This window comes from Stegostoma tigrinum, chromosome 41, assembly GCF_030684315.1.
Source record: "Stegostoma tigrinum isolate sSteTig4 chromosome 41, sSteTig4.hap1, whole genome shotgun sequence".
Classification (NCBI taxonomy): domain Eukaryota; kingdom Metazoa; phylum Chordata; class Chondrichthyes; order Orectolobiformes; family Stegostomatidae; genus Stegostoma; species Stegostoma tigrinum.
The window spans coordinates 4,880,418-4,952,506 of NC_081394.1; the positions used below are offsets into that span (position 1 = coordinate 4,880,418).

General features: G+C 44.1%; 2 protein-coding genes across 13 annotated transcripts in view; both read right to left on the reverse strand.

Annotated features, from left to right (window-relative positions):
- Positions 1-686: 686 nt before the first annotated feature.
- LOC125448396 (interferon-inducible GTPase 5-like) lies at positions 687-59,585 on the reverse strand. 12 transcript variants are annotated; one of them, XR_009443096.1, is made up of 8 exons: positions 58,220-59,585; positions 57,500-57,548; positions 14,440-14,565; positions 11,174-11,284; positions 5,784-5,906; positions 3,799-3,924; positions 2,364-2,420; positions 687-2,222 (listed from the first exon to the last, which is right to left on the reverse strand). XR_009443096.1 is itself a non-coding variant. In XM_048523693.2 (2 exons), exon 1 carries the CDS (start codon positions 59,474-59,476, stop codon positions 58,235-58,237), a length of 1,242 nt encoding a protein of 413 aa, XP_048379650.1. In that variant the 5' UTR covers positions 59,477-59,585; the 3' UTR covers positions 40,415-40,516; positions 58,220-58,234. The 12 variants fall into 12 exon arrangements, 4 of the variants coding, with proteins under 4 accessions (XP_048379650.1, XP_048379649.1, XP_048379651.1 ...); XR_009443097.1 differs by lacking the exon at positions 2,364-2,420; XR_007246702.2 differs by lacking the exons at positions 5,784-5,906; positions 11,174-11,284; positions 14,440-14,565.
- Positions 59,586-67,213: 7,628 nt separating this feature from the next.
- The window catches only part of LOC125448460 (D(2) dopamine receptor A-like), a 24,242-nt gene continuing 19,366 nt past the window's right edge, over positions 67,214-72,089 (reverse strand). Inside the window, exons 7-8 of the mRNA XM_059641304.1 lie at positions 70,308-70,647; positions 67,214-67,625 (exon numbers count right to left, since the gene is read on the reverse strand). Of these exons, the coding sequence (XP_059497287.1) occupies positions 67,429-67,625; positions 70,308-70,647 (537 nt within the window). The 3' untranslated portion in view covers positions 67,214-67,428. The remainder of the gene's footprint in view (positions 67,626-70,307; positions 70,648-72,089) is intronic.

Genomic DNA, 72,089 nt, shown 5'->3' on the forward strand with positions numbered 1-72,089 from the left:
TAAACTGTCCCCCTCTTGAAGGCTGGTGGTGTTTCAGTTTGATGTATTTGAAGACAGTGTTTTGCTGCCCTCTGATGGTTATATTGCAGTACTGCCCATCATATTTATGCTCATGAGGTCCTGAAGGAGCAACCTGTTGAAGACACGAGATAGTGGCCCCAAGACCAGCCTAACCCTCTCCGTCACAGTCACTGATACATTTTCAATTGAGAAAGAGCAAACTCATGTCTCCTTGTCAAGAAATCAGCATTTATCCTGTCAATCAGTCCCCACAGGATCCATGACATTTCAATACGATTACCTCACATACTTCTGAATTCCAATGTGTCTCGGCTCAAGCTGTACACTTTCCCTAAAAGGTAAAACCCTCATGTCAGGAATCAGTCAGGAAAAGCTACTCTGAGCTGTTTCAAAAGCAATCCTTTCTGAAGTAAGGTGTACAGAACTGTACTCAGTACCTCACTCAGCAGGAGTCCAGTGTCACTAAGACCCTGTACAGATGCAGCGAGAATTCATGGACACTCCACCCCATTTGCAATAAATGCCAACATTTCTGTACATTGCTCGCTCTTGGAAAAACTTTTCAGCCCACCCTTTCCTCATATCATTATTTCTGTTTGAGAATGTTGCCAATTCTCTTTAGAAATTCCTACAGAGACCAATGCAGATGTGAACTTATCTCGAGGAAGGAATTAAATCTCAACGCAGTTTCAATATGTTCACAAAGTATTGAACGGGATAAAGTGATACCATTCAATCACAACATGTAGAGATCAGTCCCAAAGGAATGCAGCACAGCCAATGGTAAACAACTCATTTCATTTCCAAAATACCTTGTGTGTAAAGCACCAAATTCACATTTGAAGTTTCAAGTCTATACACAGACTCAAAAGTTATAAAGCAATTGCTGTTTCCAAATGGTACAAAGAGTGTTATTTCACCAGTGTGTGGTCAAACCTAGAGAAATCCTGCAACAATCTCCGTGGAAAACCTATGGATAAAAAGACAAATGCTATTTTAACGCCAATTTAATTGGCCAAGCTGGAGGTCTCACGTGTAACAGTGAGCTGAATGGATTAAATGGCACACGGTCACCGAGGAAAATCTTGTACAGCTTGCAACTGTCCTACAAGGGCCACCAGCCAATGTCATGCCCTCTCAGATCGGCAGCGTGAAGAGGGTTGGCGAGTCACAAATACATCACTGCACCTCCAAACATGTCCCCAGAAAGCAAAAGTCTAGAGCACCTTAAACCATCCTCAGGGTGATCAACCAGTTCACAAGCAATTAGAATTTTCTTTTGAAGATGAACTCTTATAATGTATGAATTGTGGCAGCTGATTTACACACAGCAAGATCCTGCAATGGCTGAGGATCTGTTGGAAGGGAGTGCTTGCACAATTGGAGAGTCAGTTTGTAAGACGGAAGCACCGGAGGTGCTGGAAGTTGGAGCTTTTGTGCTGTCAAAGAGGCGGTACCGAGGGAGCGCTATACTTTCCGAGGGTCAGCATAGAGGGACCCTTGCACTGTCAGAGGCACAGGACTAAAGGAGCACTGCGCTGCCATACAGTTGTTACAGAGGTGGTGGGGGGAGGGCGGTGGACAGCATTGTCAGAGTCGTCATTGAGGCAACAGTGCACTGTCGGAGGTCCTTTATTTTAAATGAAACAACAGACTGCTGCATTGTCCTCCTCTCACATGAATGTGAAAGATCCTATGTCCATGATTTGGATACAACAGGGTGTAGTTCTCTGTGGTAAATATTCAGCCAGCATCAACGAAAGCAGACAATTACCTTATTTCTCGTAGCTTTCTTTGTGAAAGTTGGCTGTCATGTCTCCGCCAGTACAAGTTTTGGTTTGGAAGTGCCCACATTGGGTGTGAAATCACTGTGGTACGAAGTAAGGTCCTAAAAGACAGTGAGTAAGATCTTTCCTCAGTCTTCACTTCCTTTGGAAAGGTTTTCAGACCAGGTCCTCCTGGTAGGATTTCATTTGGCCATTCGAAGCCTGCAGTCTTTCAGATTTCCACCTACAGGGGCATCCTGAGGGAAGGAAGGAGTCCTGTCACCAGGAGGAGCAGCACGTGGTGCTGTGCGCTGGTGCTCCTGTTGCACAAGTTTCCACAGCAGCAGTTGATTTCCAGAAATGGAAAAGGAAGCCCACAAACCTCCGTACTCACACAGCCTCGAAACGGAAAATGAGTTTCACCCTTTTGAACATCTGAAAGATTAATGCAGTCAGGGCTACAAATTATGACAAGGCCTCACTGTGAAGGCCATCAATATATTCTACACTTTGTCACTATAGAAATAAGGGAATACTTCCATTTAAAAAAATAGCAGTGAGATTTAGATAACATACCCAGATTTTCTCTTGCTGACTTATTTCGGGCTAAATCCCAAAGCAATGGGGAAAACCCTTAAAAATGAGAAAGGATTAGGAAAATATTACACTGGATAAAGTAGCAGGCATTTCTTCATACAAAGACAGAGAAGAAATCTGTATTTCTCTCCTGATAACATCACGGAGACAGATCAAATGGGAAGGTCAAAAGCAAGATGGAGAGATTTTGTTGGATATAGAGGTTAAGTGTTACAAAACCAACAGGAGATTGGATGGTAGATTAGGCTCAAACGGCTGAATGGCCTCTTCTTTTGCCTGTGTAACAGGGTCAAGGGGCTGACTGACCTCCTGCTGTTCCTATGCAAGAGTCCTGAGGAGGGGACTGAATGAGTTCTCTGGTTCTGTGATGATATTTGAGGTCACAGAGAAGGAATGGATTTGGGCCTGGAGAAGGTTACTGAGATAGTGGAGTTATAGGAGCTACAGTAGGTTACACAGATAGGAGAAGGTGTAAGAAGGAGGTTACAGGGTAATTGAGGATTGTAGGGGCTGGAGGAAGGTATATTGAGAGTTGCAGGGGCTGAAGTAGGATAGAGATTGTGAAGGGTGTAGGGGCTGGAGGGGATTACAGAGATAGCGAGAGGCAGGGGCTAGATGAGGTGACAGAGATTGGGAAGATTGTAAATGCCAGAGGTGGTGAGAGAGATTGGCAAGGTTATAAGGGTTGGAGGAGGTTACAGATATTGAGGGGTTTCTAGGGGCTGGAAGAGGTTACAGAAATTGGGAGGGGTGAAGGAATGAATAGGGCTGGAGGAGGTTACAGAGACAGTGGGGATTGTAAGGGCTCGAGGCTAGTTCAGTTGGATCTGCTGGTTTATGATGCAAAGTGATGCTAAGTGTGTGGTTTCAATTCTTGCACTAGCTGAGGCTACCATTAAGGATTCTCAACCTTTTCCCTGACCTAAGGTGCTGGGACTCCCAGATTAACCATCACTAGTCATCTTGCTCTCGCTGTCTCTCTAATGAGAGCAGTCCTTTATGACTATGGCAGCTTTAGGGGCTAGAGGAGTTGGCAGAGATGGGGAGGGTTGCAGCAGGCTCGAGTGATAGGGAGGCCTGTTGGAGAAGCTGCAAGTTAGAGGTAGGGAGCATTTTCAGGGTTGCAGACATTACAAAGATAGGGACGGCTAGAGAAAATTACAGGGATGGGGAGGACTGCGAGAGATGGTGGAGGTTATAAAGAAAGACAACCTTACTGGTTCAGAAAGTTAAAGAAATCGAAAGGTTGAGGGGACTGGAGGAGAAACCAGAGATAGGGGGGATCGCTTCATGGGAAAATGTGCTTTATTCTTGGAGAGTGTGCTCTCATACAATACAATATTGAAACAATCGCATGTTTGCTAAATCACAAGGCAATTTTGTGAATAATAGTAAGTTTAGGAGGAGTACTTACGATCAAATGATCCTTTGAAGTAACCTGAGGCACAATATTCCTGATTAGAAGTGCATTCAATTTTCTTGAAATCATCACGGCAACTGGCTTCAGTACATCCATAGCATTCCACGCCATTTTTACTCTCTGTTATTAATCAGTCCAGTATCAATGTTGTGACTTACACAGTTCCATTCAAAACCAAAAGAAATACTTAACAGTTCTACAGCAGCTATAGCAACCTCAGGACATTCCAAAGCAGTTTCCAGCACAAGTCAGAGAGAGTCAATATTTCAAACAGTAGTCACAGCTGTAATGCAAACACAATAGACATTAACAGTGCAACACTGCCTCTGTAATGACCTTCCAACAGTCAGGCAGTACGTCAGCATGGACCACCTGAATGTGCATTACTACCTCAATGCTTGCTTCCAACTGTGTGGTGGCAATTCAAGACTAGCACACTGACAGCCCAGCTGTCCCTCATAAGTGACTCTCCAACGATGCAACACCCTTTGAACACTGACCTTCCTTTAGTACTGACCAGCCAACAGTGCAGCACACTCTCAATACTGCCCCCGCTTCAGTATTGACCATCCAACAGTGCAGCACGCTCTCTGCACTGAGTCTCAAAGGTATACAGCTTCCTCAGTAGTGACCCTCCGAAACTTGAAAATACCTTCAGTACGAACCCTCTAACATTGTAGTGCATCCACAACATAGACCCTGTGAAGGTGCATCAGTGTCTTATTGCTAACACTGGCAGTGCAGCACTCCCTCAGGACAAACCTTGTGACATAGTGGCTCTCCCTCAGCACTAGCCCTCTGATAGTACAACACCTCCTCAGCACTGACTATTGACAGGGCAGTATTCCCTTAACAGTCAGCCTCCAACAGTGCAGGGCTCCCTCAGCAGTGACTCTATGTTTTAATGCTGTCTCAGTACTGACAGTGTGAGTGCAGTGCTTTCTTATTTCTGACTCTCAAGTAGTGGGACCAAAGTGGGCCCCTCTGTATATGAATAAACTTCTCCCAGTCAGTAGCTCTGCGACGAATGTGGTGCCAAAATGTTGGCAACCGAGTTGTGTGTAGCAAGATCTCTCATATTGCAAATAATCTGTTTTACTGGTATTGCTTCATTTCACAAGGGGTATTGCTGCATGGTGAAAGTTTAGACAACATATGAACATGAGAATTAGGGCAAGAGTAGGCCTTTTTACCCAGATAGTCCATTCCATCACTTAACAGAATCATGGCTGATCTTCTCCTTTAATACCATTTTTCCACATCGTCTTTGCATCTCTTGGTGTTCACAGTAATTCATCAATCTCAATCTTGAACATAATCAAGAACTGAATTTCTATTAGTCTCTGGGCACAGAATTCCAAAGATTGGACTGTACGATGCCTTCCTCATCTCATACCTAAATGCCCCTTGCTTTATTCTGTTTTTGGACCTTGGTCTCACCAAGGCTGTGTATAGTTGCAGTAAGATATCCTCTTAGCCAAAGCCTTGTGTAAGACATGTCAACACATCATTTGCCTCCTTAATGGCTTGCAGTACATACAGGTTGACTCAAGGGATCAACAGTCTTTGGGGATTGGCAGGAAAGTAAAGCTACAATCAGTGCAGCCATGATTTAATTGAGCAGTGGTGCCTAGTTCTTCACTTTAAAATATTCTTGCCTTTGAGACAAATATTAGTCCGAGGACACTCTTTTCAACACCTTCCTCAAAGTACTGGTTGCAGGTGGAGTTGGGCAGTGGAGAGATGGTGAGGAGTAGTGTGTTCAGAGAGCAGTGGTGGGCTCTTATGCCCTGTGACAAAAGTCACATCCAAAATGTAGCACCTACAAAGTACACGCAGCAAGTGCTGACCTGGAATGACAGTTCAAGTCTCAGGCTTGGAGCTTCAACCCATGATTTCAGGCTCAAGAGGCTAAAGTGCTACAGTCCTCCCACGTTCAACACAGCCATTCTAATTGCGTTGGAGGAGAGCGGTATTACCTGGCAAGGTGTGTTTGTTGCATAGGTCAGTTTTGCAGCATATGAAACTCTGCTTTATGCCACCCGTGTTTAAGGATACACCACAGTGCGACCCGTACTCACAAGACCTCTCAACATATGAAACTGGAGAAGAAAAATGAGTGCCTGTTATTAATAATCAACCTTGGCAAAAAAATTGACAAAAAAGTCACAGAATCACAGAATTTGTTAGAGCAAAGAAGGAAGCCATTCGGCACACTGGGAATGATACAATTCAAATTGTCTCTAAAACAATCTCAAGTAGTGCATTCATAACCCTCAAACTGTTGCATGTAAAAGCTTCTTCTCACATCGCTTTTGCTTCTCTTACTAATTACGTTAAATATGTGCCCTCTCATTCTCAATTATTTCACCAGTGAGAATAATTTCTCCAGGCTCCTTGTGGTTTTCAATACTTCAATCAAATCTCTCCTCACTCTTCTTTGAAGGAAGTCCAACTGTCCCCCATTCTCTCTAATGCCTTCATATCCTTTCTAAGATGTGGCACCCAGAACCAGACAAAAATCCAATTGAGGTGAACCCAGTGTCTTATGCACGGTGGCTCAGTGGTTAGCACTGTAGCCTCACAGCCCCAGGGACCCAGGTTCGATTCCAGCCTCGGGGAACTGTCTGTGTGGAGTTTGCACATTCTCCCCGGGTCTGTGTGGGTTTCCTCCGAGTGCTCCGGTTTCCTCCAACAGTCCAAAGATGTGCGGGTTAGGTGGATCGGCCATGCTAAATTGTCCATAGTGTTCAGGGGTGTGTGGGTTATAGGGGGATGGGTCTGGGTGAGATTCTTCAAGGGGAAGTGTGGACTTGTTGGGCCGAAGGGCCCGTTTCTACACTGTAGGGAAACTAATCTAATCTAATCCTTGCTCTTGTGCCTTAAGTCCATATTAATAAAGTCTAGAATATGAGCTTTGTCGTACACACTCTCATCATTCTTATCTCAATCATAATCATATAATCTTGACAGTGTGCAAAGAGGCTATTCAGCCCCTCGGGTCTTCATCTATCCTTCAAAGAGCATCCCACCCAGATCCAGTGCCAGCCCTCCACCCTAGCCCCGTAATCCCACATTTCCCATGGATAATCCACCTGCTCTGCACATCCCTGGAAGCTATTGGTTAGCTCAGTGTGACTAATCCACCTAACATGCTTTGGACAGTGGGAGGAAACCCACACAGACACAGGGAGAATGTCCAAACTCCAGACAGACTGTCACCCAAGGCTGGTATTGAACTCCTGCCTCTGGCACTGTGCAAACAACTGGGACACAGTGCTGCCCAAGGGAGGATGATTTTTTTTTAAATTGGATCTTAAATGGATTTCAGATTTTAGTTCTGTAAAGGTTTAATTTGTGTTTAAAAAGTCAGTCATTTTTGAATTGTGAAGTTAAAACAGCCAATCTAAGAATTGATTTTAGTCAAACAAAATGCATGGGGGATTTATTTGCTGAAAATGTACTATGTTGAATTTTATAATCTGCAGGGGGGTGGGAAATGGTCAGGGCATGAGCAGTGAGAGTTCAGAAGGAAAGGTTTTATATGAAGAGGACAGTGAGTTTGTGGGAGTCTTCAGACCAGAATGAAGCCGTTAGTTTTTTTTAAAAAGCAGAACAAGAAAAGGAGTTAGTAAAAATCTACTATTAAGATTCAGTGAGAAAAATGTAGTGTGTTAAACAATATTGTTGTGCCTCTGGAGAATGTGTAGAAAATCACCAAAAGGAAAAGCTTACAATGGGGTCAGTTGAGTTACGAAGTGTTACAGATTTTGTAAAAGTGATATTTCATTTGGGTTGAGTGCCTGTAAAGGATATTGCCTGAGAAAAGTAGTCATGTGGTTTGGTTTCTTTTTCTACTGTATAATAAACTGAGGTTCTTTTGTTAAAAGTGTATTAATACCAACATATGTTCAATGTCTGACCACTACAGTAACCGAAGGGCAAAAATAAAATGTAACATCTATCCAGAGACTAAGTCCTGTCTTCACATTGAGAATACCCTCTGGTATGTTGTGTGGCATTAACACTGTGCAAAATGGAACAGACTTTGAACAGATCTAGCAATTCAGGCTAGGTATCCAGGAGATGCTGTGGACCATGAGCAACAGCAGAATTTTATGCCAATGTAATCTTTAACTTCACAACCCATCATATCCCCTGCTCTACCACTACCATCAAGCTAGGGGATTGACCCTGATCAATTAAGAGTACAGATGGGCATGCCAGGAGCAACATCAGGCAAACCTAAAACAAGGCGTCAACCTGATGAAGTTACAAAGCAGGGCTACTTGTGTACCAAACAGTATAAGCAGCAAGTGATAGACAGAGCTAAGCAGTTCCACAGACAATGGATCAGATTTAAGCTCGGCACTTCTGCCACACCTCGGTGTGAATGAAGGTGGACAATTAAACAACTCATTGATACAGGAACCTCCACAAATATACTCATTCTCAATAACAGGAGATTTCAGCACATCAATGTAAAAGACCAGGCTGAACCATTTTCAACAGTCTTCAGGCAGACATACTGAGTGGATGATCTATCTTGGCCTCTGTGGGGGTCCCCAGCATGACTGATATTAGTCATTAGAAAATCTAATTCATTCCACATGATGTCAAAAAACGGCTGGAGGAGCTAGTTACTGCAAAGGCTATGGCCTCTGACAACATTCTTAAAACAGTCCTAAAGATTTTTTCCCTCCCCAGAATATACTGTGCTCTCCCCCGCCCAGTCAAACAGTTCCAGTACAGCTTCAACACTGGCATCTACCTGACATGTGAAAAATTGCCCAGGGCCAGCCTTTAAACAAAAAACAGGACAAATTCAACTTGGCCAATTACTGCAGAATTGTTGAATACTGTTTAACGGAAAAGAGAGTTTCTGACTCAACTACCCTTTCAGACAGGGAGTTCAGACTCCCAGCACCCACAGGCGAAAAACTCAACTCTCCTCTCAGATTAACAAAGTGTGAAGCTGGATGAACACAGCAGGCCAAGCAGCATCTCAGGAGCACAAAAGCTGACGTTTCGGGCCTAGACTTCATCAGAGAGGGGGATGGGGAGAGGGAACTGGAATAAATAGGGAGAGAAAGGGAGGCAGGCCGAAGATGGAGAGAAAACAAGATAGGTAGAGAGGAGAATATAGGTGAGGATGTAGGGAGGGGATAGGTCAGTCCAGGGAAGATGGACAGGTCAAGGAGGCGAAATGAGGTGGTAGGTAGGAAATGGAGGTGCGGGTTGAGGTGGGAGGAAGGGATGGGTGAGAGGAAGAACAGGTTAGGGAAGCAGAGACAGGCTTGGCTGGTTTTGGGATGCATTGGGGGGAGGGGACAAGCTGGGCTGGTTTTGTGATGCAGTGGGGGGAGGGAAAGAACTGGGCTGGTTTTGGGATGCAGTGGGGAAGGGGAGATTTTGAAGCTTGTGAAGTCCACATTGATACCATTGGGCTGCAGGGTTCCCAAGCGGAATATGAGTTGCTGTTCCTGCAACCTTCAGGTGGCATCATTGTGGCACTGCAGGAGGCCCACGATGGACATGTCATCTAAAGAATGGAAGGGGGAGTGGAAATGGTTTGCGACTGGGAGGTGCAGTTGTTTGTTGCGAACCGAGCGGAGGTGTTCTGCAAAGCAGTCCCCAAGCCTCCGCTTGTTTTCCCTAATGTAGAGGAAGTTACACCGGGTGCAATGGATACAATATACCACATTGGCAGATGTGCAAGTGAACATCTGCTTGATATGGAATATCATCTTGGGGCCTGGGATGGGGGTGAGGGAGGAGGTGTGGGGGCAAGTGTAGCACTTCCTGCGGTTGCGGGGAAGGTGCCGGGTGTGGTGGGTTTGGAGGGCAGTGTGGAGCGGACAAGGGAGTCACGGAGAGAGTGGTCTCTCCGGAAGGCAGACAAGGGTGGGGATGGAAAAATAGCTTGGGTGGTGGAGTCGGACTGTAGATGGCGGAAGTGTCGGAGGTTGGTGGGGTGGTATGTGAGAACGAGGGGGATCATCTGGGGGCGACACTTCCCCCACCGCATCCCAAAACCAGCCCAGTTCGTCCCTTCCCCCCACTGCATCACAAAACCAGCCCAGCTCGTCCCCTTCCCCCACTGCATCCCAAAACCAGCCCAGCTTGTCTCTGCTTCCCTAACCTGTTCTTCCTCTCACACATCCCTTCCTCCCACCTCAAGCCACACCTCCATTTCCTACCTACCACCTCATCCCGCCTCCTTGACCTGTCCATCTTCCCTGGACTGACCTATCCCCCCCCTACCTCCCCACCTATACTCTCCTCTCCACCTATCTTGTTTTCTCTCCATCTTCGGTCCGCCTCCCCCTCTCTCCCTATTTATTCCAGTTCCCTCTCCCCATCCCCCTCTCTGATGAAGGGTCTAGGCCCAAAACGTCAGCTTTTGTGCTCCTGAGATGCTGCTTGGCCTGCTGTGTTCATCCAGCTTCACACTTTGTTATCTTAGAAATTTAAAAAGTACATGGAGTCAAATATTTTACACAGTGACTTGCATATGGAATGAATTTTCAGAGGAAGTGGTGGGATATGGGTACAATTCCAACATTTAAAAGACATTTGGATATGTACATGAACAGGAAAGTGGTATGGACCAGGATCATGCAGGTGGGACTAGTTAAGTTTGGAATTATGTTCGGCATGGACTGGTTGGACTGAAGGGTCTGTTTCTGTACTGTATGACTCTATGATTATGGCTGCACTCTGCGCCTACTCTGGGTCTACGCTCTGGCACTCCCCCTTCAACCTATTTGCTTGAACTTCATCCATTTCAACACTTAAAAACTACCTCTTGGGCTAACTTGAACATTTGTTATAATACCTTCACAGGGCATGTTATCATACTTTGTTTTACAATGTTGCCTTGAAGAACCTTGGGAATATTTAGTATACGAAAGGTGCTTACTCAGCAATATCCAACAAGAAATCAGATTTAAGGACTGATTTGATAGAAGTCCTTAGAATTACAAAAGGAGTTTTGGCAGTGTAGCTGAAAAGATGAAATTCCTACTTGCGGGCAAAACCAAAACTTTGTGCCATTGACATAAGACTGTCATTAACAAATCCAATCAGAATTCAACAGAAACCTCTTTACCCAGAAACTGGGGAGAATGTGGAACTCGCTCCCACAGAGACTGGTCAAGTCATGGCGCTGTATCACAGGAGGAAGCTGGATAAACACAAGGGAGAAAGGAACTGATGGAGATGGAGATTTGATATGAGTGGGTGGGTGTAAGCTTGTGTGAAGCACAAACACCAGCATGAATCATTACGGACCAGTACAGGTAGCGTGTTTCTAGGCTGTAGGTTCCATGCAATGTATTATTCTATCATGAAAGATTTGTTTCCTTACCATTATCCACGATTGATAATGAGGTTGTACAGACATCTGGACTGTGGCATTCAATGACTTCACATTGGACATCAGGTTTATGCTGACAACTCTTGCATTGGAGTGAAAATACTACAGTAAAGCAGAATTGTTAGTGGTTATGTTGAAAGGGATCACATATGTGAAACTGTAACAGATGGATGATTTCCCCAATGACCTCAAATATTGGGTGACCCAAAGTCCTCACAACTTCAGGCGTGATTACTTTTGCTGCCAGTTTAGGGGTCCGCGCTGTACAAACTCTAACCTAGAAGAACTTAATAAGTGCACATCTGTCATTAGTAATTTAACCAGCAGTGATGAAAGAAACAATGTGAATTTCATGTATCAGCACCACCTCATGCTCCCAAGAGGAGCTCGAACACTTCGTCCACTTCACCAACACCTTCCACCCCATCCTTAAGTTCACCTGGACCATCTCAAACACATGCGTCACCTTCCTGGACTTTTCTGTCTCCATCTCAGGCTACCACCTACACACTGATATCCATTTCAAGCCCACTGACTCCCACAGCCACCTGGAATTTACCTCCTCCCACCAACCTTCCTGCAAAAATTCCATCGCCTATTCCCAATTCCTTCGCCTCCACCGCATCTGCTCTCAGAATGAGGCATTCCACTCCCGTGCAGTCCAAATGTCCTCGTTTTTCAAGGACCGCAACTTCCCCCTGCCTCCCCCCCGACCCCTCGCAGCGGTCGAGAACACCCTCAACCGTGTCTCCCGCATTTCCTGCACCTCATCCCTCACACGCCGTCCCCGCAATGACCGCCAAAAGAGAATCCCCCTCGTCCTCACATATCACCCACCAACCTCCGGATACAACGCATCATCCTCCAACACTTCCAACATCTACAATCCGACCCCACCAAAGGCATTTTTCCAACCCCACCCTTGTCTGCCTTCCGGAGGGAGCACTCTCTGTGACTCCCGTGTCCGCTCCACACTCCCCTCCAACCCCACCACACCTGGCACTTTCCCCTGCAACCGCAGGAAGTTCTACACTTGCCCCCACACCTCCTCCCTCACACCCATCCCAGGTCCCAACATGACTTCCCACAATAAGCAGATGTTCACCTGCACATCCGCCAATGTGGTATACTGCACCCGGTGTGGCTTGGGGACCGCTTTGCAGAACACCTATATTCGGTTCGCAGTAAACAACTGCACCTCCCAGTCGTGAACCATTTCAACTCCCCCTTGCATTCCTTAGACGACATGTCCATCCTGGGCCTCCTGCAGTGCCACAACAATGCCACCCGAAGGTTGAGGAACAGCAACTCACATTCCACTTGGGAACCCTGCAGCCCAATGGTATCAATGTGGATTTCATAAGCTTCAAAATCTTCCCTCCCCCACCCCCCCCCCCCCAGCATCCCAAAACCAGCCCAGCTCGACCCTGCCTGCCTAACCCGTTCTTCCTCTCACCTGTCCCCTCCTCCCGCCTCAAGCCACACCTCCATTTCCTTCTCACTAACCCTATCCCCTCCCTACCTCCCCACCTATACTCTCCTCTCCACCTATCTTCTCCTCTATCCATCTTCAGTCCGTCTCCCCCTCTCTCCCTATTTATTTCAGAACCCTCTCCCCGTCCCCCTCTCTGATGAAGGGTCTCGGCCTGAAATGTTAGCTTTTGTGCTCCTAAGATGCTGCTTGGCCTGCTGTGTTCAACCAGCTTCACACTTTGTTATCCTGAATTTCAAAATCACCTTTCACAACTTCATGGTGCACAAAAGCTCTTTGCTTAATTACGTACATTCTGAGGCATAATTACAATGTAGGAAATACCACAGCCAATTAACATTTCGAAGCTCCAAAATCTGCTTTTAATTTAGTGACATCAGGAAACAGATAAAAGTCATTTCCAACATCCTGGGGAGAGATACTCCTCCATTCCAGTTACCTGAATTATGCTCGGCACTGGTGGTAGGAAGTGGTAATATTTTCATATTTGTCTAAATAAAAGAAAATCTCAAAAAGACTGCTACACAGATAGGGTACAGTCCCAAGAATAACTGATTAGTTTTGATAAAGGTGTGGGTCCAGATCATGGATATTTTAAAATGATCTGTTAATATTTGGAGACAGAGTGAATTAACTTTGTTTTAGTATGTAGCTTTTTAAAAAAATTTCAAAAACAACTATTTATTGGTTGTTTTCGAATAGCATGTCGACTCTCTCAACTGTTGTGTGGAATTTGTTAAGAGCTGTCAAAATATGAGCAGTGTTTTCAGAACAGGTTAATGGATATAATGTAGCCTGAAACTCCCTAGTGAGATGGAAACTCTAAATAAACAGATTATTTTTCCACTTTTGTAGTTAGAGAAAATGACCCTGACAGGGAAGAATTTCTAAAGAGCTGTATAACTGCATTAACATTAACTGAAGGTATACATTCCACTGAGTGCACTCTGCATGCATTTATATTGTATATACCTAACTTAAATATTCATCCCAAAAGTTTGACATTACTGATAATTAGTAATTGTCACATATTTCTTACAAACCTGCTCTATTACGTCAGTAATAATAGATATTTGAATACCTGGGATCTTGCTCTTATCCTTTTTAAACTCAATGATTCTCTCTGGCTCATCACAATTATTATCAGCCAATGAAGCAGTAAGGTATGTAATAATAGGAGGGGTGACAAGATCCCAGTAACAACAATATGATAACAACCGGATCATCTGCTTTTTGCTGACGTTGGTTGAGGGACTGATTCCCAAAAGACGGGTAAAGGATGAGGGACAGCAGCCTCACCAGACCTCATTATTCAAAATGGTGACTGGGGGATCTTTTATATCCATTGGAAAAGGCAGTCAGGGACTAGATTTGGATGATGGCGTCTCCAGCAGTATAACACCATCTCAGTATTGGTGCTGTATGTGCCAGCCTGGGTTTTCAGTCTTGTCACCGGTTCAGGGCTTCAGGTCAAACCACAAGCATTAATCTGCTCTAAAAATTCTATCCATGTTTTCATAAATCCTAGCACAGCACTGGAGACAATCCCCACCACATTCAAAAACAATCAACAATATTTTTTTAAAAGTCCATTCACCCTATCTCCAGATGTCAAACAGTGTTTGAGCTGGTCTCTGTTTGGTCTCTAAGTCAGATCACAATAGATGAATACCTTGAAAACAGAAATTCTATCTTTTCTCCAACTAATAATCTTACAAAGCAAAGCAGTGATATCCCTAATTGATTAATTATCAGGAATTCTTACCTCTTAGAATGATATTGTAGAGAACGGGTACTATCAATAAAAATCTCATTGTATCTTGTTGCCTTGTTTGTCCTTGTCCTGAGGTTTTCTAGTATTGAATATTTGAGGGGTAAGAGATCTGGTGTCCTGTATTATAGAGAATTCAGAATAAAAAGAATGAGGGAAGATGTGTCATGACATTGCTAGGTCATCGGTTTTAACTTGCTTCCAAATTCAGTCTAACCTACTGGAGTGAATCTTTTTGCTTCACTTACTAAAGTCTACAAGCAATATTGGTCTCCTTATTTAAGACAGGGTTATATTTGCATTGGAGACAGTTCCAAGAAGGTACACTAAGCTGATTTCTGGAATGAGGCTGTCTACTACTGTCTACTCATTGTAGTTTAGCAGAATGACGGGGGTATTATTGAAATGCACAGCAACTCTGTCAAATTTCTGCCATTTCCCAATAAATCAGCATATTGTTTTTTTTAACTAATCATCCAATGCTCTCTTGAATGCCTCAGCCAAACCTACCTTCACCACACTTCCAAGAAGTATATTCCAGACCCAAGTAGCTCCTTTTTTTCCACATCTTTAGCAAAACACTTTCAACTATGCCCTCTAGTTCTTTATCTATTTATGAATGCCAACAGTTTCTCCCTATTCACTCTGTGGTCACCCTTCACAATTTTAAACTTCCATCCATCTCCCCAATGCCATCACTTTTCCAAGAAAGGTAGCCCCAACTTCTCCAATTTTCCCTCACAACTGAAGTTTATCATCCCTGGAACTACTCTCAGAAACCTCTTCTGCACTCTAATGCGTTCACATCCTTCCTACAATGTGGTATTCAAGACTGTACACAAAACTCTAGCTGAGGTCTAAACAGTGTCCAATCATAACTTTCCTACTTTTATATTCTATAGCCCTATTAATGAAGCCTACAATACTGTATGTTTTATTAACAGCTCTCTCTACTTGACCTGTCACAGGTAATGACTTACAAACATACACCCGGGGTCCTCTGCTCCTGAAAGCCCTTTAGATTATCAAGTTTTATTTTATACTGTCTCTCCAAGTTCTTCACAGCAAAGTACATCACCTCACATATCTCCATATTGAACTTCAAATACCTAATTGCCCACTGCACCAGTTTGTCATGTCCTTTTGAATTCTCATGTTGACTTCTTCACACTTTTACAATGTTTCCAAATTTGTGCCATTCACAAATTCTGAAATTGCCCTTTGCACACCAAGATCTAGATCATTAATACATATCAGGAAAAGTAAGGGTCCCAATCACAAAGAAATTCAACTACAAACATTCAATCACTACACTGTTTCATCTCCCTCAGCCAATTTGGTTCCTACGTAGTGGCTGTCCTTTTTTATTCATTGTGCTAGAGATGTCCTCAAGTCTTATGAGTCTTACACCTTTTGAAAGTTCGTATACACTGCATCAACATCCTCCTCAACATTATTTGTTTGAAAAATTCCAACAGCTAGACAGAAAATGTTCCATTCTGACTTTTCTGAATCAATGCATGTTTTGCCATGTGACTATTAATTCTTGCCAGAAAAATTATTTCCAGAAGATTCTCCACCAAAGTTAAGCTGACTGATATGTAGTTGATGAGGATATCCATACAATCTTATTTAAGCAACAATGTAACGTTTGCAATTTTCCAGTCCTCTGACATGAACGTGAAATCAAAGGAAGATGAAGGTATTATTACCATTGCCTCTAAAATTCCACTCTCACTTCCTTCAATATCCTTGGATGCATCTCATCCAGTCCGGGCGTCTCATCAACTTTAAGTACCAACAAGCTCCTCCTTGTCAATTTTAAACCTTTCTGACTTTGCACCTCTATCACTATGGCCTAGGTAGTATTTGCCTTGTAGGTAAAGACAGATGCAAAGTATTCATTTCTACACTGTGGCATTACTTCCTAATATTCTCTCCCAGTTCACCTTGTCTCTGCAACCACAGAATCCCCCCAACGGTACTGCCTTCCCAATCTTCATCCTCCTCCCCTGCACAACTGGGCTATGTCGAGGCTGCCACAGGCTTGGCTCCTGCTGAACTCCTTCGAAGGGCCGACTGCCGATATCCAGAACGGAGAACGTCGCAGCGAGTCAGACATCTGAGGGGTCCTGCATTCCCTGCCCAGGTTACCTGCAGCAAAGGTCACCTGGTCAATTCGCCATTAAATTAGCAGTCCTCCCCCTACACAGGATGTACAACTATGATTTTGTCCATGATAGAGAGAGTGTGCACGCATTGCACCTGTTTATCCATCCTACCTGGACCTGCAGTGTTCTGGGACTGTTAAAGAATCCCTAGAGTGCAGAAAAAGGCCATTCACCCCATCAAGTCTGCACCTACCCTCCAAAAAGCATCCCATCCAGACCCAGTCCACCCACTCTACCCCCAATAACACCACATTTACTTTGGCTAATCCACCCTGACCTGCACATCATTGGCCAGTGGAAAGAAACCCGCACAGACACGGGGAGGATGTGCAAAGTCCACATAGACTGTTACCCGAGGCTGGAAGCAAACCCGGGTGCCCGGCACTGGCAGTGCTAGCCACCAAACCATTTACCACCACCTTTCAACATGCCATCCAGCCTCAATGTTCCTCACTGGCTTTCGGTCACAACTTCCTCGGTTGCCTTTTAAGGATTAATGTTCAAAGCTCAACGATGCTGACTTACAGTCAGAAAATAAACCCTGCGTTGGCGTCCTCTCTGAGCCAACGGGTGTCTGAGAGGTTGATCTTTGACCCTACACAGACTGGCAACCCATTGAGGTCTTGGGTGCCTTTAGTTTCAGGGGCAGTAAAAGCCAAAAAGAACCCACTAAAGGCGAAAAGCAAGGGTTTTACATTTCATGTGGCGTGCCTCTGTTTGGTACTTTGTTACAACCGCAACGTTCACTTCGCAGTTACTCGCTCAACACCCCCAACTGCGTCTCCTCAAACTTGGCCGCCGTCCAGCCTTATATTGCCCCTGGAAGCAGCCCCCTTGGAAGGGGCGGGGCTGACCAACAACGTCACGCGCTGCCGCCGCGTCGGTCATGTGACGGGCGGCGCGCCAATCAAGTGGCCGCCCAGCGCCCGCGCGGACCGGCGCGAAGCGCGGGCTCCAGCTGCCCCCAACCCATTTCCAGGTAACGGCCCAACTTCAAAACAGCGCCACGTGACCCCGACGGTTATTCGGCCCCTCCCGCCATGACTAGTCTTCAACAGGTTAATCGAGAAAGGGCACATCATCACAAAGGTCATTAAGGCGCCCGAAGAAGAACACATATCTTCTCAATGAGTCATTAAGGTGACTGAAAATGGGCATAGCTTCTCAAAAAAAAATGGAATTGGAAAGCTAACACGTTTCCCAAAGGTCTATGTTGGCAGGAAGAACATCTTCTCTAATGGCACTAAGATGGCTGAAGAGTTTTTGGGTTTTTAGAAGACACTAAGATGCCTGAAAAACAGAATATGTATTTTTTCAAAAAAGTCATTAAGGAGCCTGCAAGAGATGGCAGTTTGTCAGAGGGCAACAAGACGGCAGAAAACAAGGAGATGAATCTTCCCAAAAGGCATTAAATGCTGGAAAGTGAAAGTAATCTTCTCAACAAGGTGATAAGATAATAGGATTGACAAAAAAGGGCATTTTTCACCAAACACAGTAGGATGACTGGAAAAGTGAATGCATAAAAGTCATACAGATTGGAAACAGACCTTTCAGTTGTCTGATCCGCACCGACCAGGCATCCCAATCTGACTAATTCCCATTTGCCAGCATTTGGCACATATCCGTCTAAACCTTTCCTATTCATATACACACCTAGATGCCTTTTAAATGTTATAATTGTACCAGCATCCACCACTTCCTCTGGCAACTCATTCCATACACTCACCATCCTCGGTGTAAAAAAATTATCTCTCAGGTTCCTTTTAAATCTTTCCCCTCTCATCTTAAATCGATGACATCTAGTTTTGGACTCCCCCACCTTAGGATAAAGACCTTGGCTATTCACCCTATCCATGCCCCTCATGATTTTATAAACCCAAAATAAGGTCACCCCTCAGTCTCTGATACTCCAGAGAAAATAGCCCCAACCTATTCAGCCTCTCCTTATAGCTCAAACCCTCCAACCCTAGCAACATCCTTGTACATTCTTTCTGCGCACTGTTAAGTTTTACAACATCTTTCCCAGAGAAGGGTGACCAGAATTGTACACAGTATTCTAAAAGTGGCCTCACCAATGTCCTGAACAGTCACAACATCACCTCCCATCCTTGTACACAATGTTTAGATCAATGAAGGCAAGCATGCCAAAAGCCTTCTTCACTACCCTGTCTGCCTGACACTTCAATTTCAAGGAACTATGCACCTGTACCCCTCGGTCTCTTTGTTTGGAAACAGTCTCCACGACCCTACCATCAAGTGTTTTAAGTCCTGTTCTGGTTCGTTTAACCAAAATGCAACACTTCACATAAACTCCATCTGCCATTCCTTGGCCCAGTGGCCCATCTGACCTGTTCTCTGTGTAAAATAAATTGCCCCTGATCCTTTTTAAACCTTTCACCTCACTTTGAAAATATGCCCCGTAGTCTTGAAACTCCCCCATCCTTGGGGAAAGACACCTACCATTATACCTATCTATACTCTTCATGATTTTATAAACCTGTAAGGCCACCTCTCAACCTCCTTCGCTCGAGTGAAAAATGCCCCAGCCTATCCAGCCTTTCTTTGTAACTCACATGTTCCATTCCTGGCAACATCCTGGTAAATCTTTTGTGAACCCTGTCCAGCTTCATAATATGACAGGGAGGCCAGAAATGGACATAGTAGTCCAGAAGAGGCCTCACCAATGTCCTGCACAACCTCAACATAATATCCCGAACTTTGATTCTCAAAGGTCTGAGCAATGAAGGCAACCATGCTAAATGCCTTCTTAACCATCCTATCTATAGTGATGCAAATTTCAACAAATTATGTACCTGAACTCCGGGGTCTCTCTTTTCTACAACACTGTCCAAGGCCCTACTTTTAATTGTCTTTGTTTGCTTTACAAAAGTGTAATATCTCGCAATTATCCAAATTAAACTCCATTTGCCATGCTTCAGCCCATTGCCCAATTGATCAAGATCTCTCTGTAATCTTAGATAAATTCTTCGCTGTCCATTATGCCACCAATCGTGGTGTCATCTGCAAGCTTACTAACTGCACTCTCTACATTTTCATCAAAATCATTTATATAAATGACAAATAAAAGTGGACCCAGCACCCTAAGGATAGACCTCCAGTCCGAAAGACAACCCTCCACAACCATCTCCTGACTTTAAGCCAATGTTGCATCCAATTAGCAAGCCCACCCTAAATCCCATGTGATCTAACTTGACTAACATAGAACAGTACAGCACAGAACAGGCCCTTCAGCCCACAATGTTGTGCCGACCATTGATCCTCATGTATGCACCCTCAAATTTCTGTGACCATATGCATGTCCAGCAGTCTCTTAAATGACCCCAATGACCTTGCTTCCACAACTGCTGCTGGCAACGCATTCCATGCTCTCACAACTCTCTGTGTAAAGAACCCGCCTCTGACATCCCCTCTATACTTTCCACCAACCAGCTTAAAACTATGATCCCTCGTGCTAGCCATTTCTGCCCTGGGAAATAGTCTCTGGCTATCAACTCTATCTATGCCTCTCATTATCTTGTATACCTCAATTAGGTCCCCTCTCCTCCTCCTTTTCTCCAATGAAAAGAGACCAAGCTCAGTCAACCTCTCTTCATAAGATAAGCCCTCCAGTCCAGGCAGCATCCTGGTAAACCTCCTCTGAACCCTCTCCAAAGCATCCACATCTTTCCTATAATACGGCGACCAGAACTGGACGCAGTATTCCAAGTGTGGTCTAACCAAAGCTTTATAGAGCTGCAACAAGATCTCACGACTCTTAAACTCAATCCCCCTGTTAATGAAAGCCAAAACACCATATGCCTTCTTAACAACCCAGTCCACTTGGGTGGCCATTTTAAGGGATCTATGTATCTGCACACCAAGATCCCTCTGTTCCTCCACACTGCCAAGAATCCTATCCTTAATCCTGTACTCAGCTTTCAAATTCGACCTTCCAAAATGCATCACCTCGCATTTATCCAGGTTGAACTCCATCTGCCACCTCTCAGCCCATCTCTGCATCCTGTCAATGTCCCGCTGCAGCCTACAACAGCCCTCTATACTGTCAACGACACCTCCAACCTTTGTGTCGTCTGCAAACTTGCTGACCCATCCTTCAATCCCCTCATCCAAGTCATTAATAAAAATTACAAACAGTAGAGGCCCAAGGACAGAGCCCTGTGGAACCCCACTCACCACTGACTTCCAGGCAGAATATTTTCCTTCTACTACCACTCGCCGACTTCTGTTGGCCAGCCAATTCTGTATCCAAGCAGCTAAGTTCCCCTGTATCCCATTCCTCCTGACCTTCTGAATGAGCCTACCATGGGGAACCTTATCAAATGCCTTGCTGAAGTCCATATACACCACATCCACAGCTCGACGCTCATCAACTTTTCTAGTCACATCGTCAAAAAACTCGATAAGGTTTGTGAGGCATGACCTACCCCTCACAAAGCCGTGTTGACTTTATCTGATCAAGCCATGCACCTCCAGATGGTCATAAATCCTATCCCTCAGAATCCTTTCTAACACCTTGCAGACGACAGACGTGAGACTTACTGGTCTGTAATTGCCGGGGATTTCCCTATTTCCTTTCTTGAAAAGAGGAATTACATTTGCCTCTCTCCAGTCCTCAGGTACGACTCCAGTGGAGAGCGAGGATGCAAAGATCTTCACAAGTGGCGAAGCAATTTCATTTCTCGCTTCCCAAAGCAGCTGAGGACAAATCTGGTCCGGGCCTGGCGACTTGTCAATCTTAATGTTTGACAAAATTTAGTACTACTGAGTAAAACATGTGGAACCTTGTCAAACACTTTGCTAAAGTCCAAGTATACTATGTCTCTGCTCTGCCCTCATCGACCTTCTTTGTTACTTCCTCAAAAAACTTAATCAAGTTTGTGAGACACGGTTTCCCTCATCTTCTTAAAATGCATCACTTTGACTGAAATGGGGACATAATCTCATGTAGTTGGAAATATTAGAAGGTTATGTAGCGATGGTTAGTACAAGGTTGATGAGGCTGAACATTGGCGTCTGTGATGAAGGAAGACTTGGCAACACAGACTAAGCCTAGCGTCAAGTCATCAAACTTTCTAAAGGTGCAGCCATCTTGTCAAAACGTAAATATGGCCCAAAACTAACAACTGACCACAATGATTTGAGCTTCAGATCTTTTTTCCTACTGTTGTTTGAGCATTGCAGGAGCAAGTTGAGTTGGTTTCCTGAGCATTACCAACAGCCAGCTGTCCCCAACAGAACGATCATGGCAAGTTTCAACATTGTGCTAGAAGGACAGATGTGAGCTAGAATGTAGTACACTACACTAGGAAACCCTTTGATTTCTTAAGATCCTTCTGGGCAATCCTTCAGATCGTAAATAGTTGATTGAAAATCAAAAGGAAGAAAACTACATGTTCTCAGACATTGCAACAGAGAAACAGAACATACTTTCACGGAAGGTGTGCATTAATGTAGCTCAGTTCATGGTCTCAGGGTGTCCCAAAGTGCTTCACGGACTCTACTTTGAAGCGCAAGTTGCTCTAGCAAACCACATCAGTTATGTAAAGCAAGCTCCAACAATGACCAGTGAGCTAACTAGATGTTTCGTCTTTCTGTGAATAGTGTTGGTTGAGAGATAAATTTTGGCTCCAGGATGGTTGGAAAAACGCAGGAGTAAAAGGAGCAAAACCAAAACAACTCACCGATGTCTGTGTTCCAGACTTGTGCTAGAACTGGGCTTTTCTGATTATTTGTTTCCTATCCCATCCATAATACTTACAACTTTGCCTTGTCTCTTTGTGCGTTTGTTTGTATATGAATGGGAATTTTAAGAAAGGGGTAAGAGTTTAAGTGGGAAAATTCTTTTTTTATTCATTTACGGAACGTGGGTGCTGCTGGTTGGTTAGCATTTATTGCCCATTCCATGTTGCTCTTGAGAAGGTAGCAAGCTGCCTTCTTGAACTGCTGCAGTCTACCTGCTGTGGGTTGATCCACAATGCCATTAGGAAGGGAATTCCAGAATTTTAACCCAGCAACCGTGAAGGAGTGATGACATATTTCCAAGTCAGGATAGTGAGTGGCTTGGAAGGGAACTTGAAGGTGGTGGTGCTTCCATCCATCTTTTGCCCTTGTCCTTCTAGATGGAAGTTGTTTTGGATCTGGAATGTGCTTTCTGAGGGACTTTGTTGAATGTCTGTGGTGCATCTTGGAGATAGTACATACTGTTGCTACTGAGCTTTGGCATTAGAGGGAGTGGATGCTTGTGGATTTGATGGCAGTCAAGTGGTCTGCTTTGTCCTGGATGGTGTCAAACATCCTGAGTGTTGTTGGGGCTGCACTCATCCAGGCAAGTAGGGAGTATTCCATCACACTCCTGTCTTGTGCCTTGTGAACAGGCTTTGTGGATTCAGGAGGTGAGTTAGATGCCACAGTATTCCGAGCCTCTGATCTGCTCTTATAGGCACTCTGTTAATGTGGTGAATCCAGTTAAGTTTCTTGATAGCCCCCAGGAAGTTGATAGTGGGGTATTTAGTGATGGTAATACCTTTGAATATCAAGGAGCGATGGTGAAATTGTCTCTTACTGGTGAAGGTCATTGCCTGGCATTTGTGTGGTGTGAATTTTACTTGCCACTTGTCAACCCAAACTTGGGTATTGTCCAGACTTTTGTTTCTTTGAACACAGATTGCTTCACTATCTGATGAATCAAGAATGGAACTGAACATTGTGCAAACATTAGCAAGGATCCCGACTTCTGACTTTATGATTCAGGTAAGGTCATTGATGAAGCAGCTGAAGATGGTTGGGCCTAAGATACTAGCCTGAGGAACTCCTGTTATAAGTTAACAATTCTTGCTTCCTTTTCGCCATTGGTTCCAAACAATTTCCCTGAAAGTCTGTTAACTGAGTTTCTTTACTTGTGATTTCTTGAACTCTTACACTATTAGTAACTTGTACCTGAACTCTGACTTTAAAAGAACCCTCCAACTTAACATCTACAATAAAGATGACATGTTGCTTCACCTACTGGACATTCTTCTTCATGATGCATTTTCCTTTGCGACACAACATAAACATGTACTCTGTGTAAGTGGTGTATCTATAGTTTCCTGCTCTTTCAGCAGTTTTAGCATGCTTTCTTTGCAGACCTTCTGAAGGAAGGGCCCAATCACATGTGAGTCTACTTTATAGATGATCCGAACCAAAACATTGGTGTTTCTCCAATGTGTACCCTGGTTTTGCTTTCTCTAGTCAACCTGCTTCATGTAATTCATGACCTGCTCTATGATCAGATCTTTCTTTGTCTGTCAGGGGTCTGATAGCAAAATCTCAATTACAGAAGCTTGATTCAGCCATAGACAAATTAATTGCCTAAAATTCAGCAAGTATAATTATTAGCTAATAAGGTTGTTTATAAATACACCAACAGATCATCCCAGTTTCTAACTCCTCTGGTTTAACCGCTCTTGTTCGATTCTGAATTTTTTTCCTTTGAACATAATGTGTCAAATGCCTATAATTCCTCTCCAGACCCATTAACGCCTTGCCTTGCCACATCATCAACCATTGGTCGAATGGCATATAAAAATGCAATGGTCTGGTAATTCTGAACTTTTGTTTGTAATCTTGCTGCTATTTTGTACCTCGCAAACTGGCGTTTGCAGAACAAAGGGTCACAGTCGTGGGAATTTGGGACAGGCCATTTCAGATTGAGATGAAGAGAAACTTCTTCACTCGGAGGGTGGCGACCCTTTGGAATTACTCTGTCAGTGAAGGCTAATGGAGGCCAAATTGCTCAATATATTTAAGAAAACAGTAGATAGGTTTCCAGAGGCTAAAGATGACAAGGGAATGGGGAGAGAATGGAGTATAGCATTGAATGATAGAACAGGGCTCAATGAGCCAAATGGTCAACTTCTGCTTATTTTCGGGGTTTCCATGGATTCCTCTACCAAATTACTAATACAATAGAGCCGATAATAATTACCAAGTGATTAAGAGAAAGCTTGACCACAGTGACCATTCCTCCCCAAAGAGAAGTTGGGGACAGGAAACAAAAGTCAATCATGAAGGAGGTAGCAAAGGCTTCACAAAAAAAGCGGCTTTCAGAACTAGAACGATCTGGCGTTTGCAGAAGGTCTATCTCTCTCATTGCTGAGCTGCTGGGTTAGTGGTAGTACCTGCTCCATGAGCATTGCTTGCCACATCGTTCTAGTTCTGAAAGCCGCTTTAGCAATGCTCATGGAGCAGGTACTACCACTAACCCAGCAGCTCAGCAATGAGAGAGATAGACCTTCTGCAAACGCCAGATCGTTCTAGTTCTGAAAGCCGCTTTTTTTGTGAAGCCTTTGCTACCTCCTTCATGATTGACTTTTGTTTCCTGTCCCCAACTTCTCTTTGGGGAGGAATGGTCACTGTGGTCAAGCTTTCTCTTAATCACTTGGTAATTATTATCGGCTCTATTGTATTAGTAATTTGGTAGAGGAATCCATGGAAACCCCGAAAATAAGCAGAAGTTGACCATTTGGCTCATTGAGCCCTGTTCTATCATTCAATGCTATACTCCATTCTCTCCCCATTCCCTTGTCATCTTTAGCCTCTGGAAACCTATCTACTGTTTTCTTAAATATATTGAGCAATTTGGCCTCCATTAGCCTTCACTGACAGAGTAATTCCAAAGGGTCGCCACCCTCCGAGTGAAGAAGTTTCTCTTCATCTCAATCTGAAATGGCCTGTCCCAAATTCCCATGACTGTGACCCTTTGTTCTGGACCCTCAAAGCCAGGAGAAACATCCAGTTTGTCCAAACCTGAGAGAATGTTTCACATTTCAATAAAATCCCCTCTTGTTCTTCTAAATACAGGCCCATGCGACCTAATCTCTCTTCAGACAACAAACCTACCACTTCGTTCCAACTCTTTACTCCAACTATATGCATTACTAAAAGTGCCGCATCTCTCGCAGTCTACATCAGAGACTCTCTCCTGGTCTGCTCATTTATTGATTAAATCACCATTCACAATGATTACTGGATTTATGTTAATCCCTCAGTGCTCAAATAGTGTATCAGCACTTGGCACGTCTTGGGAGAGGCTGTCAAGTATACTTAATGCTGAAAGTCAGACTGAAAATTATACACGCAAGAAACTATGTGTGGATATGGTTGGACACTTGAGATAGTTTTTGAAATCTTTCCCCAAAACCTTTCACACTTGAGAAAGGGTAATTTAATCTGCTGGAATGTGGGAAAGGAAGCATTAAGATTATTTGCTGTTAAAACAACTCCAATTCCTCCACTGCTCCATGCAGTTGGAATGTCAGTGCGGTTGGTCTTCGATATGAATCATTTTACTGTTATGCAAACTGTCTGCAGGGAGTTAATAACTTCAGGATGATCTTTGTTTGAAAACAGGCAGGAGAAACTGGGAGTTAGCTATCAGAATGGTCCAAATCCACTTCACACTCGTAAGCTACCCATTCAAATTACAACCACTTTATAGGCAACGTTCTCACCTCAATTTCATAAGAAAACAGGTCCTGAAATCTCCCTGAGAGGAAAGACTGGTTCCCAGCAGATAGAGCATAATGTGGGGAAAACGTGGATTATTCATTCTGTACGGAAGAATAATAAAGCCAAGTATTGCTTAAGTGGAGAATGACTGCAGACTACAAAAGTGCAGAGGAATCTCAGTGTTCTCGTGCATTAGTCACAAAAAAATTAGTCTGCAAGTATTGCAAGCAAATAAGAAAGCTAAAGAAATACTGTCCTTTCTTACAAAAGGAAGTGAACATAAAGCTAAGGGTGTCATACTGCAGTAATACAGAGCATCGGTGGGACCATTTCTCGAAAATGCTGTGCAGTTTTGGTCTCTTTATTAAAGGAAGGATGTAGATATGTTGGAGATGATTCAGAGGAGGTTCACCAGATCAGTACCTATTATGAGCAATATGTGGAAAGGATGGTTCCTCATCGGTGGATTCAGAACTAAGGGACACTGTTTTAAAATTAGGGGGCACCCTTTTAGTACAAAGACGATGACAATTTTTTTTCTCAGATTTTGGAACCCTGTATCTCAGCAGACAATGGGGGCGGGGTAAATGAAATACTTTGAAGGTGGATAGATTCTCATTAGGCAAGAGAATCAAAGGCTATCAGGGGTGGATGCGAATGAAGCTTTTCAAAAAACTATTAGATAAGCCTTGATCTTATTGAATGGCACAGCAGGCTTGAGGGGCATATTACTACTCCCAATTCATATGTTGCTTGGAACAGAAGAAGTTTGCAGCATAAATCATGGGGGAGCCCGGGTACAGAGTAGATGTAAAGAACACACCTTGGACAGTCCATTTAAAGTGTTTGGACTTTAATCACACTGAGAAAGCTTCTGTGGATCTGGTTGGACCCCAGGATGGAAGATAGCTGCATACCCATTACCTTCCCTACTGTGAGGTAGCCAGGATCAGGTGACCAATGGGCTACCCAAAGAGTCAAGAAGGCACAAAGATAAATATGAACTCTCAATGGCTTGTAATCTCTCTCCAGCAAAGGGGGAAATGACAATATCCTCCAGGACCTGTGTTTATTACCAGAATAGCCAGTGGTTATAGCAGCTGGGCGGGAGATGTTACGATTCCAGCTGATAACAGATCCCAGCAAAAAATCTGTAATGTTAGATCCAAATTTTATTTTTTTAAAAACCGTTCAGGTTAGTAACAAGTGGTAGGCGGTGTACTTTTAACACAAAGAATAAAGTATTTATTAAACAAGGAAACAAAAGGAACAAAAACTGTATTACACATGTTGAAAGGTTGAGAAGACATCAAAAAAGAATTCTCATTCACACATTCCTTTTATACCAGCAATATCCTTTCAAACACCAAACCTCACTCTGATATACACCACATACAGTGACTAAATGACTTTACAGTTTATTTCTCTATATGTCACTGGGTCATGGCACAGATATTTCCTCTTCTACCCTTTTAAATGTACTGAATTGTTAACTCACAATTCTGCTTCAAAGTTGTAAAACCTCCTTAAAATTTATGTAAACAAAATAAACTTACACACTTCTGGGTACCATAGACCCAAGCTCCCAAATGAAGTTTTAAAAATGACTAACCACATCATTCCCTTCTTGAAACACAAGGTACTATGTGTGAATTAAACTTAAGAGTTATATATTGTTCCTAACATAATCACTTGACCTCTGCCATTTAATAATATGAGGCCAATATGACTGTAACCTTAAACCCACATTCCTGAAAATGCCCAATAACTTTCCACCCCTTTGCTTACCAAGGATGAAGTCACCTCTGCCTTAATTGACCAAAGGCTCTATTTCCATCACCTTTAGCGGAAGAGAATTCCAAAGAAGGAGGAATACCTCATCCATTTCTCCCTTGGAGGGGCTCTGCTTACTTTTAGATGCTGACACCATGTTCTCCCTTCTCCCACTAGGAAATATTCCCTCTACGGCCACTCTGTCAAGTACCCTCAGCAGCTTCAGTCAATTTGCCTCCTACTCTTCTAAACTCCAACAGATGCAAGGCTGACCCATCTATCTTTACTCATAAGAGGCAATTCACACTTTCCACGTATTAGAACGTGCCTCATAAGGATGGAGTAGAGGTGAACCAAATGTAGACTTCCGGTCCCCACCTCAACAGGTTGTTTGTTACTCTATCTTGTAAATGGAAGGATGGTCACAACACTTCCCTGCCAGAGGTCAAAAGTCAAGGAAGCACAGATTTAAAACCATCGATTGAAAGTAGAATTCAGGAGAAACTCGTACACAAAGAATGGTGGGTACGTTTATAATTCTATCACAGTTGAAGAAAAATGGAGCTGCGCTTGCAATGCTGTGACCGACAATGTGATGGAGCAAGGTCTCGGCTGGCACAGACATGATGGCAGAATGGCCACCTTTATTGCTGCTGGTTTGATTTGAACATTTGGGTTTTTTTTAAAGATATCCAGGGTTAGGGAAACAATCTATACCTAGGACTGTTTACAGCACAGGCACTAGAGATGGAGGAGCTCGGCAGGCCAGGCAGCATCAGAGGAACAGGAAAGCTAATGTTTTCGGTTGGGACTCTTCTTCAGAAGTGGAGGGGAGTGGGTTCAGCAAGTGAACCAATCACAGCATCCACAACCCAAGCCATAGATCTAGTCAAGAACCTAGACCGTATAAACACCGCTTCACACACACACACATACACACACACATGCATACAGACATACGTAGAAACATACACAAACACACATACACATGAACACACATACACAATAACAAAATATGGATGTTATGCATGTAGGGAAAACTAAGGAAGCAGCTCAATGGTCTCATTTCACAGAATCTGCTGAGATGGTTCAAACACTACTTCTTGCTCTTCCTTCTCCAGATGGTTTTACTAGTTTGCAGGAGGCACAGGGTGGTAAGTTCACTCTTATAAAAGGTCTCTGACTTGTTAATTAAAATTCACAACTTACAGCACCTGCTGAAGGAAGAATAAGTTGTCTTCTTTTGTGTTTAAAATTGCTTTTACTGCACAGAACTGAGTTGCTGAGCCACACTTGTTGCATGCAGCACTAATTTCATGTTTAATTCTACCTCCTACCTCATCCCAATTGTTTGGGGCCTGTTGACAAATCCGACTACCATTTCTGGGTGATTCTCAGCTCCACCCATAATGGTTACACAAAAAAGATTTGTAGGGAAAGCTAACATTTCATGATTAGCTTAGTTTAGGTTTAATCACGCAATAAAAATTTATTTATTGATTTACATTATTTTGATTTAACAGAAATTGATTATAGATTTTAACTGGGTGACACAGTGGGTAGCACTGCTGCCTCACAGCACCAGGGACCCGGGTTCGATTCCACCCTCGGGCATCTGTCTGTGTGGGATTTGCACATTCTCCCTGTGTCTGTGTGGGTTTCCTCCCACAGGTCAAAGCTGTACAGGTTAGGGTGGGTTAGCCTGCAGTGTGTGGGTTAGCTGTGGAAAATTCAGAGTTATGAGGATAGGGTAGGGAGGTAGTTGTGGGTGGAATGCAGTCTTGATGGGCCGAATGGCCTGCTTCCACACTGCAGCGATTCTATGAAATGCCCCCATGGAATTGAGAACAAGGTGAAGAGAACACACTAACATTTTACAGGACGGAGCTGAGGACTCCTGTTTAGTTCAGTCCCATTTCAAGATTAAGGCCCCATGGCAAAATAAAGGGGAAAAAAAACACAGGTACTCTCAGCTGATTAGCCACTTATTATCAGCAATAAGATGCAGCAAAAAGGGAATCACTGGAAAATAAAGCCCGTATGCTCTTTACATTTTATAATCCTTTTGTCTTTCGTCACTCTAGGCTCCGATTGGCAAACCAACACTTTTTAATATTTCTCAGTACATGTGACAATAATATAAAATAAAATCAAAGAGGGCAAGGGTCATAGGTGAAAGATCACTTGATGTGGCCTATATTTTGCAACTGCTTACAGACCCTGAGGACACCATCTCATTGAGAGCAATAACTCAGCATATGGTGAGACACAAAGGTTGCTGTTTCTCAGTTGAAGATTTATCATTAAGCTGAAGATGATCCTTTGGTTTTAAGCCACAAATCAGTATTGTGGCATGAACATCAGCGGGAAGTGAATCAGTGTATTCAAGGACATCAAGCAGAGGTGAAACCGATCAACAATGTTTGAGAAAGGTGAGGTTAATAGTCTGAGACAAAGTTCCAACAGAAATGTCAACTTTTTTTTAATGGAGTGTTCTCTCATCTATTTTCTTCTCCTAATCAACCCTGTCATTCCCTCCTTTTGATTTTAAAGCCATTCCTGTCCTTTCTTTTCACAGCCTTGCTCCTTTTGTTTGCCACCAAATTTTCACCATGCTGTTAAAGCTCCTCGGATGGGCTTTATTCCCAGTGCAGGGAAAAGGCCATGTGGCCTATGATATTCATGCTGTCTCTCCACCAGAGCTGTCCCTTCCTACTCTGCAGTAGAACTTGACACAAGCCCACCCTTGGTGTCTTAATTGATCCTGAGATGAGCTTCTGACTATGTATTCGACCACGCCACCCCTGGATATCATCCAACTTTCCCTGTTTCTGATTATAAGCTTGAACACTCACCTGTGCATCTTGTTCCCTCTTGATTTGGACTATTCCAACTGTAAGCTATTGAATTGGACAATCAGCCATGATCATGAAGAATGGCAGAGCAGGCTTGAAGGGCCGAATGGCCTTCTCCTGCTCCTACCTTCTATGTTTTTATGTCTCCTGTCAAGCCTCCCATCTTCCACGCTCTGTCAATTTGTGCCCACTCAAAACCCTCAACTCCTACCATGTGTCAAGGCTATTTCATCCCTAATCTCACTGACCTATACCAATCCTCACTTCACCAATCCTTTTGAGTTAAAACTCTAAAATTTATTTTCAAATTTCTCTTTGGCCTCCTTTCATCACCCTCAATTTCTGTATCCTCCTCAAGCCCCTACAACCCTCTGAGATCTCTGCTGTTGTGTTTTATATCTTATGGCTGGTATGCAGTATACTATTCAGGGAAATGTTCATCATATCATTACTATATCATAGCACACACTAAAAGATAACATTGATACAGGAGTTTGTGCCAATATATTAATGCTATGCATGCGACTCTCAGTAAATGGCGATCTGCGTTGCACCTTACGAGACGGATCACACTGGTACAACAATACACATGCTCACTGGCTTCCCAAAATCTTCTACCAGGTGAATACCATCAGTCTAGCAGTGGCAGAATACCTCAGTGCAGATTCAAACTGCAAGCACTGGGGTGCAACAGACCAGGAGAGATGGAACTGAGTGGCCCACAATCCCAAACAGCTGACCCTGGCCCACTCATACACAACCAAGCAATTTTGAGAATATCAACATATTGCATCCCAAAGGTGACACAGCCCAGCTTATTGATCTGCCAAGGAACTCCAGTATGCATATTCAGAGTAGGCTGTGATTGCAACTGAATGAGATGAGAAGAACAGATATCATTTCAAAGGTTGATCATCTCACAAATCAGTGTAACTCTATCAAACACAACTTAAAGTGAGATGACACTGTAAGAACAAGGCCAGATCCTCTTGAAAGGTTCCAGTGTAAACTATCAACATTAGAAGAATGAAATCCTAAATTTTCTGGAGCCAGGTTGTTTTCCAAAGTAAATGTTCACCCATTTAGCAGAAGAATCCCAGGAGCTCACAACATTTAGGATGGTACATTTTTTAATGACGGTTACTATTTGAACTGTCAGTATGTCAAGACCTATCCTAGCAACACAGGGATGGGTTTCTAGAAGATGTATCTAGCTGTATTCACATTGCTGATGATTCCAGATCATGGGTATGACAAAGGCAGAGCATCACCATAACTTGCGCCTTTTGATGATAGGAGTGGATTGGCATTTAACAGCACAAAGCACTAGGCCAATATCAGCAGGATAGGCCTGTTTTTTGTGTCTTGACTCTCCCACAGGTTGTGTCCCAATCTAAGCACATTCAAGCATGTTGAACACATGCTAATCCTTGCATTTATTGAGGATTGTTTCTTTAGATTTTTCAACATTGTCTCACGACATACTCCCAACTTCATGAAAAGGTATCTTTTTTGAGTGGAGCAGATCTGGCAGCATCTGTGAAGAAAAATCAGAGTTGATGTTTCAGGTATGGTGACCCTCAGAACTGGACCTGCAACTTTAACCTTGATTTTTCTTCACAGCTGTTGCCAGACCTGCAGAGCTTTTCCAGCAACTGTTATTTTTGTTCCTGATTTACAGCATCCGCAGTTCTCTTGGTTTTTATCTCTTTTCAGCAATTAGCAATGCTATCCCAGAGGTTGTGGTCCTTGACGGACCTGCATGGGGTTGTGAGCTGCTCTCTGATTTTCAGTGGACCCAGACAAAGCAACCAACATCATCAAAGACCCATCACACCCCAGTAATGACCTCCTATAACCTCTTCTGTCAGGCAGAAGATACAGAACACACCTACAGTCAGGTTCAGGAACAGCTTCTTTCTGGCTGTTATGTGACTCAAATAATGTAATCTGTATGTCTCTGAGTCTTTTTAATCTGTACATCCTTTGCTTGCTGTGATCTGCCTGTACCGCTTGTAAACAAAACTTTTCACCGTATTTCGCTACACATGACAATAAATCAGTTACAAAATGGCGAGATGCCAGTGTCATAGAGTCATAGAGATGTGCAGCACAGAAACAGACCCTTTGGTCCAACTCGTCCATGCTGACCAGATATTCTAAATTAATCTAGTCCCATTTGCCAGAATTTGGCCCATATCCCGCTAAACCCTTCCTGTTCATATATCCATCCAAATGTTGTGATTGAGCCAGCCTCTGGCAGTTCATTCTATATGTACATCACCCTCTGTGTGAAAGAGCCATCCCTTAGATCCCTTTAAAATCTTTTCCCTCTCACCTTAAACCTATGCCCTGTAGCTTTGGACTCACATGCCCTGGGAAAATGACCTTGGCTTTTCACTCCATCCATGCTCCTCATGATTTTACAAACCACTATCAGACCACTCCTCAGCCTCCAATGCTTTGGGGAAAATAGCCCCAGCCTATTCAGCCTCTCCCTTATAGGTCAAACTGTCCAACCCTGGCAACATCCTTGTAAATCTTTTCTGAACCGTTTCATGTTTAACAACACCTTTCCTATAGCAGGGAGGCTAGAATTGAAAGCAGTACTCCAGAAGTGGTCTAACCAATGTCCTGTACATCTGCAACATGACATTCCAACTCCTACACTCAAAGCACTGACCAATAAAGGCAAACATACCAAAAACCTTCTTTACTAGTTTTGAGGAAGGGTCACCAGACCTGAAACATTAACTCTGATTTTTTTTCTTCACAGATGCTGCCAGATTTGCTGGGCTTTTCCAGCAACTTCTGTTTTTGTACCTTCTTTGCGATCCTGTCTACCTGTAACTCCACTTTCAAAGAGGTATGAACCTGCACGGCAAGGTCCATTTGTTCGGCAACGCTCCCCACAATCCCATCATTAAGTATAGAAGTCCTGGCCTGACTTGCCTTTGCAAAATGCGGCACCTCACATTTATTCAAACTAAATTTCATCTGCCACTCCTCATCCCATTGGCCCATTTGATCAAGATCCCATTGTACTCAGAGATGTACTTCTTTGTTGTCCACTACACCTCCAAGTTTGAGGTCATTTACAAACTTACTAACCATATCTCCTGCATTCATACCATATCATTTATATAAATGGTGAAAGGCAGTGGATCCCGCACTGATCATTATGGCACACCATTGGTCACAGGCCTGCAGTCTGAAGAACAACCCTCCAGAACCACTCTCTGTCTTCTACCTTCGAGCCCATTCTGTACCCAGCTATTTCTCCCTGAATTCCATATGATTTAACCTTGCCAATCTGTCTACCATGAGGAACCTTATCAAACACCTTACCAAAGTCCATTTAGATCATGTCCACTGCTCTGTTCTCATCAATCCTCTTCGTTACTTCTTCAAAAAATTCAAATCAAGTTCGTGAGACACGATTTCCCATGCACAAAGCCATGGTGACTATCCCAAATCAGTTCTTGTCTTTCTAAATACATGTAAATTCTGTCCCTCAGAATCCCCTCCAACAACTTACCTACCACTGATATCAGGCTCACCAGTCTATAGTTCCCTGGCATTTCCATACCACCTTTCTTAAATAATGACAGCACATTAGCCTACCTCCAGTCTTCTGGCATCTCACCCATGGTTATTGATGACACACAAATTTCAGCAAGGGGCTCAGCAATCATCTCCCTGGCTTCCCACAAACTTTGCACATTCGGTCCATGCTTGTGTGAGTTTCCTCTTGGTGCTCTGGTTTTCCCTCACAGTCCAAAGATTTGCGGGTTAGGTGGATTGGCCATGCTAAATTGCTCATAGTATCCAGGGATGTACAGGCTAGGTGGATTTGCCACGGGAAATACAGGCATTACAGGGTTAGGGTAGAACAGTGGGTCTGGGTGGATGTTCATTGGAGGAGGGTCAGTGCGGAGTCGATGGGCCAAATGAACTACTCCCATACAACAGGGATTCTACGACCTAAGGCCAATCTGACATCTGTGGCTGTGACTGTGGGTACATAGAATGCATTGAGATCACCGGGGAGGGATGCACTGTTGTCAGTGATTCTACTCGATTTTGCTCTGTAGCCCATTATATTGTATAAGCCTTGCCACAATCAACACATGTTTGTGTGCTTAGTCTGGGACTCTAGCTTAATCTTTTATTGTCTCTTGGTGTCCCTGATGGTGTTGCAGTGATCAAACCCAGATTTTCTGTACAGGTCAGGGTCATTCAACTTGAATGCCTCAGACCTGGACTTCATTAGAGAGTGGATCTCTCAGTTTATCCATGGCTTCGAGTTGGGGAACACTCAGATTAACTTCTTTGGCATGCAGTGCTCTACATATTTACTGATGGAAGTCTGTGACAGTGGCAGTATACTTATTTAGGACCTCAGCTGTTCCCTCAGACCAACACTGGACAGGTATTTCTGCTATAATGCATGTTTTGTTAATGCGAATTGGCTGTAATGTGATTGATAAACTGTGGACACTGTTTGGATAATGCAAACTTTCCACTGTACAGGTATAGCAACTTCCCTCTGGCTATTTTCTATAGCCTTCTGAAGAAGAGTCCAGACCCGAAATGTCAGCTTTCCTGCTCCTCTGATGCTGCCTGGCCTGCTATGTTCATCCAGCTCTACACTCTATTTGTAGCACTGTATCTTTCATCAAATGTACTCATCACTTCCGCAAGGAATGGAATACAAACTGCTGTAAGGATAGCAGAACTGGGCAGTAGGTAGTAAGGACCTCTCCTCCACGCTGGGTGAGATAGAGACATGCAAGAAATATTGATGCAAGGTAAACATATCTCCACCATGCTAACACAGACACACAAACAGAGACAGATACATGCTCACACTGAAACACAGACATGCAAACATACAGAGACAGACAGACACACGTAAACACACACAGTCAGATAGGCACACAGATACCATGTAGAGACTCTAACATCTAAAACAATTCAAATGAACAATTATGAAATAGAAATTAACATGGGCTACAACAGGTAGGCAATAGACTTGCACTTCTACTCTGCTACTAGCACCTCAAGACGTCCTAATGTATTTCATACCCCAAGAAGTCCATCATTGAAATATAGTCCTCCTGTAAGTTTGGAAATCCTAATTTAACATTATAAGAAATAGAAGCAGGAGCAGACCACTTGTCCTATTGGATCTGCTCTGCCAAATCAATAAGATCATGGCTGATCTCATTTAGGCCTCAACTCCATTTCTCCACTTGCCCCCTGAAAGACATAGCTCCCTTGTGAATCAGAAATCTGTCTAATTCAGCCTTGCACATATTCAATGACCCAGCCACCACCGCTGTGTGAGGGATGGGGTCCAAATGTGATCACATTTCAGAGACAAAATTGCTCCTGACCTCTGCTTTAATGGGAGGTCCATAAATCTAGGTTCAACCACAAGAGGAAACACCCACTCAGCACCTATCCTGTCAAAAGCCCCTCACAGAATCCACAACATTTCAATACGATTACCTCACATACTTCTGAATTCCAATGTGTCTCAGCTCAAGCTGTACAAACTTTCCCCAAAAGGTAAAACCCTCATGTCAAGAATCAGTCTGGAGAAGCTACTCTGAGCTGTTTCAAAAGCAATCCTTTCTGAAGTAAGGTGTACAGAACTGTACTCAGTACCTCACTCAGCAGGAGTCCAGTGTCACTAAGACCCTGTACAGATGCAGCAAGAAGTCATGGACACTCCACCCCATTTCAATTAATGCCAACATTTCTGCACATTGCACGCTCTTGGAAAAGCTTTTCAGCCCACCCTTTCCTCATATCACAGCCATTATTACTTCTGTTTGAGAATGTTGCCAATTCTCATTAGACCAATGCAGATGTGAACTTATCTTGAGGAAGAAATTAAATCTCAACGAAGTTTCAATATGTTCCCAAAGCAAGTATTGAACGGGATACAGTGATACCATTCAATCACAACATGTAGAGATCAGTTCCAAAGGAATACAGCACAGCCAATGGTAAACAACTCATTTCATTTCCAAAATACCTTGTGCGTAAAGCATCAAATTCACATTTGAAGTTTCAAGTCTATACACAGACTCAAAAGTTATAAAGCAATTGCTGTTTCCAAATGGTACAAAGAGTGTTATTTCACCAGTGTGTGGTCAAACCTAGAGAAATCCTGCAACAATCTCTATGGAAAACCTATGGATAAAAAGACAAATGCTATTTTAACGCCAATTTAATTGGCCAAGCTGGAGGTCTCATGTGGAACAGTGAGCTGAATGGATTAAATGGCACACGGTCACCGAGGAAAATCTTGTACAGCTTGCAACTGTCCTACAAGGGCCACCAGCCAATGTGGAAGCTGTCTCTGTCATGCCCTCTCAGACGGGCAGTGTGAAGAAGGTTAATGGGTGTCACAAATACATGACTTGCCACTTTTCTCCACTCCAACAACCAACTCACCAAGTCCCAAATGTAAGAGACCGGCACTTCCGAAGTACCTTTTATCACCTACGGATGTGACAAATAATTGTGCTTATGCAGAGGAGTCACTGTCAAAATGTAGGAATCATGGCTGCAGATATCAGTACAACAAAATTCCAAAAATTTCAACTGTCAGCGAGCGCTGCCACACTGTCAGAGGGTCAGTGCTGAGGAAGCGCCGCAGAGTCAGAGGGTCAGTGCTGAGGGAGCATCGCAGAGTCAGAGGGTCAGTGCTGAGGGAGCACCACACTGTTAGATGGTCAGTGCTGAGGGAGCGGGCACTATTGGAGGGTCAGTGCTGAGGGACCACTGCACTGTCGGAGGGTCAGTACCATGGGAGCGCTGCACTGTCAGAGGGTCAGTACCATGGGAGCGCCGCATTGTCAGAGGGTCAGTCCTGTGGGAATGCTGCACTGTCAGAGGGTCAGTACCATGGGAACACCGCACTGTCAGAGGGTCAGTCCTGAGGGAGCGTGCACTGTCAGAGGGTCAGTCCTGAGGGAGCGCCGCACTGTTGGAGGTCCTTTGGGTAAATTTCCAAATTGATGCTATTGTTCTTGTTCTCTGGTGAATACAGAAGTTTTCGTAGTCACAGTTTGGACGACCTGCCAGGAGCAGGTGTTGGGTGTAGCATCTTAAGCCTAAACTGATATCACTAAAAGGAAATAATGTTACGTCTGGGAGCTCGCTGCATGTGAGTTGGCTGCCATGTCTCCTCCAGTACAAGTTTTAGTTTAAAAGTACCAACACTGGGCGTGCAATCACTCTGGTAAGAAGTGAGGGCTTGAAAGACACCGAGTAAGATCTTTTCTCAATCTTCATGTCCTTCAAAAAGGTTTTCAGACCAGATCCTCCTGTCAGGATTTCATTTGGCCATTCGAAGCCTGCAGTCTTTCAGATTTTCACCTACATGGGCATCCTGAGGGAAGGAAGGAGTCCTGTCACCAGGAGGAGCAGCACGTGGTGCTGTGCGCTGGTGCTCCTGTTGCACAAGTTTCCACAGCAGCAGCTGATTTCATCAAGAGATGAAATAGGAAGCCCACAAACCTCCGTACTCACACAGCCTCGAAACGGGAAACGGACTGAACGACTTTCAACATCTGAAAGATTAACACACTGTCAGGACTGCAAATTATGGCTAGGCCTCGCAGTGAAGGCCAATGATAATATTCTATATTTTGTCACTATGGAAATGACGGAGGGCTTTAATTGAAAAGAAAATAGCAGTGAGCTTCAGATAACATACCTTGATCTTCATTTGTTGACTTATTTATAGATGTGTCCCAAAGCAGATCAGCAAACCCTTAAAAATGAGAAACGTTAAGGAAAACATTAAGCAGAGCACGTTAGGATGCATTTCTTTAGCTGCAAATAGCTTGAGTGGGCTGAACAGACCTCTTCCCATTCTTGTGTAAGAAGCTGGACGGACCTGAAGGGGCATCTGCCTCTTCAACAGGGAGAAAGAGTATTCACAGGTCTCTTCTCATTTCTGTGTAATGGTCTTGAGAGATCCAAATAGGCCTCCATTATTCTGGGTTTAATAGGTTCAAGAGGCTGAATAGCCTCCTCCTGTTCCTGTGTAAGGCGCTAAGGGGAGGCTGAAGGGAGCTTCCTATTGTTCCTGTGTAACAGGCTCAAGGAGGGGGCTAAATAGACTCCTCCTGTTCCTGTACTAAGATTGGCTTTCAATTAACAGGTAAACCTTCATAGTAATCAAGAAGATGGGTCACGTGGTGGGGAGGAGAGAGGGGAGGGGAAAGGGGACTGGAATTTGCCAGGAGAGGGAGAAACAGCAAAGGTACAGATATAGGCAGGGGAGAGAAGTTTCCTTTGTGTGAGGTGGGTGTTGGGGGTTTCAGAGGGTTAAGGAGGTGCCAAGATGTCTTTTGCAGTGCCTAGTTAATCAGCTCTGCACCGACAGAACAAAAATTGAGCCTCCTTGTTGTGCCAGGCCCAACAACTAAAAGGCTGGGAAGTTGCGGATATTATATTGGATTAGCAGTCCCATTACAGGAGGCTTTGTTTGAATGCAAATGGACATGAATGCTGGCATTAATGAGCAAGATATCCTCAGTGATTGGGATTGGGACCTGTTAGCATTTCAGATGATTCAATGATATTTGATTCTGCCTATAAAGGGTGAATGAAGGCTATGACCGATGTAGCAATGGAAATTGGGATATGGTCAAGAGGGCAGATTCAGAGGAACCCAGAGATCTCAAAATGTTTGAAGGACCAGAGGCGGTTACAGAGATAGGGAGAGGTGCAGGGATTGGAGGAGCTCACAGAGAGAGGGAGAAGTGTAGGGGCTGGAGGAGGTCACAGAGATAGCAAAGGGGATGTAGGGGTTGGGGGAGGTTACAGAGATAGGGAGGGGTGTGCGGGCTGGGGAAAGTTACAGAGATAGGGATGGGTGTACGAGCTGGAGGAAATTACAACGAAAGGGTGAATATAAGTGCTAGAGGAGGTTGCAGACAGCAGGAGAGATGTGGACCATGATGGAGATTATGTTTGGACCCAGAAGTCTGGAGATGAGATTTGAAAACAAGGATGAGAATTATAAAATGGAGCCAATGTAGAACTGGGAGCCAGTAGGTGGCCAGGCAACAAGGAGAATGATTAATGCATAAATGGGGGCTGGCATAAGTTTGAAGTAGCAGAATTTTAGAGGAGCTCATGTTAAGATCAGTGAGTGATGAGGAAATAATGATTAAACGATGTAAAACAATAATATAGGTATTAAAAAGGAACGAATGTGTGTTTGAAGAGTTGTGGGATTAAAATAATGGGTTATAGAAATGGATACAGATTGATTGCTGGGATATAATGGGCTGCTGTGCGAAGAGACAGCAGTACATCAGGACGGAACTGAGAGTTGTCAAGGTGAATTCATGTCTGGGCACAAAGCTCAAATTAAGGTGGTCAGAATCAGGAAAGACTCCCAAAGAACATTGCTTCAGGAGATTAAGTACAGAAATGGCTGATTGCACAGACTCAAAATGGTCTTGGGAGCAAACAGGTTTGCTATCGATGTGTGCTTTCACCTTGCAAAGCATTGCTTTATTCTACACAGTTTTGAAGCAATTGCCAGTTTGCTAATAACATGACGCAATTTCATAAATAACAGAGATTAAGATGAGTACTTACGACTATATGGGCCTTTGAAGTAACCCCAGGCACAAAGTTTCTGATTTGAAGTGCAAGCAATGGGCTTTAAATTCTCACGACAATTGTTGTCAGTACACCCATAGCATTCTATGCCATTTTTACGCTCTGTTATTAATCAGACCAGTGTTAGAGCTGTGAATTAAAACAATTCTATTCACCTTCTAAATCAAAAGAAATACTCAGCAGTTCTATATTACCCCTTCTAAACTCACGTCTCAACGCAGTTTCCAACACAAGTCATTTATATTTTCAAGTGTAGTCATAGTTTTAATGCAAAAACAAAAGTTTTTGGTGCCAACCTTCTGACAGTGCGGCACAGCCTCAGCACTGACCCACCAACAATTGAAGGGTCAGTAGTAAAGAAGCAGTACACTTCTGATAGATCAGTACTGAGAAAATGCCGCACTGGCGGATGGTCAGTAATGAGCACGTGCTACATTGTTGGAAGGTCAGCAATCTGGATGCTTGGTATTAAGTGAGCAGTTCAATGGTAAGGGTCCATACTGAGGGAGCACTGCACTGCACACGCTCAGCACTGACCTTCCAACAGTGCAGCACTCCCTCAACACTGACCCTCTGACAGTGCGGCGCTCAGTACTGACCTATCAGAAGTGCAGTGCTCGTTTATTACTGACCCTTCAATAGTGCCCCACTCCCTGTCCTAAAGTACTGTCCTGGAGTCACCCTGGAGTTTTCTGCTTAAGATTCCAGAGGGCCGGCCGAACCTATAACCTCCTATCACAGAGTAGAGGGAACTACCCAACAATCACACGCAATACAAAAACTAAACTGGGAGATGCTCCATGACCATTTTGTATCACCTTCCAAAGAAGCAGAGATCCATATAAGCCATGTTGCCAGTGAACACTATATTAGATCATGGTGGATAATTATATGAAATGTGAATGGTTAATCTGACCCCAATCCACCTCCAAATAAGACTACAGTAGACTGGAGGACTTGGAAGTGTGCACTGAAAATTTCAAATGATGTGACCAAACTTCTTCTAATGACACCAGCTGTGGTATGTTAAGGAGTTGTTGTCCTTTAGCATTTTTAAAATGCATTAACTGCCATATTGTTACAATCCAGCAAGCTCCCAACATCATTGCGGTAATTCAATTATGTTACTTTACAAAGGAGGGACACACTTGAATTGGAGGTAGCATGCAGAAGGTTCACTTGGTTGATTTCTGAGATGAATGAGTTGTTTTGTAAGGAAAGGTCAAGCAGATTGAGCCTATACTCATTAGCACCCAGCACAATGAGAAGTGATCTTACTGAAATACAAGAAAGGGAAACCTCAAGTGAGTGTCCAGACTAGGAGGCACAGTTTAAAGAAAGGGAATCTCCCGCTTCACTCTTTGGAATTCCCTGCTCCATACTGCAGTGAAGACTGGGTCATTAAATATTTTAAGCTGATCTGGATAGGTTTTGGATCAAGGAATAAGTCACACATTACGGGGCAACAGGTAAGAGCTGTACCTCAGGTCACAATCAGAGTAGCCATTATCTTATTGTATGGCAAAAGAGGCTTGATGGCCTAATGATGTTTTCCTGCTCTTAGGTTTCAGATTTTTACCTCAGGATGATATTAACCCTTCAAAATTTTCCTCAAAATAGTGGCAGTGGAGTCCTTTATACCCACCAAGACAGCAGACCCAACCTTGCTATGAAAGACCTAAGCAAAATGCAGCAGCTCTGTTATACCACAACATAAAACCAGTCTGGGTGCTCAAGTCTAGGGATTAGGGCTTGAACCCACAATTCCCAGACTCAAAAAGGAGTAAGTGCTACCCTGAACTATGACTGACAAATGCTACAGTCCTCCCCTGCTGAACACAACCATCTAATTGCAATGTAAGTGTATGGTATTACCTGGCATGGTATGTGTGTTGCATAGGTCATTTTTGCAACATATGATACTGTGTTTAACAATACCCGTGTTTATGGACGCGCCACAATTCGCTCTGTTGGCACAAGTCCTGACAATGAATGACCCTGAAAAAAATGATGTTCTGTCATTAAAGTCTTATCAAAAATTATCGTCACAGAATTATTAGCACAGCAGAAGGCTGTTCGAGCTGTTGCATTTGCCCTGCTCTCCAAGTGAGCAATATTTATTAGTTCAAGGGCATATTGTGAGCATTGCTGGCTAGACTAGCATTTATTGCCCATCCCAAATTGCTTTGGTACACAGGGGCTCACTAGGCCTTCAGAGGGCAGTTAAGAGTAAATCAAAATGCTGTGTGTTCAGAGTCACATGTAAGTCAAACTGGTAAGAATGGTAGATTTCCTTTCCTGAAGGATATCTGTGAAGCAGATGAGTTTTTAAAAGTATCACCAAGCAGTCACTATCAGGCTACCTTTTTAAATTCCACTTCTGTTAATTTAATTCAAATTTTACCATCTGTTATAGTTGGGTTCAAACAATGTTTCCAGAACATTAACTTGGAGTTTTGAATTACTAATCAGTGACATTACTACACTTACATCATCTCGACATGACTCTACACATTCTTCATAAGGGTACTAGTTTAGCTCAGTTGACTGGGTGGCTGGTTTGAGATGCAGAGTGACACCAACAGTATGGAACCATGCTGCCAGAAACAGAAGTGCATACCATTGTTGGAGCTTGCTGACATTCACACTAACGGCACTAAATTTAAAGCCCAGCTGTACATCAATTCAGGGACTGCATTCCTGGAAAGTATAATTGTGTCTACTTGAAATCTTTGACTAAGGGTACACTGAGAAATTTGTGGATATGGTGAAAGTAGAAACAAGACCAAGACCCTTCAGGGATTGGGATGCTTCAATGATTGCCCAGTATTAAGAGTTAAAGGAGGGAAATCTGAAATTGATATGGCACCACTAGAATTGGCAAGAATTCAGCTAGAAGTGAAACATGAAAAAAAAACGAGTTAGAAACATAAGAGAAGAAAAGAGCTTTGGTATGACAGGAGAAAGAAAGGAAAAGAGAAATGGAACTAAGAAAGTTTGAATTGGAAAGTGAAGAGAAAGAAAAACGAAGGGAAGGGGAATATAAAAAGTTTGAATTCTAAAGAGAGAGAGAGAGAGAGACCAAGATCAGACAAATAACTTGGCTAAAGAAAAGCTTAGAAAAAGGAGTAAACCAGTTTGGGCAGTTGCATCAAAATAACATCAGGAGATGTGTTAATGAGACAGACCTTAGTATGTGAGACATCTAAGCAAGAATGATGTACTATTGCTTATAGTGTGATAAGGGTATACCACATTGAGAGGACTATATCCAAGCTATAGTGTGTGTCATTGATATCTGGTCCAGAACTTTTAAGCCCAAAAGGGAGATTTAAAAGGCCATATCTGGAATACAAGCCAAGCTGTTCGATTACCGTGACAACACAAGCATCTACCAGGGTAGAGAGGCTCAGGGGAAGTTAGGGGGAGTATAAATGGAGTAGATGTACTGACTGGCCTGTTTGAGAGCTGAAAGTTCTCCTCAATACATCATTCTATAATAAAACATGTTTACTTACTGTTATTTACAGACGATAATTCAGATAAGCACCTATTAGAATTGAAGCAGTGAGAGTTTTTACATGTGGGGCTAATCTGAGGCACACACTTCTTGCATTGGATTGCAAATGCTAGAACAAAGGAGAGCAAACAGGATGAAATAGATCAGAGCAAACTAATCAGAAATTCTTCAAGAAACCAGTAAGTTGGAAACAGATCTTACATTTCTGCAATGATCCCAACTGACCAAATATTTTATAATCCAAAATCCTCACAGTTTAAGATTTGATCATTTTTCCTGTCAGCCTGAATGATTTTACTCTAGAAGAACCTAATAAATATTTGGCTGTCATCAATGTCATCAGAATTGATTAAAGAATTCGACAGCACCTTGTCTGAAAGCTCCCCTGTATCAATTATGTACGCTTTGAGGCACAGTTTAATGTAGGAAACACTGCAACCATTAGCATGCACCAAGTTTTCACAAACAGCACGTAATAAGAATCAGAACATCTTTTTTAGTAATGTTAGTTGAGGAATGACAGTCAACCCCAGGATCTCAAGGAGTATGCCTCCAGATTTCTACTCCTCTGTGTGACAAGCTGCTTCCTAACATTTTGAACCATCAGACTTTTTTCTAAGGTTCTGTTGACTTAATCTGGACTCCACCACCAAATCCCAACTGCCTTCACCAGAGAAAACAGTTTCATGCTATCAAGCTTATTGAATTATTTAATCGTCACAGAATGATGATTAGATTAGATGACTTTTGCACTTCCAGACTCGGAGGAATACAAACTCCCTCTGAACACAGTTTTACCTCAGGGTATCATTCTCTTGAATGTGCCTTGCAACCCCTCCTATGACTGCTTGCTTCCCAAAATGGGTGGTCCAGGCCTGGTTATAGTTCTTTCAGATGGGATTTGATCCTTTATATTTTGGTCCCTTGGGATAAACCCAACATTCGAACAGCCTGAATTATCTCCACAACTGATGGTGAAAAGAGGCAATGTTTTCATCATTAAACAATAAATTTCAAAAGCTTGCTATAGAGAAAGAGTAAGGTCCAAGGAAGAACTGATTGGTTTGGAAAAGAGATGTTTTAAAAATGATTCGTTAACAGTGGGAAAGAGAATGTGATGACTTTTTTTTACATGCAGTGCATTGTTTGATTTCAATTATTTGTTTTTGAACGCTGTTTGGAGATTTTTCACAGCAGGTTATTGGTGACAATTTGTGCTGAAGGTTCTTCGTTGTGATGGAAGCACATAATGAAAATATTTATTTTTTTCAGCTTTGCAGAGCATCACCCAGCAGGCTAAAACCTTGAAGAAGATCAATGCAATGATAACAATGTCCAAAGTGTGGCAAAGCAAGTAATGCACCTCCTATTTGCACATTACTGAGTGCCCTTTTCATGTACCTGCCACATTTTGAATTGTCATCATAGAGTTTTAACGAATAACTAAGGGTTTGTAATTCTCATACATCTGTTAAAAATCTTATGCTCTGCTACACTAGTGACTATCACTTCATGATCCAGCAACCTGCTCTGAAAACTCTACTCACATTTTGACATTTGGGACAACTGGCAATCAGCAACTGAGACAATCCATACAACAACCAACCATATTTTTGTACAAAAAAGTCAACTCGCCCTATGTCTAAATGTTAGGTGAGACTTGAGCCATGTCCATTTTGCCTCAGAGGTAAAAGTGGTACCAACTGGACCACAGTTAATGAATCCCCTGCGAATTGATAGAACTGACATTTTGCTCCAGCTAATAATCTAGTGATGCCAAGCCTTAATAATCTAAAAAACAAACTTTCCCAATTGATGAATTATCAGGAATTCTTACCTCTGAAAATGATATTGCAGAAAATGAAGATTGATAGCAAAACCCTCATTGAATCTCGTTGCCTCATCGTCCTTTTTCTGAGTTTTATCAGTACTGAGCATTCAATGGGCAAAAGATCAGGTGCCCTAATTTATAGACAATGCACAGCAAAAAGAATGGAAGGTAAGATGACTTAATTCACTGTCAATTCATGAGTTTTAATTTACTTCCCAATCAAATCTTGCCTGATGGAGCAAACCCTTTTGTTCGACTTATAAACATGCTCAAACAAGGAAAATTAACACTGTTTTAGGAAGGATATACTTCCAATGGAGGCAGTTTAAAGAAGTTGCACTTGCTTTATTCCTGGGTTTAAGGTGTTTGTGTTATAAGGAAAAGCTGAGAAGATTAGGCCTATAATCACTGGAATGACATAGAATTGCCTTCTCTTGGTCTTAAACAGGAAACACCTTTTTATTTAGAAATAGTGACCCCAAAGGTCTAGATTTATCTACAAGATGGAACATCATTTCTATATCCATCTTGACAAGATCCCTCAGAATCGTATGCATTTTAATCAAATCGCTTCTTATGCTTCTAAACTGTTGTGGATACAGGCCCAATCTGTCCAACATTCTCTCATAAAACAGCTCATTCAATCCAGGTATCAGTCTAGTAAACTTTATCTGAACTGCATTCAATGCATTTAGATCCTTCCTTAAAAAGGGAAACCAATTCTGCATGTAGTACCGCTTACATCAATGGGAGGTGGTGACATATGGTAATGCAAGTAGACCAATCATCTAGAATCCCAGACTAATGTCTGGGGACATTGGTTCAAATCACAACATGATAGGCAGTGAAATTTGAATTCAATTAAAGCTGGAATTAAAAAGCCAGCAAAATGATCATTGTGCAACAATTGTTGGTTGTTCTGAAAACCCATTTGGTTCACTAACGTTTTTAAGGGAATTCTTAACTAGTCTGGCCCACATGTGACTCCAAACTAACAGTAAATGAACTCTGAAAAGGCCTAGCAAGCTACTCAATTGTATCAAACCACTTTAAAATTTAGAGAAAGGAAAAAATGTTGGTGGACCACCCAGCATCAACCTTGGCACAACATAGACTTAACAGCCCTTTATGGTTTTCAAGAAGATTTGTAGCTTGGGTTGTGGATGAGGTTGTAGACATGCTCACCGAGCCGGTGGGTTTGGTTGCAAACATTTCATCACGGTGCTGGGTAACATCATCAGTGCGCCTCTGGCACCAGCTAGTATGAAGGTTGATGATTGTGGTTGTTATAAGTCCATCATCTTCAGCTGCCTCATCAATGATCTTCCCTCCATCAAAATGTCAAAAGTGGGGTTTACTCACTGATGATTGCACAATATTCGGCATTGTTCACAATACACTAGATACTGAAGTGATCGCGTTCATATGTTGTAAAACCTGGACAGTATCCATACTTAGACTGATAAATGGCAAATAACATTTGTGCCACACAAGTCTCTGGCAATAATGATCCCCAATAGGACAGAATGTAACCAAAGTTCCTAATGTTTAATTGCATTACCATTGTTGAATCTTCTACCATCAACTTTCTAGATGTCCCACTGATCAGAAACTGAAGTGGCCTAGCCATATAATTAATGTGGCTAAAGCAGCAAATCAGAGGCTAGGATTCTGCAGCAAGTAATGTACCTCCTATTTGCTCACAGCCCATCCATCATCAACAAGGCAGGAGCGTGATGGAATACTCCCCACTTGCTCAAATGAATGCAGCTCCAACAATACTCAAAATGCTCAACATGATCCAGAACAAAGCAGCCCAACTGATAGGCACCCCATGAACCATCTTCAATACTCACTCTCTCTAGTGTTGGTGCACATTAGCAGCTATGTGTGCTATCTATAAGATGCACTACAGCACCTTCAAAATCATCTTGAAGGACAAAATGGATGCATGGGTGTACAACAAGTTACCTTCTAGGCCACACGCCATCCTGATTTAGAACTATAATGCCATCCATTCATTACAACTGGATAAAAACCCTGGCATTCCCTACATAGAAGTAATTTAGAAGCCCCTGTACTCCAAGGATTTCAGTGATTTAGGAAAGCAGCTCACAAGCTTACCAGGGCAATTAGGGATGGCCAATAAATGTTGACTTAGCTAGAGATGTGTACATTCTAGTAACGAACTAAAACAACGTACGTCACATGTATTCTCACGAATACTATGAATGAGTGAGGCACAACTTCCTTACTTCTGCATTCAGTTCTCTTGGCAATAAGAATAGCATTCCATTAGCTTTCTTTATTACCTGTTGTACCTAAATACCAACTTTTTGTGATTCATACACTTGGCCATTCATTTCCCTCTGCACATCAGAACTCTGCAACCTCTTTATCATTGACAGAACCTGCTTCTTTTAGATTCTTCCTTAAAAAATGGACAATTTCTTATTTTCCCGTATTATACTCCATTTACCAGATCCTCGCCCATTCACTTAATCTATGTCATTTTGTAGCTTGCTTGTGGCTTCATCACATCTTACTTTCCTATCTTTATTCATCTGTAGATTTTGCAACAAAACCTTTGGCCCCTTTGTCTAAATCATTTACATAAACTATAAACAGCTGCGGGCCTGTGCTGATCCCTGTGGCATGTGACTCATTTCATCTTGCCAATCTGACAATGACCCATTGATGTCTGTACCTTTTCCTGTTAGCCATCCATTTCTATCCATGAGCATCTATCAACTCTCATTGAAAGAGTAACAAACAGAATTTTGATTACAGCTTTCTAGAACAGTTTGGCCATCCCTCACTTCTCAGAGTCTCAGTGGCACGTGATAACTGATGTTCCCAAGATCACGGATTGTTTCCATACAGAAGGAAACAACTTGGCCCATCTGGTCTGCTCCAGCTCTCTGAATGTTTTGACTAACAGCTATTCTCCTGAATTTTTTCCCAATTATCCTGCATTTTGTTTCTACTTAAATAATCACTCAATGCTGTCCTGGATGCCTTAACTGAACTTACCTTCACCAAATTTCAGACAGTGCATTCTAGATCTGAAATACTTACAGTATGAAAACAATTTTTCACATCTCCCATTTACTTCTTTTGCAAAGCAGTTTAAATCTGTGCCTTCAGGTTCTTGATCTTCTTAGGAATGGAAACAGTTTCTTCCACTCCATCAAGACACAGCATGATCTAGAAAACACCTATCAGATCTCCTTTTAAGCCTTCTCCGCTCCAAGGAAAACAGCCCCAATTGTTTCAATCTATCTTCATAACAGAGATTTTCCATCCCTGGAATTATTCTCTGATATATTCACATCTTTTCCTAGAGTGGTGCCCAGAATGTACACAATACTACAGCTCAGTTCTAACTAATGTCCTGTATAAGCTCAGCATCACCTTCCTGCTTTCATACTCTCATGCTCTTATTAATGAATCCTAGAATACTGCACACATTACTACTGTTTGTCTCATCTACAAAACTTTGAAAATGTTCCTTGCACACTAAGATCTAGGTTATTCATATATCAGAAAAGTATTTACACGGGATGGGGAGTTGAGGCCAAGTCACCATAGTCCTAACAGATAAGCCTGCACTCTCATCAGAGAGAAATGTCTGGCGATGGTTTAATCTGAGGGTCAGCACAGCTCAGGTGAGGGGACACATTGAGATGGAGAGCCCGTTGTGGTAGCCTCAGCTAGTGTGTGAATTGAATACACACTGTTGGCATCATTCAGTTTCATAAACCAGTTGTCCATCCAACTGAGCTAACTGACCCTAGGGGAACTGTGTTATAAACATTCCTTCAGTACTCATTAACCATTACACTCTTTCCTCTTCTATCAGATAATTTTGTATCGAAAGTTGCTACTATCCTTTTTATTGGATGAGCTACAAAGAGCTATTGGATGCTCACAAAACTGTTGTGTGGCACTCTTTCTAATGCCTGTTGGAAGTCCAGATACACCAGATCAACAACATTACCTCATCAGTGCTGTCTGTTATCTTTTCAAAAAGCTCCAGCATATTGGACAGATGGGATTTTTCCTTAACAAATGCATGCTGGGTCTTCCAAATTAAACCATGTTTCCTCCTATGGCTTTTCATTCTATCTTTAGTAATTGTTTTGATGAAGGTTCTACAACACTTAAGTTGACTCGTGCGATTGCTGAGCATATCCTTCATCCTATTTAAACAAGCGTAGCATGCTTGGAATTCTCCAATCACAGAATCCCTACAGTGTAGCAACAGGTCAATCAGCCCATTGGGTTTACAGTGACACTCTGAAGACCATCCCAGCCAGACCCAACACACCCCCTGACTCTATCCCTGTAACCCCAGCATTTCCCATGGCTAACCCATCTAGCCTGCACATCCCTTGACACAATTGGCCGTGGGAAAATGCCCATCGACCTAAACTGCATCATTGGACTGTGGGAGGAAACTGCAACACCCAAAGGTAACCCACGCAGACACGGAAAGAACGTGCAAACTCCACACAGTCACGCGAGACTTAAATTGAACTCCAGCCCCTAGTGCCTTGAAGCAGCAATTCTAATCACTGAGCCAGCATGCCACCCAAAGCTCTCGATGATGACTTCAGAGTCCAGTGAAGATTGAAAGATTATCACCATTGTTTCTGCAATTCTGCTCTCACTTGCTTCAGTATGCTTAGATGCATCTCATCCAGTCCCAGTGCATTACCAACTTTACGTACTAAAAGCGTATCCAATGTCTCCTCCTTATCAAGTCAAATCCCTTTGAGCAATGGAGGTTTCGCCGCTGTCACCATGGCTTCAGCAGCATCTGCCCTGCAAGTAAAGATTATTCATTTACATATATCAGTCATGCCCCTTGCATGAGATAACACAGTGTGGAGCTGGATGGACACAGCACGCCAGGCAGCATCAGAGGAGCAGAAAGGCTGACATTTCGGGTGTGGACTTGCATAGATGTGTAAATGCCCTTTTTGATCCCTAATTGAACGTACTCCACCCTTTTAATGTTAATGTGCTTTTGAAGACTTTGGGATTTCCATTTCTATTAGCCACCTTTTTTTTAACATAATCCCTCTTTGCTTCTCATATTCGCTTCTTCACTTCTCTTCCAAACCTTCTGTACTCTGCATAGTTTGCAAACCCACACCTGTCAAAAGCACACTTTTTCTTCTCTACTTTTTTTTAACCTCCTTTGCCATCCAGGAACTTCTCTTTTGAGGAAATACAGCTTGACTGCGCTTAAGCCACCTCCTCTTTGAAGGTAGCCCATTGCTCAGTCACTATCTTTTTTCTGCCAACCTTCAGTTCCAATGTATCTGGCCCTGCTCCTCTCTTGCTCCAGTGAAGACCGGTCTCTGCCAATTGGCTATTCTTGTTCTAGGCTGTCACTTTTCATCGTCATAAACTTTACCAATCAAATGGTCACTGTTCTTTAAATGCTGCCCACTGACTTGGCTCCAAGGTTGTTCGCTTGCTCATCAATCTGGCTGGTTATCATACAGACGTTTCGTCCCCATGCTAGGTAACATTATCAGGGCAGCCTCCGATGAAGTGATTGTTGTTCTACTCCGTTATCAAGTCTATCAAGATAGGAATATGTCATTTCCGGATCTGTTCCAGGTTTAGTCTAATTCCACGTTTGTTGATTGCATTATGGGGCTGAAAAACCAGGCCTTCACAAGAACCTTGACATTGGTCCACCAACCCCACCTCATTCCCAAATAATAGTGCTGCCTTTCTTATTGGAAGGAACACAAAGCGCGGTAGGGAATTATCCTGAATATAAACCAAGAATGCTTGCCCCTCAATGCCCTGTACACTACCACTATCCCAGACTATATGCAGTCCTCCACCATTAATATATTGATGCCCATCACAACAGAAATCCAACTGATATTAGGACAGTTTGCTTTTATCCATAGGCATGATTTACAATATGATTGTGCGCCTAACTCTTATCCTTCCATCCTACCTGAACCTGTTACGCTCCAAATCGCTAGCCGTCTTATTTCACCTTGTTGATTGCTCCTCTCAGATCTGACACTTTGCTGACTTCATATCAAAACGTAATCGGAATTTCCCACTCACTCTTTGGGTAATCTCTTTGGGAAGTCTCCGTCTTCCCACAGACAGTAAAACTCATTGAGGTTCAGTAATGCTGACTAGCGGTCAGAGAAACCTGAGTTAGCACCATCCTGGAGCAAATGGCTGTTTGGGAGATTGACCTTTGACCCTACACAAACTGGCATGCCAATGGGATCTTATCTGCCTTTTGTTTTAGGAGCACTTTTCAATTTTAAAAAATCTATTTATGAGAAAAAAAGTTTTATATTTAATACAACGTGCCTCTTTTTGGTATTTGATGGCTATTCTATCATGTTCCACTTAGTACCACTGCGGCTCACTCAAACAGCTTCTCTTTGATTGGCACCGCGTTCACCGTCCCGCTCCATTTTATAGAGCCTCGTGTCGGGGAGTCCACCCCGCCCAATCCAAACGCGCGCTTCCACGGCTTTGACCACGTGGCGGCGGGCGGCGGTCCAATCAGATGGCTCCGCGGACCGGCGCGTGGCGCGGTCAACGATCACATTTCGAATTGACGCCACGTGATCCTGACGGTTGTTCGGCCCTTCCCGCCAGGACTGGCCCCCTCCCTTGGACCTCAAGGGTCATTAACACGACCAAGAAAGAAAGTACGCATCATCCCTCAAGCGCATTAAGATGCCTGATAAAGAAAACATCTTACTATAAGTCATTAAGATGACCAAAAAGGAACATATCTTCTCAAACGACTTTAGGAGGAGTGGCTAAGCGCATGTGTCCTGTCAATAAACCTAAGCTGACTGAAAAGTAGGCTTGGGGAAGGTTAATCCCATCAACAGAGACTAGGGGAACTCAGATTTAGGTTTTAGAGGGCAACAAATGTAATAGAGAGGATGTGAAGTGGGACATTCTTGTATTAAAACAGAAAGAATGATAATGAGCTGGATCTCATTACCTCAGAAGATGGTGGAAGCAGAGACCAAGAAGAAATTGGATGGTCTCTGAAAGTTGCAGAGCCACAGGGATAGAGCAAGATGAATGGGGACTGTGTGGATTTCTCTGCAGTTAGCCAGTGATGGACCTGATGGGTTGAATGGTCTCCTTCCGTCACAACCAATCTATAGCCAACGGCTGTGGTGGCGCAATTGCAATTGAGCTTCTTATCGTGCACAAACCTGTTCTATCTTCATTTTTATTGGCTTTTTAAAAAGTTTCTAACATCCAAAGTAAGATGGTTACCCATTTGTAAAACGTAAAGGCAAATTTATTGGATGAATTTAAAAGGGTATTATTTCTTGGGTAGACTGCTGCACAAAAATAGGCCAATCCGCCTGTCATTAACGGTCTACACAAACCTCCTCCCACCTCTGTGTCATCTCAGCCCATCATCATATCTTTCAATTCCTTCCTTTCCTGTACATTTAAAGGGGAAGTTGGATATAAACATCAATCACTCCCTCTGGTAACAAGTCCCACACGCTCCCTGTCATCCCAGTAAGGCAGTGTATCCTGATTTTCCCTGCTTACATTCCAAAACAAAAACTCAACCGCTTCCAGGACAGTTAAGAAAGCATTTAGCATGCTTGCCTTCATCGCTCAGACCTTTCAGGTATGGGAGTTAGGGCATCACATTGAGGTTGTGCAAGACATTGGTGAAGCCTCTTCTGGAGTATTGTGTCCAGTTGTGGTCACCCTGTTTTGTGAAGGATTTTATTTAATTGGCAAGGGTGCAGAAAAGATTTATCAGAATGTTGTTGGGAATGCAGGGTTTGAGTTGCAAAGAGAGGCTGGGTTTTTTTTTCCCCCCCACTGGAGTGTAGGAGGTTGAGACGTGACCCTGATAGAGGTTTGTAAGGTCATGAGGGGCATGGATAAGGTGAATGAAAGGGTGCCTTTCCCTGGAGATTTCAAGACTAGGGGGACATACGTTCAATGCGAGAGGAGAAAGATTTTAAGACAACCTGTGGGGCATTTTCATAAACACACGTGTTTGCGTGTGGGCATGTGCACATGCATGCATGTAATTAACATCAAAAGGAAGTGGTGGATGCAGGTGCAGTTACAACAGCTAAAAGATATTGGACTAATATGCAAATAAGAAGTGTTTGTAGGTAGATAGTCCAAGCACAGGCAAGTGGGACTAGTTTAGTGTGATGTGGAGGTGCAGCTGAGGTGGACAAAGTCAGAAGTCACACAACACCAGATTTATTTGAAATCACAAGCTTTCAAAACGCTACTCCTTCATCAGGTAAAACAAAAGAGCTACGCTCCGAAAGCCTGTGATTTCAAACAAAACTGTTGACTATAACCTGGTGTCGTGTGATTTTTGACTTAGCTTAGTTTGGGAACGTGATCGGTGTGGACTGGTTGGACTGATAGATCTGTTTCCTTGCTGTAGGATTATGACAACTGTTTAAACCCACAGCAAAGGCTTCTTTACAGCTGAAATATTAATGCTTCTGAGATGGATTACTACAGAATACTCTAGTTCTGCATTTGTTAAAAGCTGAACCATTCAAGTGAAAACCCCTGAGGGAATTACAAAAATTTTACTTGGTTAAAAAAAAAAAGTTTGATTAACCTTTTAAAGAGATTTGCTTCCACTCCAGGGCTAATGGATTCAGAGATGTTGGATAGGTTTAATGCATCATCTGCAGACTCTGCGTTACGGGTCAGGTAGTGTTTTAAAAAGGACAGGTGGATGAGCCCACCGTTCTGTAACTCTCTCTGCCATTCATTTCTACATGTTTCCAACCCGATCTATCTCCCAACTTCCTGAATAAACTCATTCCTGTTTGTCTGTGTCATAACCAAGTGACTCACCGTGGGCTGGTTTGACTTCAAGAGAACACCCCTAAATTGCTGTGGAGGCTCACTGTAAGTAGTAGAAGCAACTTGTCTCTATGGAAGCAGTTTGGTGTTATTATAGGTATCTCTGTGCTCAATGCATGTGGTATTATTACCAGACCACATATGCAGAAACTCAACTAGTGTTCTGGGGACCTAGGTTCAATCCTGCCAATTTTAGATTCCCCACCGCCACCATTAAAAGATTCTACTATTGCCCTTCAGTTGAGTATCAGAAAAACCCATCTGGATCACCAAGGTAAGAGCATCTGTCATCCTCACCTGGTCTAGCCTATAATGGGATTCCAGATCCACAGCAACATGAACATCTCAAGTGCCACAGAGTCTGGGCTGTACAGCATGGAAACAGACCCTTCAGTCCAACTTGTCAATGCCAACCAGATATCCTAAATTAATCTAGTCCCACCTCCCTCCAAACCCTCCCTAGTCAAGATCCAAATCCCCTTTAAAAATATTGTAATTATACCAGCCTTCATCTCCTCTGGCACCTTGTTCCATACACATACCACCCTTTGCACAAAGGTTATCCCTCCTCATGTCCCTTTTAAATCCCAACCCTAAACCCGCATCCTCTAGCTTTAGGCTCCCCCACCCCAGGGAAAAAACCCTTGGCTATTCACCTTATCCATACCCCTCATGATTTTAGAAACTTCCATAAGGCCACCCCTCAGCCTCTGACATGACCTAGCAAGTCAGCGGGAAGAGTAACTAAGACCAAAAAGAAAGTCTCCCAAAAAGAACTCTAATTTTCTTGAGCCACAGGATGCTAAAGCACAGTTCGGTGAAGCCCATAAAATGGAGGGTCCAAATCAGAAAGAATCCTTTCACCTTACACGGTCCACTCAAAATAAAGAGAAACAGAGCTCCATGAGCATTAGGTCTTCGGGCAACTGATGGTCGGTGACCAACAGGCTAGCGAAAGCTCCATCCTCAAGGATACAAAAGGAGCCATACATAGATGGTACGACATTGGAAAAAAAGACACTTGAATAAGTGCACAAAGGTGTTTGGAGGGATATGGTCCCAGCAGAGACAGGTGGATCTAGTTTAGTTTGATGTGGGATGTGCGACGGAGGTGGACAAAGTCAGAAGTCACATGACCCCTGGTTACAATACTGATACCATCAAAAAAAAAGGAACCTCTAGCTGAAGGAGAGAAGTGATGACCCACTTCTATCGACTGGCAGCATACACTACCAGGACAGCCAGTGGTTATAGGCGACAGGTGACAAATACCAATTGAATAACAGTAACCCAATGTCAAGGGGCAGCTGATTCTCACTGGCCCTTCATAGATAACAGCAGAAGCGCACCACATAACACTTAAATAGATCATTTCCATCCCAGAGACAGAAGGGTGGTGGCATCTCATTCGGGGAGGGGGGGCCACACAGATTACCATATTTGGTAGAAGGATTGAGAGGCACATGTAGGTTCAACCCAAAAAAAAGGTAATGTTTGGAACAATACCTGCTTTAAAAAAAAGTCAGAGGGGTCAATTGTATTCTTAATTTTAAAAAAATGAATATCAGCTTGCCTCGATTCGGGTTACAGATCAATATCTCAGCAGAAAGACCACCTTAATGCTTGTGGGTTTGTTTTGAACATTTGTGTTTCTGAAGTTATCCAGGGCTAGAGAAACAACCTGTACCTAAGACTGTTTACAGCCCAGAAACAGGAACCACTGCAGCTGGGTCGGAAAAAGAAACAAGGCAGCCAACTCTAGAACAGTGATGCAGAACCAGTTACTCCATTTTATTAAAGCAACCCCCTCACACACAGAGGAAAAAGTCCACTCCAGTTGCAGGCATAGACACACAGTGTGTACAAGTCACTTCCTGCAGTTAGCAAAATGTTGAAGCCATTCTCAAGAGTTTCTGCTCTACCATCCAAAAATCAGTGAAACCACCAAGTAAATCAGTTGATAATTCATGTACACATTTCATAATTCAATTAAGATTTAGATACAAATAAATAATAATAAAACAGCAAGTTACATGCAAACTCTGTCAGTTATATTCTTTACATGAGGACGCTTAGGAAAAGCAAAATGAGACTCTCTGCTGTAAATTGGTTCGCAAAAAAACCAATCATTTACATCCTTATTCAAATCTTGAGCTCTCATATCAGTCTGAAATCATGGTCTGTTTTATTTTGTCCCCTTCAGAGATTTCCTTTCTCAATTCAGTTTCCGGCTGCATACATCCATCACACATTATGTTTCCTCTTCCCACACAGCAGCCTGTTTGCAATACCTCCTCCTCTAGGGAACAGCATTCCCAGAAGAATTTCTTTTCATACACTAATCTGTCCTTCTCCCCAAATATTGGCACTTTGTTGAGCCTAGTGTGCTTTGGATTAAAAAAAAACAGGATTCGAACCCTCCTGAGAAATCAGAACCCTTTTGTTTCGTTCTGTGGGCACAAGTCTGTTAAATTGAGATAATTTAGAATTGGTTTGTGTTCGTGTTATTCACCTTTTTATTTAAAAAAACAAAGGCAGCCATCAGTTCACAATGGGGTTTTCATCTACTGTTATTGACGGTAAAGTAGTCACTGAGTCTACCTGGAAGAAAAGGGTCAGGAGGGGTTAGAGAAAGTTGTCCCCCCCCGCTACAAATCCATCTGAAGTCAACAGGGATTTTAAAAATAAACGTTGGGGCTGTGCAAAATAACAGATCGGTGGATAGCTCAGGCTTATTGAATTAACAGTGACGAAACGAACAAAGTGAAGTGGTGCAGTTATCAGCAAGTAGCTCGACTTCAGTAGAATAAATATCTGAACAGACACACACACACAGACAGCACACCTTCGCTTATGGTCCCGTCGCCCCGGATACCTAACTGGAAGTTGTCAATCTGCACAAGAAAAAGGGGAAAAAAAATCTCATTAAAAATCACTGCAACAGAACTGCCTTGGGAGGTGAGGAAGAGTTCTCCAAGCTTTAATCTTCAAGGAAATAAAAGCATTGGTGCGGTGGCAAATTCCTTCTACTACGGCAGCATATGGATTAGGGGAGGGGGCAAAGAGAACAAAACTGGAGGGAAGAAGGTTGAGAGGTGACTTAATTGAGACATATAAAATAATCAGAGGGTCAGATAGGGTGGATAGGGAGAACCTTTTTCCTAGGATGGTGACGGCGAGCACAAGGGGGGCATAGCTTTAAATTGAGGGGTGAAAGATACAGGACAGATGTCAGAGGCAGTTTCTTTACTCAGAGAGTAGTAAGGGAATGGAACGCTTTTCCTGCAATGGTAGTAGATTCGCCAACTTTAGGTACATTTAAGTTGTCATTGGATAAGCATATGGACGTACATGGAATAGTGAAGGTTAGATGGGCTTGGGATCGGTATGACAGGTCAGCACAACATCGAGGGCCGAAGGGCCTGTAATGTTCTAAAATCACTTGCCACCCCCACACACACAAAAAAAAAAGGGAAAACCCTGAGGGTGTACAACACGGGAGGTTGCTATTGCAGTTGGGATCTTCCCATTCCCATTCCCATTCCCATTGCCCCGTCCCACTAACCGTCGGGCCGCCGGGTCAGTCGCCCCTCAGCACGTCCGCCATTTTCCTCCGAATCCGGTAGACGTCGTCCATGAACTGCTCCAGCATGGCGTCCAGCAGCCGGATGGTGGAGGTGCCCGACAGCTCCCCGCCGGGCAGGCGCCCGAGCAGCGGGATCCACTTCGCGTTGCCGGGGGAAACCAGGACGTTCTTCTCCGTCCACCGGAGCAGCTCGTCCGCCACGGCCTTCTCGGTCAGCTCCCTGGCCAGGCGCGTCTGGATCTCGTCGCAGAGGACGAAGGCGGGCCGGCCGACCAGCCGGGCCGTCCGGCTCAGGGCCGGGTAGTCGAGGCCCAGCAGCAGGCGGTACAGACGGATCTCGTCGCACAGGAAGGCGACGTTGGCCCGGTAGGGCAGCTGCTCGACCTCGACGGGGTCGACGACGCAGCTGTGGACGGCCGCCACCGGGATGAGCTCCTTCAGCGAGTTCTTCAGCTCCATCTTGTCGGCGAGGTGGTGCAGGCACAGCAGCAGGGCGTGCCGCTGAAGCGGAGGCGCGGACCGCTGCAGGGCCCGAATGCAGGCCGCGAAGTCGAACCGCTCGCTCTCGTGGCAGGAGACGCAGAAGAAGCGAGCGACAGCGTACTCCAGGTCCAAGCGGGCGAAGCGACCGGCGGCCACGGCCTGCAGCGACGCCCTGGCGAACCCCCGGTCCTCGCGGCCGCCGGCGTCCGCGTCGATCTTGGTGCGGACGAAGTAGAAGGGCTTGCCGAGCCGCCTCAGCTCGTCGGCGAGGGCCGCCGCCTGCTGCGTGAAGCGGCCCGGCGACAGGAGGTAGAAGCCGGCGTACCGGTCGGCCTCCACCGCCCGCAGGTAGCCCCGCGGGGAGAAGGCGCCGCCGCCGCCGCCGCCGACGCTGGGCAGCTCCCAGAACGCGCAGCACGGGAACCCCGGCCGGCGGTACGGTGCCGGCTTGGTCGCCCCCGGGCCGGGAGCGGTGGACGGGCCACCCTCGTCGCCGTCCTGGAAGCCCATGGCCGAGTGGATGAAGGTGGACTTGCCGCACCGCGAGGGGCCGGTGACCGCCACGTCGACCGTCACCTGCTCGATCCTCCTCCTCTCTGCTTGCACCAGAGCGGCCATTGCCGTTGTCCCGCCGCGATTCACGGCGTCCAGGAGCCTTTCCAGAATTCCCTCAACTTCCAAATCCATGCTCATCATCTGAGAGAAGGAAAGAGCGAAATTTTTTAAAAAAGACACCGAGGTCAAAAAGCCCATTTCCACGCTGTAGAAAACACAGGAAATAAAAAGGTGGTGACAGATCGCTGGACTATCACTGGACAGGTAACCCTCGAACAAAAAAAAAGTTGCTGGAAAAGCTCAACAGGCCTGGCAGCATCTGTGAAGGAGGGGAGGGGGAAACCCCCAGAGTTTCTGTCCCTGATTTACAGCATCCACGGTTCTTTAGGTTGTTTTTTTAAATTGAAGCCTCTGGAACGGTGGGTTCGGATCCCTCTGGAAGACTGGTTTGTAGAGCCTTAATCCGATTAAGAAACATTCGAGGTCTAACCAAAACAACAACACCATCATCAGTTGTCACACATACCCAACCGGTTCCCCATTTGGGGGGGGGGGGGGGGGGAATATGCACCCTACCCTCTCCCTACCCAGTTTCATCTACATGTGACTCCAGATCCGTAACAATGTTTGCACTTAAAAAGTGCCCCTCACAAGCCAAATTCAAGGGCAATTAGAGATGCAGGCCTTTTCCCCAGTCCCATTAAACCAAACTAACCAATGGTCAACAAATGCCCCTCACTAGTAATCGCCTTCAATCAAAAAACCAAACTGTCAATCAAAGACACTTGATGGGTCAAGTTACACGTGAAATCTGGACGCTATCTCCCTTCTTGGCAGAGTCAGAATTCAACTCTCCTTGCTGGTTACACTCGGGTAATTTTACTAATTCACGTGGATTGCACCAAGTGTCCCAAGATCTACAGTGCAACTTTGCACATTTTAGGACCAGCTCTACCTTCAAGTTCAAAGTGGATCAACTTTGCACTAATTTCCTGGATTTCTGCCAAACAAAAATACACAGTACTGACTCAACATGAGTTGGAGTTTGTTAACATCCTTTGATACCCTCAACTCCTCATCCCAGCAAATTAAAAACTTTAAAAAAAAATTGGATGAACATGCATTTATTGGCTATCCCTCATTGCCCAGAGGGCAATTGAGAGTCAACAACATCACTGTGGGTGTGGAGCCATATGTAGGCCAGACCAGGTAAGAATGGCAGCTTCCTTCCCCAAAGTGAATTAATGAACCAAATTCCGACAACTGACAATGGTTTCATGGCCATCATTATATGCTCAGCTCCGGATATTTGTTTAATTCAAATTCATCTGCTGTGGCTGGATTTGAACCCTGGTCCCCAGAATGTTATCTGGGTCTCTGGATTAACAGTCCAGTGATAATACCACTAGGCCATCACAGATCTGTGGGAATTCATTACAATCCAAGACGCCTACTGGCCACATTGTTTGGCCAAGCGGAAGAGACAAATAGCATTGTGTGATACTTACTAGTTACCAACATCTCAAGCTCAAGTTCAAATCATACTTGCTTTAGTCACATTACACAAGATTCTACCTGTATTCGTTTAGGAAATGCCCTGCCACAGGATGCTAAAACCTTATTGGTCAAGGATTACAATTTAGTGGCACCAGGGACCATTCAGCCCTGTCAAGCCAGTGCCAGCTCTCAGTGGAGTAATCCAGTCAGTGCCACCAACCTCCTCCCCAGTCTACCCATGCCTGCAGGTCTAGATTTCGTTCTAGTGCCCAGTCAGTTTCCTTGACGTTACCTTTCCTACTGTTTCTGAAAGCTGTCCCCTCCAAAGCCAGGCCCTGTTTTACTCACCTGTAAACCTGTCTCCTCTAAATCAGACACAATAAAAAAATTTGAAGGTGTGAGCATTGACCAACTCAGAATGGAGTTGGTTAAAGTTCGACGGAGTTGATTGAAATTGGGGAGTAAAATAGAATCCCCACAGTGTGGGAGCAGGCCCTTCGGTCCAACATGGCCACACTGAACAGAGCATCCCCCTATGGCCCACCTAATCTCAGGTAATTTAGCATGACCAGTCTACCTAACCTGCACATCTTTGGGCTGTGAAAGGAAACCAGAGCACCTGGAGGAAACCCACACTGACGTGGGGAGAATGTGCAAACTCCACACAGACAGTCACCCGAGGCTGGGAATCAAACCCGGGCCCCTGGCGCTATGAGGCAGCAGTGCTAATCACTGAGTCGTCATATTTGCGGTAGAAGATGTTCACACAAAATATTGGCAGCAAAGGAGTTCAGGACCAGAAGAGGCAAACGGTCACAGGGGTTATTACCGGCAAGTTTTATCCTCTGGAAGTGCTCCCTGAAAGATCGGCAGTTTCACAAATAAGAATAGATCCCTTTCTCCGTTGTGTGTGTTTTTCCAGCTTGCCCCTTAAATGCATCAGAACAGTTCACCACAACAGTCCCTGGGAGGTGGCTGCAGTCAATGCCCATATTCCACCCTCCCCACCCAGTCCTCATTCTTGGGAGAGAGGAGTCTCTGGAATTCCCCATCAGATTGCTGCTCAGGTGGGGTAAGGTTTAAACATTGCGGGGGGAGGGGAAGAGAGAAGCTGCACAAGTGCTCAGGAGTACAACAAATCAAGCCCATTCATTCATTTTAAATATTTAAAGCAAGACTAGGGAACAATGTTTGGCAGTTTTCTTTTTCCAGAAACAGACAAGAACCTGAAAATTCAAATTTCCAGCAAAGTTCAATTTTTCATTGATACGTTGATAAATTACAACTCAAACTCCAAGGCATTTACTCAAATTAATAAGCAATTAGTAGTCAGATGAATCAATGAAATCTCAAATCAACTTAATTGAGCAGAGCTAGATTAATCCATTCGTGGGGTAGTTGGGACATCTAGTTGAATACACATCCACTGAAGCAGAATTATATTCAGTTCAGAGAAAGTGGGCTGGAAATTAATTGCAGTCATCCGATAGCACTGTTCCTTTTCTCTGCTTGCTTGCCTGTCTACAGACAAGTCATTTGCCACCATCCATCACCCTGTTGAAATTCTACACTAATCCTCCTCACGTGTTTCCAAATTTGATATCATTTGCGAGTTTTTGAATTGTGTACACTCATCCAGATCACTAATGCATAGAAAAAGCTGGGAAAACAAAAATGGTCACATCACTGACCCTAAGGGAACTCCACCACAAACATTCCACTAGTCCAAAACAAAAAAAAACTATTACTCTTAATCCAACATTTAAATCCAAATTGCTGTATGAGAGGGGGACAGAATTGCATTGTGGTCATCCACATAATACTCCAATTGGAGTCACCATTGACTAGAGACACACAACTGCTTTTCTCTCTCTCTCTCTCTTTCTCCCCCCACCCCCAAAGGGTCCTGACCCCAAACGTCAGCCTTCCTGGCCACTGTGATCCTTCAGCCCCACCCTGTTATCTCACACAACTGGTGGTTTAGCCCCAGGCAAGGGGAAAGACAACCTTCTTTGATAACCTTGCCTGATGCAGTAACTCACATACAGCACACCAATAACATTACCTCAACCAACACTTTCACCTCAAAGCAAGTCAAGCATATGCTTTTCTCTTTACAGTCAGCAAGAGTTTAACCATGTTTCTCTTACAGGAAAGAAAGATCTCTGATGTCTAAAGGAGGATAATTGAAGAAAGAGTGGTACTGTGGATGGATCGCTATTAGCAAAATGCAGAAAAAAAGCCTTGCATCAGCTTTCCTGCTCCTCTGATGCTGCCCAGCCTGTTGTGTTCCCCCAGCTCCATAATGTGTTAGTGTAAAGCAAACACTTAGAACAAAAGGCTTAAAAAAAAAATGCAGACCAAAAGAAAATTAGACATTTTGAATACTTATGACAAAAAGGTGGGAAGGGGTTTGATTTGACTATATACACTGCCCTTGCAAAAGACAGTAACTAGCTGTCATTTTACATCTCCACCTTATTCTCACACCAACCTTCACCTACCCCATCCTCCACCATTCTAGTGAAGCTTAACATCAACTTGAAAAGCAGCACATCTTCTCAAAAAAAAAACACCAAACATTTGCACTGCAATCTCCCAAACTCAGCAGCAATTCAACCATTTCAGACCAGGATCCACTTCATCGTGTTTCACATTGCTGAAATTGAGATTTCTTCCAAATTTAATCATTATACCACCATTCACAATCCCTCTCAACATCTAACTTGTCTCTTCACTCAACCGAAAAACTAACCTTAACCTCCCCAGAACTACACCAAAAAGAAACTTGTTCTTTATTCTCTTCCACATTAGCATGCACCTTATCTTATATTCTATTCTCTGCATTCACTCCAAGCCAATTGAAACCAAATAAAAAATTGACTCACTTATCTATTCACAGATACAACCTAACCTGCTGAGCACTTCCAGTATTTCTGTTCCCCCTACAAAGCCTATGTTTCACCCAGGTGAGGGGAACTCACTTTATCCACTTACCTAGTTAACAAGCACCATCAACTAAACAATCCCTACCCAATCCCCTCCATAGTTTTTAAATAATACTAATTAAACTCTTCTGCTTAACAACTTAACTGAAACAGCCCTGTCTCTCAATTTGGTAAAGGGGATAGCTCAGTTCTTATTTACTTTAACTCATTGTCGTCATCGTCCCCTGCCACACTGTTTATTCTGTAACATCTCCACCATTCTGTTTGAGCCGAGGATTCGACAATGGGGAAGGTGTAGGCACCCGATCTGCCTCAGAAGACAACACGATGCATCAATTTAAATTAATGCAAATTATTAACTGAGACTGTCACCTCCATGGAGAATGGTAACTGATGGGCTAATGGAATTTTCACATTTATTGCTACAGGAACGGGGTATACAGGAGGGAAGTGTTGTTACAACTGTACAAGGCATTAGTCAGAGCATGTTTCGAGGACCACGTGCAATTGGGTTTCTTTTACTTGAGGAAGGATATATTTGCATCGGAGGCAGTTCAGAGGAGATTCGCTAGATGGGGTGGGGAATGGAAGTCTACAGAAATGGTCTCAGAACGAGAGGTAGGCCATTATTAAAAATGTGAGGAGAAATTCCTTCAATCAGAGGACGGGAAATCTGGAGATCTGTAGAGACTCGGACATTGACTGCATTTCAGACTGAGTGGGATAGATTTTTGGATATTGAAGATATCAAAGAAATGTAGAGAGAAAGCTGGAAAATGGCATTGAGGTTAAAGGTGTTATAAAGCCATACAACACAGAATCAGACCTTCTGGTCCAACCAATCCATACCGAACAAAACCAGTTCCATCTGCTGTGCTTGGTCTGTGTCCCTCCAAACCTTTCTTATTCATGCACTTATCCAAATGTCTTTTGAACATAGTAACTGCACCCACATCCACTTCTTCCACTGGCAGTTCATTCCACACACGAACCACCGTCTGTCTAAAAGAGGTCAACCCCCATCCCCAACCCCTTCCTGTCTTTTTAAAATCTTTCTCCTCTCACTTTAAAAATAGGACTCCTAGTTTTGAATTTCCACCCACCCCTGGGGAAAAGACCCTTGTCATTCACCCTACCTATGTCCCTCATGATTTTATAAACCTCAGTGAGGTCACGCCCCTCAACTTCCTACTCTCCAGCGGAATAGAGTCCCAGCCTTTCCAGTCTCTTCCCTGGTAAATCTTTTCTGAAGCCTCTCCAGCTGAATAATGTCCTTCCTATAACAGGGTGACCAGAACTGCACACAGTGCTCCAGAAGAGGCCTCACCAAGGTCTATGCTGTCTTGGAGCGGTGGCACATTCTCGATGGGGCAAATGGCCTACTCCTGGTCCTATATACCACTCTTCCAACATCGGAGCTCAGGAGATGGACATTCGGCCCATTGTGCTGTTTGAAAGAGCAGCAGCGTAACCATCCTTATTTGCTTTACACACTCCGCCTCCACTTACCAACCTAAGGAACACATAAATTTTTATCATCTCCCAGTCAACTGGGGACATGTGGCCACAGTAGTGGATAAGAATCTGATCAACAAGCACAAAGAACTGTGGGACACTCGAAAAATATCCAGCCTCAAAACATTAAATCTGATTTTCTCCCTCTACAGACGCTACCCAACCTGCTGAGTTTCTCCAGTATGCTATCTGTCTGTCTGGGCCTGCACTAATACTCCACAGTCATGTGTTCATCGCCCCACTCACTGCAATTGTTATCCAGCACAGTCAGTAAGACTGGGCTATAAAGTCCTGGTTGCTGTGACCATCCATTGTAAAAAACATCTGGTTCACTGCAGGGAAGCAAATCTATCTGAAGTTGATAAAAGCATGAGGGCTTTAGATAGGGTTAACGGTGGATGCCTGCTTTTCCATGGATGGGAAGTTTTTGAGGCTTAAGGGGCCACGTTTTAAGGTGAGAGGAGAGAGGTCTTAAAAAAAGACCCAATTTTTGGTTCGCTTGTGGAATGAAAACTTCCTGAGTAGGTGGTGGACATGGAAGTACATGAAGGGTTTGGAGAGACGCAGTTCAGGAGCAGGTGGGTGAGATTAGTCTAAGTTGGGGTTACTTTCAGAGGCTAGTGCTGTCAAATGGAACTGGATTAATCCGGGATAGCCAGTCAGTACAGACGAGCTGGAGCCAAGGGCCTGTTTCCATGATATATGTCTCTTGCTGTATGACCACAGCAGTCCAATTTCAGCACAGCCAATTCAGCAGGGTTAGGATGCCCGCACTCAGCTACAGCAGAACGGGCGTGGGCCCCAGAGCCTCAGGAAGCAACACCAGCCCCCAGGAGAGGGCACCTCCAAGCAGCAACACTGGTCCATGAGGGTCCAGACAGCAGGGCTATGGCAGCAGCCTTAGGGTTGTGGGGGGTAGCAGAGTGCATGGGGGTGCCAGGCCAGGGGCTAGGCAGCAGCAAGGTAATTGGCAAAAGGTCCAAAACGAAGACAACAATGTCACTGAAGCAGGCAACCCAACAGTAGGCCAGCCCTCTCCCCATACACACTATTCTGACTAGCTCGTCCCTTGAGTAAAGAGACTCAGACTCCTTTATTCTGAGTGAAACTTGAAAGACTGCAGTAAAGATTTACGGGCATGTTGCCAGGGTTGGAGGGTTTGAGCTACAGGGAGAGGCTAAATAGTCTGGGGCTATTTTCCCTGGAGCATCGAAGGCTGAGGGGTGACCTTATAGAGGTTTATAAAATCATGAGGGGCATGGATAGGGTGAAAAGTGTTTCTGAGGAAGGGTTGTCTGAAACTAGAAGTCATAAGTTTGAAGTGCGAGGGAAAGATTTAAAAGGTATCTAAGGGGTAATGTTTTCACGCAGAGGGTGGTGTGTGTATGGAATGAGCTGCCAGAGGAAGTGGTAGAGGCTGGTACACCATTTGAAAGGCATCTGGATGGGTACATGAACAAGAAGGAGTTAGAGGAATATAGGACAAATGGGGTTAGGTCAGATTGGAATGTGCGTCTGTATATCTATTGGACCAAAAGGTCTGTTTACATGCTGCATGTCTCTATGAGTCTGAAGGCCCTCTTCAATGACCTAGTGTGCCACTCAACTGTGCTACAAAGCTGACTTATCACCACCTCAATTATGGATGGCCAATAAATCCCTGCCATTGTCAGCAATGCCCATGTCCTGTGAATGAACAAAATGAAGACCCCCCCTTATAGTTTTTTAGAACACAAGATGCTAAGTCCTTTTCATCCATCCCTGTGTAATCTATAGGTTAAGCTTCATATCAACACAATGAGCAGTGATTACAATAGGCGGCAACATTGATACCAGGAAATGAGAACTTTAATAGGGAGCACAAGAGCTAGACTCTGAGTAGGCAGTGATGAAAGGAAGTGTATTGCAGTGTAGAGAGACTGTGTACATAGACGACACAACATTGAGGTGTGAAAATTCAACTTTTATTGTCATTTTCGGAAGGTGCCAATTGCTCCTGGTCCCATGTTAGACAGGAAGTGGTCAATCAGGCTGCCATCTTGGACAGGAAGCGATCATTCAGGCTTCCTTTGATGGTGCTGTGAAGACACAGCAGAGACACAATTGGCCAAGGTGTGGGCTCCTTAAACGTGTCCAGTGTCTGTGAGTGTCACAGTCGGGCTCCCTCAGTCGCCAGGCACAGCTGCAGCATCAGCAATGCAGGATCTTCATGAAGGCTTTGCGAAACTCCACGTTGAAGGTGGTGTAGATGATGGGGTTGACAGCACTGTTGACATAACCCAGCCAGGTGCAGGCGCTATAGAGCGCTGGTGGGATGGAGCACCTCTGGCAGTGCACATTCAGGATGTGTGTGATGAAAAATGGCAGCCAACAGATGATGAAGACACCTGCAAGATATACAGAGAGGACAAGAGCTGTTAACAATGACATGCGTGTGTGCACACATGCTCTCTCTATCACACACACACATATTCTCTCACACACGCATACACACACACTCGCTCACCGATATACACACGCACAGACACTGGTTGTCTCACTTTCGCACACATAGACATACTCTCACACTGACACACAGATACTCCCACACACAGACACTCTCACACGGACACATACACACTCTCTCTCATGCACACACTCACTCGTCTCACTTTCGTACACGTAGACATACTCTCAAACTGACACACACACACTCTCTCTCTCACACACATACACATGTTCTTACTGTGCATTCTCCCTTAGTCAATAGGCCTCACCCACATGGCACCTGGGCTCTTTGTGAATTGTGTCCGGGCGTACAGTTCTTTGCTGATGTTCACAAATCTATTCCACATTTAAAACAGCCGACATATGACACAGTGATTTCAGAACAACTTTAGCCTCTCATTCCATCTCACTGTGATTCAATGTCACCCCACCTACTGTTCTAGAGCATTTTGGCCCATTGTAACTTCAGGAATTAACACAGAACAGTACAGCACAGAATAGGCCCTTTGGCCCACAATGTTGTGCTGAGCTATTCCTACTCTAAGCTCAAATTAACCTGCATTCCCTTCATTTGACTTATCATCCACATGCCGATCCACGAGCCACATAAATGTTCTAGACTACTGTGTTGTTGTGGAAGCCAGTTGTTAATCTACCTCATTGTGAAACCATGGAATAAGGCCTATTGTTCTAGATCACAGTGAGATCATGTATGTTGGTTTACAGCTCATGATAACTCTGTCTTCACCTATTTTCCAAGATTATGATGAGAACAGGAAATACAAGATAAGGCCATAGGTTACTGTGTCTCAGTCCATTATGGTTCTGGATCATTACGGAACCCTATTGTTCTAGATAGTTGTGGCATCTTGGAACATGAACTTGGTCTGGATCACTGTGATTCCTTTTATGTATGCCTCCTGTTCGAGAACATTAAGGAACACCAAAATGCACTGTGTCAATATAACGCTTGGTCTATTGTTCTGGAACAACATGAAACTTGGTCTGTTGTTCCATATCATCACCATGCAAGGTAGCCCATTGGTTTAAATCATCAGGACCAAATGGACAGTACCCACTGATTCTTCATCATGTGAGATTTTGTAAGTCATTCGAGGGTTCCAGGTCATCGTGAATATTTGCAGTGCAGCCTCTTTATCAAGGGTATTGTGAGGCGATGGAACATAGTATATCCTTATAGATCATTGTGATTCCATTACTGCGATCATAGTTTTGGATTATTGTGAGGACAATAGAGCCCAGACTATAGTACGAGTTTATAGTGTTACCGTTAAATTCCAATTTCTCCAGATCTTTGAGAGTCGAAGTCACTCCACATATTGTTCAAGGTTATTGGGATTTGCAGAGATTTAATCTGTTGTTCCTTATCAAACTAACACCAGAAACACGGCCGGTTGTTCTAGATCCTTATGACAGTGTGCAACTTGGTGTAATGTTCTAGAATGCAACAGAACCTTGGAAGCTGGCCTACCATTCTAGATTATCGCACAGCCCTTTGGACTGGATAATTATCACAACATGGACTACATCTTACAGGTTGAGGTCATTGTAAGAAGATGTGAGTTAGTTTGTAGCTCTGGATAATCACAGCTTGGAGTCATAGAGTCACAGAGCTGTACAGCTCAGAGATATGCCCTTCAGTCCATGCTGACCTGATATCCTATTTAAATCTAAGCCCATATGTCAGCATTTGGCCCATATCCCTCTAACCCCTTCCTATTCATGTCCCCATCCAGGTGCCTTTTAAATGCTGTAACTGTACCAGCCCCCACCACTTCCTCTGGCAGCTCATTCCATACACGCACCACCCTCTGTGTGAAAAAGTTACCCCTCAGGTCCCTTTTAAATCTTTCCCCTCTCACTTTAAACCTATGCCCTTTAGTTTTGGGCTGTCCCCTACCCCAGGGGGAAAAGATCTTGTCAACTTAGCATATCCATGCCCCTCATGATTTCATAAACTTCTGTAGGGTCACCCCCTCAGCCTCTGGCACTACAGGGAAAATAGCCCCAGCCCCCAAGCCTGCACGGTGGCTCAGTGGTTCGCGTTGCTGCCTCACAGCATCAGGGACCTGGGTTTGATCCCACCCTCGGGTGACTCTCTGTGTAGAGTTTGCACATTCTCCCCGTGTCTGTGTGGGTTTCCTCCGGGTGCTCCAGTTTCCTCCCACAGTCCAAAGATGTGCAGGTTAGGTGGGTTGGCCATGCTAAAGTGCCCAGGGACATGAAGGCGAGGTAGGTTAAATATGTGGAAATGCAGGCACAGGGGAATGTGTTGGACTGGGATGCCCTTCGCGCGGCAGTGTGAACTTGTTGGGCCAAAGGCCTGTTTCCACACTGTAGTGATTCTATTTAGCCTCTTCCTGTAGCTCCAACCCTGGCAACATCCCCTAAATCTTTTCTGAACCCTTCCAAGCTTCACACCACCCTTCCTATAGCAGAATGTCTTGAATTGTAGCCTATTTTTCCAGATAATTGTGAGGGCAATATCAGCACATTAGACATCATTATTCGAGATTATTATGGTGACTTGAGAATTCAGTTCTAGATTGTTCCAGACTCACCTAAGACAATTGCCAACATCTGCGTTGCCTTCTTCTCCTTCTGATGGGACACTTTGCCTTTTGCTGTTATCTTAGCAGTTGGGGCCTGTTTCTCATCCAAAATCCTCTGCACCTCCAAGGCATTCCTCCTGAAGAAACTCCCTGGGCCATCCTGTTCAGGATCCCGGGACGCCTCGCCGGATGAAGGAGCCTTCCACTTCCCAGTCATCAGGCCAGAGCCAGAGGTGGCACCGCGCTGGAAAACCAAGGGAGTTCCTGCCAGCCTGGGCTTACCAAGCTGCTCGACCAAGTGGGCCCTCTCAGTTCTTTCAGGTCCAGCTGTTGCTTCATGCACCAACATCTAGGATTTTCCCAAAGGAACAGAAAAAGAGGTGATGCCAATATCCGCAGCAGAGGAGGGGTCAAGGGAGGCGTGCGACAAGGAAGGGTGTCTCTAGTGTGTCGGGGCTGCAGTGGGTGGGAACTCCTGGAGTACAGCTCAAACACGTTCATGGTAAGTGATCAGATTTTTCTCAGAGATTCTGCGTCAGAGATTGAACTCCAGGCACTGCAATGGAGTAAGGGTGGGGAGGGAGGGAAAAATCCCCCTGGATTCTCCATAACACCACTCAGAGAAGGATTTTCCGACCGGATCGGTGGTCACAGATGGAAAAGCCTGACAGCCAAGTGGAGCAGGTACAGAGGGAGGAATGCCCCACCCACCCCTTCCCAACCCCTGTGAGCATCCAAATAAGCCTGTGGTCCTCACACCCTGTTTGGACAGAGACTCCAGGAGAGGGGTGCAAACTGAAGGACAGAAGGGGCCCTCTTTGCCGAAAGAAACCCCACCAGGACACAAACAAGACCTGGGTAGGCTGGAGGGGGGTGGCAGTGTAGCGATCAAAATGGCAGACAATGGAAACTGTCCCCTGTCATTTGCTCCTGTCCCCCCACAAACAGTGCAAACATCCGAGGTCAGGGTGCGGAGCAGGAGAATTGATCAGCGTGGTGACAGACGCAGTTTGGAGGGAACATTGATAACAAAGTGTGGAGCTGGATGAACACAGCAGGCCAAGCAGCATCTCAGGAGCACAAAAGCTGACGTTTCGGGCCTAGACCCTTCATCAGAGAGGGGGATGGGGAGAGGGAACTGGAATAAATAGGGAGAGAGGGGGAGGCGGACCGAAGATGGAGAGAAAAGAAGGTAGGTAGAGAGGAGAGTATAGGTGGGGAGGTAGGGAGGGCATAGGTCAGACAAGGGAAGATGGACAGGTCAAGGAGGCAGGATGAGGTTAGTAGGTAGAAAATGGGGTTGCGGCTTGCGGTGGGAGGAAGGGATGGGTGAGAGGAAGAACAGGTTAGGGAAGCGGAGACAGGCTTGGCTGGTTTTGGGATGCAGTGGGGGGAGGGGACGAACTGGGCTAGTTTTGTGATGCAGTGGGGGAAAGGGGAGATTTTGAAGCTTGTGAAGTCCACATTGATATCATTGGGCTGCAGGTTCCCAAGTGGAATATGAGTTGCTATTCCTGCAACCTTCGGGTGGCATCATTGTGGCACTGCTGGAGGCTCATGATGGACATGTCGTCTGAGAAATGGAGGGGGAGTTGAAATGGTTCCCGACTGAGAGGTGCAGTTGTTTGTTGCGAACCAAGCGGAGGTGTTCTGCAAAGCGGTCCGGTTTCCCCAATGTAGAGGAAGCCACACCGGGTACAGTGGATACAATATACCACATTGGCAGATGTGCAGGTGAACCTCTGCTTAATATGGAAAGTCATCCTGGGGCCTGGGATAGGGGTGAGGGAG

Coding starts and splice junctions, on each gene's coding strand:
- LOC125448396 (XM_048523693.2), bottom strand. CDS start 59,476: ATGGGCTTTTTGACCTCGGTGTCTTTTTTAAAAAATTTCGCTCTTTCC.